This window comes from Giraffa tippelskirchi, chromosome 1 (genome assembly GCF_054371585.1).
Source record: "Giraffa tippelskirchi isolate mGirTip1 chromosome 1, T2T-mGirTip1v1.2.pri, whole genome shotgun sequence".
Taxonomy (NCBI): domain Eukaryota; kingdom Metazoa; phylum Chordata; class Mammalia; order Artiodactyla; family Giraffidae; genus Giraffa; species Giraffa tippelskirchi.
In genome coordinates, this window is record NC_137275.1 from 219185252 (window position 1) to 219246583 (window position 61332).

The 61332-nt window shown below is 40.6% G+C and overlaps 1 long non-coding RNA gene and 1 other non-coding gene across 2 annotated transcripts; both read right to left on the reverse strand.

Moving 5' to 3' along the window:
* Positions 1 to 5086: 5086 nt before the first annotated feature.
* On the reverse strand, positions 5087 to 29536 carry LOC145540711 (uncharacterized). Its single transcript, XR_014078515.1, has 2 exons — positions 29466 to 29536; positions 5087 to 7524 (listed from the first exon to the last, which is right to left on the reverse strand). It is a non-coding gene; the product is annotated as an uncharacterized LOC145540711 (long non-coding RNA).
* Positions 29537 to 33664: 4128 nt separating this feature from the next.
* Positions 33665 to 33736, reverse strand: TRNAW-CCA (transfer RNA tryptophan (anticodon CCA)). Its single transcript has one exon. It is a non-coding gene; the product is annotated as a tRNA-Trp (tRNA).
* Between the last annotated feature and the right edge of the window lie 27596 nt (positions 33737 to 61332).

The following is a 61332-nucleotide window of genomic DNA, read 5'->3' on the forward strand; positions in this document are numbered from 1 at the left end:
TCTGTGGTACACTAACTGTGACAGGATATAACACCCCACTCGTTTTAATTCAAGCAAGATCAAAAGATTTGGTTGCCTAGTGAGGTAAATGGAAGTGATACATCTGAGAGGAGTATATGAGAGCCTTTGAGAAGTTCACTGTGTCCATGTTTTCTTTCCTTCTGCCCTGATGACCAATAATGGTCCAAATGGAAGCAGCCTGGGTTCTAGAATGATAACATGGAGCTGTGTTATTGCTTTCCTGCATGAACATACACCATCAGTGGTTTTAAGTCACTAAAATCTAAGGGTCTTTTGTTACTGCAGCAAACCCTACCCTTGCTGAGACTGAAACTCACAGAATAAGAGACAGCTCTAGTCTACAAAGTATACATTCTTACCTTAGAATAGCTTAAGTCAGAGTGACCCTAAGTATCACCCTAGTCCATGGCAGAAAAGTAATATAGAACAAATTTTAAATGCTCATGGTCTTTCAATAAACTAGCTCCACCCAGTTAAGAAATGTAGGCCAACCTCTATCTATGGTTTGCTTGTTTTCCCTCTATGAGAAGGAGACAGTAAAATTAGGGTCAATGACAAAATGTGTTACTTTAGTAAAGTCTCCTAAGAAAGAAAGTATGGTGCCTGTTCCCCATTAACAGCACAGGAGACTTCTTGAAGAAGGAGGTGACACATTCAGGTCTTTGTCTGAAACATCGCTTGATGCACTTTGGAGGATGGACTGGAGTATATATGCCGCAGCTAGGCTCACCAAGTAGAAGGGAGTATAGTAATAAAGATAAATGAATGTGGAGAGCAGTTTTAATAAGGACACTTGCAATAGAAATTAAGATAGCAAATATGAGAAGTCTTTTGCAGGCAGAATTAATAGTGAGGATTTAGATGTGTGGAAGATGTGTAGGTAAAGATGACAGTGACAAGACAATGGTCAGCTCATTCATAGACAGGAAGCCTGCATAAGGTGACTCAGTTTAAAAAGTTGAGTAAGTAATTTAGTTATGGGTTCCTCTTGTGCTTCTGCACAGAATATCAATCATCACATAATTCTGCCCTTTGGGACCATATTTAGATGCAGATCTCTGGGCAAGATGCATCATTCATCTGGCCAGCTGTGACCCTTTTAGAAAATCTATGTCAGATTTACTGGAAGACCACATTGTTTATGATTCGTGGGAGGCATTCACAGCAAGTTAAAAAAGCAGAGTTTTGACCACAGTTGTGGACCCTGAGACAGGAGACAGCTGGGCAGGATGCCAGGAGAACAACCTGAGGAATTCTACAGGCTTGGGTTCAAATTCCAGCTCTACCACTCTCTTGATGTTTGGTTTAGAACAAATTACTCCAAACCACCGAGTCTCAGTTTTCTCACTTATAAAATTGGGTATGATAATATGGACTTCAAAGGATTGTTGTGAAGATCCCAGAAAGCAATCAATGTAATGTGACCAAAACATAGTAGTCATTCCATAAATGCCGTTTCCTTCTTCTTTCCCACATACCATTTAAATGATGTGAAATGAGGCTGTCTTTAAAAGACACCATTGAATAATGTTCTTGTTATTGGTCAACTCACCCTTTCATTTTGGGAGCCCCAAAACAATCCTTTATGGTAAATCAAAGGGATTTTGCCATAAAAGAAAGGGACCAAACATTTTTGGTTTACTACCCATTGAAAAGAGCTTAAGCCAGAAGGGCATTTTGCCTGGAGGAGACGATGACTTCTATTGGTATGAGCGTTGTGGGAGTGGTACAAGGAAGCCAGTGGTCACCATTTCCAAATATCAGATGGTCATCTGAAAGGCAGGGGAAGTGATGGGCTTTGTGGTCCAGACAAGAAAACTCTGGCCAGTAGGTCAAAGTTATCATGAGACATTTCTCAGTTCAATTCACTGCAAATAATCACCCCACAATGCCTCTTTGGAGGCAGTAAGTACTGTTACTGGATGTATGAAAGCTGAAGTCAGGTAAACACTGTATAATCAAGCAAGGAGTAGAGTTGCCCACACTTGGTGGGTGGGTCTACGAGATGTAGTTTAAAGCAGAAAACATGTAATGAGGATCTAGTACATGTAAGACTCTGGCTGTAATCTGGGCGAGAAACAGATTCAAAGAAGACAACAATGTAATATGTAGGTACTAAATATATACTATAAATCAGATGCCATCTGAGGAAATGAAGTAAAGAAAGTAACAAGGCATAGACCCTGTCCTGGAAGAATTCACCTCTTATAGATAAAGCAGCAAATGATTACAGGAAACAAGACATAAAAGCTTGTTGATACTAGACCTAATGCTAATGAAAATGAATAAACAAATGATTTTTGTCTTGAAAGATTAAGGCAGGCTTTTTTTAACTGGGATTGCCCTAAGGTTTTACATGTCAGAATGACTTAGAAAATCAAGACGATTCTCTTGAAAATACAGATTCTGACGTGTGTTTTAACTAGAACTGTGTAGATTCACATGCTATAGGCTGGATAAATGAAAGCCAGTAAATGACAGTGAGAAAGAACTGAGTGTCATGCACTGCAGACCATGTAGTGTGCTAAGCCCACTGTGTGCATTAACTCACTTAGTCCTCCTGACAGCTTATGGTTGATGGTACCACCTCCGTTTTCACTTGACATAAAAAGCAACAATGGCACACTATTTTAAGTTTAGTTAAAGTTACAACTCAGATCCAATGGTAGTGGCTAACAGCGGGGGTGTTGAAAGGATTTGAGAGCCACATATGATAAGAATGGTGACCTAAGTGGGAAGAAAATCCAAAAAAGAGGAGCTGTATATTTTATGTCGAGCTGATTTACCTTGCGATACAGTAGAAATTAATACAACACTGTAAAGCAACTATACTCCAATGAAAATAAAAAATGAATGGATAGAATGACACGCTTAATTAGGAATTCACACCAGAAATATTACTGAACTCTTTCTAAGTTTTAAGCATTGTTGTAAATGAGTGGAAAAGACTGGTAAACAAAAGCAGAATATGGGACTCTGCTCTTTTGTTGCTGATTTCTAGAGGAAGACATAAGGAACAGTAAATATAAAAAATAATAAAATGCATCACTTTTCAGACATTGAAAAGAGCTATGGAAAACCAAGACAGTGTAGACAGGGTATATGGGCTGTGCAAGCTGACAGAGATATTACAAGTTTCATGTGGTGGACAACGTAGGTCTTAATGAGAAGATGGCATTTATGCAACGACTTGAGCATGGTTCAAGGGTTAACAACAGCAGGGACGTGAGCATGGGTGCATGTGAGACATCACAACAGCAAAGTGGACAGTAAGGTCAATCTCTAATTATAGGTCTTGGTGGCTCAAAAGCTTCAATAACAGATTTCTGGTTAAGTAAAACAAAAACTGTGATTTTAAACCTTAGTAGAACCATTTCGAGCTTAAGGTGTATTTACATTTTCAAGCTATGAGATTCTGAAAACAGTTATTTTCCCTTCTCTGAGCTCCAGTCTTCTCATCTGGAAAATGGGCTTCAAAATATGTAACTGACTATTTGTGGTGATTTATTGAGATGCTTATGGTGATTGTAAAAAACCTGGTGTGGAGCCTGACACAGAGCTGGTGCTCTATAACTGGTGTTTCCCACTCCCCCCCCACCCCCGCCCCTCCACTTTCTTGAAAGTTTTAGGCACTACAGGGGGAAAAGAAATATTTTGCTTTGGATAATCCACTCATTGTGCAGATGTTTCTGGAATCTGAAAACCACCATCCACCAGTTTCATTGCATTATTGCAGGCTTATGTTCAAGTCTTTGCTCAAGTATTTGTTCAGCTTTGACTCATATTTAGGGGTAGCTGGAATATTTCTCTTTCCTGTTCTATGTTGGATCTTACCATCCTCTTGCCAGCTCCCTCTGTGAATGTCAATTTTGTGAATTTAAAGACTATATCTACTGTCACTGAAGTGTAACAATTTTCTTTTTATGGGTTAAAAAAGAGGAAATACAAAATTGATAGGCAATCAAAGTATATAGTCAATCAGTCAGTCAGTTCAGTCGCGTCCGACTCTTTGCGACTCCATGAATCGCAGCACGCCAGGCCTCCCTGTCCATCAGCAACTCCCAGAATTTACCCAAACTCATGTCCATCAAGTCGGTGATGCCATCAAGCCATCTCATCCTCTGTTGTCCCCTTCTCCTTATGCCCCCAATCCTTCCCACCATCAAGGTCTTTTCCAATGAGTCAACTCTACGCATGAGGTGGCCAAAGTATTGGAGTTTCAGTTTCAACATGAGTCCTTCCAATGAACACCCAGGACTGATCTCTTTTAGGATGGACTGGTTGGATCTCCTTGCAGTCCAAGGGATTCTCAAGAGTCTTCTCCAACACCACAGTTCAAAAGCTTCAATTCTTCAGCGCTCAGCTTTCTTCACTGTCCAACTCACACATCCACACATGACTACTGGAAAAACAATAGACTTGACTAGACGGACCTTTGTTGGCAAAGTAATGTCTCTGCTTCTTAATATGCTATCTAGGTTGTTCATAACTTTTCTTCCAAGGAGTAAGTGTCTTTTAATTTCATGGCTGCAATCACCTTCTGCAGTGATTTTAGAGCCCCAAAACATACACTGTTTCCACTGTTTCCCCATCTATTTGCCATGAAGTGATGGGACCAGATGCCATGATCTTAGTTTTCTGAATGTTGAGCTTTAAGCCAACTTTTTCACTCTCCCCTCTCACTTTCATCAAGAGGCTTTTTAGTTCCTCCTCATTTTCTGCCATAAGGGTGGTGTCATCTGCATATCTGAGGTTATTGATATTTCTCCCGGCAATCTTGATTCCAGCTTGTGCTTCATCCAGCCCAGCGTTTCTCATGATGTACTCCGCATATAAATTAAATAAGCAGGGTGACAATATACAGCCTTGACATACTCCTTTTTCTATTTGGAACCAGTCTGTTGTTCCATGTCCAGTTCTAACTGTTGTTTCCTGACCTACATACAGGTTTCTCAAGAGGCAGGTCAGGTAGTCGGGTATTCCCATCTCTTTCAGAATTTTCCACAGTTTATTGTGATCCACATAGCCAAAGACTTTGGCATAGTCAATAAAGCAGAAATAGATATTTTTATAGAACTCTCTTGCATTTTCAATGATCCAGAGGATGTTGGCCATTTGATCTCTGGTTCCTCTGCCTTTTCTAAATCCAGCTTCAACATCTGGAAGTTCACGGTTCATGTATTGCTGAAGCCTGGCTTGGAGAATTTTGAGCATTACTTGACTAGCATGTGAGATGAGTGCAATTGTGTGGTAGTTTGAGCATTCTTTGGCATTGCCTTTCTTTGGGATTAGAATGAAAACTGACATTTTCCAGTCCTGTGGCCACTGCTGAGTTTTCCAAATTTGCTGGCATATTGAGGGCAGCACTTTCACAGCATCATCTTTCAGGATTTGAAATAGCTTAACTGGAATTCCATCACATCCACTAGCTTTGTTCGTAGTGATGCTTTCTAAGGCCCACTTGACTTCACATTCCAGGATGTCTGGCTCTAGGTGAGTGATCACACCATCATGATTATCTGGGTCGTGAAGATCTTTTTTGTACAGTTCTTCTGTGTGTTCTTGCCACCTCTTTTTAATATCTTCTGCTTCTGTTAAGTCCATACCATTTCTGTCTTTTATCAAGCCCATCTTTGCATGAAATATTTATTCCCTTGGTATCTCTAATTTTCTTGAAGAGATCTCTAGTCTTTCCCATTCTGTTGTTTTCCTCTATTTCTTTGCATTGATAGCTGAGGAAGGCTTTCTCATCTCTCCTTGCTATTTTTTGGAACTCTGCATTCAAATGGGAATATCTTTCCTTTTCTTCTTTGCTTTTCACTTCTCTTCTTTCCCCAGCTATTTGTAAGGCCTCCTCAGATAGCCATTTTGCTTTTTTGCATTTCTTTTCCATGGGGATGGTCTTGATCCCTGTCTCCTGTACAATGTCACGAACCTCCTTCCATTGTTCATCAAGCACTCTGTCTATCAGATCTAGTCCCTTAAATCTATTTCTCACTTCCACTGTATAATCATAAGGGATTTGATTTAGGTCATACGTGAATGGTCTAGTGGTTTTCCCCACTTTCTTCAATTTAAGTCTGTATTTGGCAATAAGGAGTTCATGATCTGAGCTACAGTCAGCCCCCGGTCTTGTTTTTGCTGACTGTATAGAGCTTCTCCGTCTTTGGCTGCAAAGAATATAATCTATCTGATTTCAGTGTTGACCATCTGGTGATGTCCATGTGTAGAGTCTTCTCTTGTGTTGTTGGAAGTGGGTGTTTGCTATGACCAGTGCGTTCTCTTGGCGAAACTCTATTAGCCTTTGCCCTGCTTCATTCTGTACTTCAAGGCCAAATTTGCCTGTTACTCTAGGTGTTTCCTGACTTCCTACTTTTGCATTCCAGTCCCCTATAATGAGAAGGACATCTTTTTTGGATGTTAGTTCTAAAAGGTCTTGTAGGTCTTCATAGAACCATTCAACTTCCGCTTCTTCAGCGTTACTGTTTGGGGCATAAGGTTCGGTTACCATGATATTGAATGGTTTGCCTTGGAAATGAACAGAGATCATTCTGTCGTTTTTGAGATTGGATCCAAGTACTGCATTTCGGACTCTTTTCTTGACCATGATGGCTACTCCATTTCTTCTAAGGCATTCCTGCCCACAGTAGTAGATATAATGGTCATCTGAGTTAAATTCACCCATTCCAGTCCATTTTAATTCGCTGATTCCTAGAACGTCGACGTTCACTCTTGCCATCTCCTGTTTGATCACTTCCAATTTGTCTTGATTCATGGACCTAACTTTCCAGGTTCCTGTGTAATATTACTCTTTACAGCATTGGACTTTGCTTCTATCACCAGTCACATCCACAACTGGGTGTTATTTTTGCTTTGGCTCCATCCCTTCATTCTTTCTGGAGTTATTTCCCCACTGATCTCCAGTAGCATATCGGGCACCTATCAACCTGGGGAGTTCCTCTTTCAGTATCCTATCATTCTGCCTTTTTGTACTGTTCATGGTGTTCTCAAGGCAAGAATACTGAAGTGGTTTGCCATTGCCTTCTCCAGCGGACCACATTCTGTCAGACCTCTCCACCATGACCAGTCCATCTTGGGTGGCCCCACAGGGCATGGCTTAGTTTCAGTGAGATAGACAAGGTTGTGGGCCATGTGATCAGATTGGCTAGTTTTCTGTGATTGTGCTTTCAGTCTGTCTGCCCTCTGATGCCCTCTCGCAACACCTACCCTCTTGCTTGGGTTTCTCTTACCTTAGATGTGGGTCATCTCTTCACGGCTGCTCCAGCCAGGCACAGCCGCTGCTCCTTACCTTGGACGAGGGGTACCTCCTCACGGTCACCCCTCTTGACCTCGGACATGGGCTAGCTCCTCTCCACCATTGCCCCTGACCTTGGACATGGGGTAGCTCCTCTCAGTCGCCCCTCCTGAGCTCGGATGTGGGACAGCTCCTCTCGGCCGCTGCTGCACCATCACAGCCTGGCGCTCCCGGCTGCCACCCCTGATCTTATATAATAGAAGAGAAATTTAAAGTTGGAAGAGTAGATGAACTTGATTTGTAGGCTGGTAATAGTTCATAGTCTCAAATATAAATTCATTTAGACATTTCTTCACACACGTCTTTGGAATTAGAAGCTCTACCTAGAGATGGTTTAAATAAACCTTACTGAAGGGCAGGAGAAATAGTGTTTTATGAAATTTTACTTTGATTCAAATATCACCTACAATACCTATTGTGCATTTACTGATATTCTATGTACCCTAGGCACCATGGAAGGGACTTTAATACCTTACCTAATTGAAGCTTTACAGCAACTCTGAGACATGGGAACTTTTTATCCTTTCACATAAGGAAACTGAAGTCCTCTATAGCCTTACAGTGCTGTGCTGTGTTTAGTCCCTCCATCACGTCTGACTCTTGGCGACCCCATGGACTGCAGCCTGCCAGGCTCCTCTGCCCATGGGAATTCTCCAGCCAAGAATACTGGAATGGGTTGCCATGCCCTCCTCCAGGGGATCTTCCCAACCCAGGGATCGAACCCAGGTCTCCTGCATTGTAGGCAGATTCTTTACCATCTGAGCCACTAGGGAAGCCCTATACCCTTACTATATAAGGAAATAGACTTGTTTGGGAAAAAAAATTTGTATTCAAAGTCACAGAACTCCTAACCTTCAGAGTCAACAGTCAGATTCTGAGTCCCCCTTACACCTATGTTTTTTTTTTTTTTTTTTCCATTATACAACACCATTCTGTATTTTTAATAAAATCGGTTTTGTAAGAGAAATTCAAAGAATAGATTTGCATTTTATATCACACAATTCAGAAAACTCTGTTTTGGGAGAGAATTTTCATAGCGTTCTGGAAGAATTTTTATCGGAGGGGAATACCCAGTGTTTATTGCAGCACTATATACAATAGCCAGGGTATAGGATCAACCTAGATGTCCATCAACAGATAAATGGATAAAGAAGTTTTGGTACATATATACAATGGAATATCACTCAGCCATGAAAAGGAACAGATTTGAGTCAGTTCTAGTGAGGTGGATGTATCTAGAGCCTATTATACAGAGTGAAGTAAGTCAGAAAGAGGAAAAACAAATTTTGTATATTAATGCATATATACGCAAAATTTGTTTTGTATATTTATACACACACACACACATATAATCTAGAAAAATGGTACTGATGAACATATTCGCAGGCTGAAATAGTGACATAGACATAGAGAACAGGCTTGTGGACACAGCAAGGGAAGGAGAGGGTGGGACGAAGTGAGAAAGTAGCATTGAAACATATACATTACCATATGTAAAAGAGATAGCTAATGGGAAGTTACTGAATAACACAAGGAGCTCAGTATGGTGCGCTGTGACAACCCAGAGGGGTAGGATGGGGTAGGGAGTGGGAAGGGAGGTTCAAGAGGGAGGAGACATATGTACATTTATGGCTGATTCATGTTGCTGTATGGCAGAAACCAATGCAATATTGTAAAGCAATTATCCTGCAATTAAAAGTAAATTTTAAAAGAGTTATATTTAACTTTCAAATATAAAAGTTATCTAATGGTAGAGCTAAATTTCAAAGCATCGTTTTTTGTTTCAGTATAGCAACTGAAAACATGTTATGAATGTCATATCTGCATTTTCTACATCTTTACTTCCAACCAATGCAGAAGTGTAGACAGATGAGACATGCAGGAGATCATAGCTGAGTGGTTTCCTGGGGCAGAGAGATAGAACAGAGATATCTATCCTGGGAGGCAAGAGATAGACCTTCTGGCTCTTGACTGGAGGGTAACTTGCTTTGCAAAGATCTTGGGCAAGTTGCTTTGTCCTCTCTCAGATTAGAAACAGGTAACATGTGTCTCTCTGGCATCCAGCCCCCACCTGCAGTTTCTGTGTCTCTCTAGATTGGATGGGTGTTTTTGGCTCCCTTGTGTGGGAAGCTCCTTGGATCAGTCATTGCAACTCCTCTGATTTGGTTCTTTCCTATTATAAACACTAGAAATGAGAAAAGGTAAAATTTTCTCTAAACATCATCCGGCCCTACCTCTTAATGATCAAATGAGAGACACAGAGGATCACAAAAGGCTAAACTTTGGCTTCCCAAAGCCACATGTCAATTTAAAGCAGAGCAGGGCCAGACCCAGGTCCCTGCATCCCGGCTCAGCAACCTCCCTTGCTTCAGTGTGATTAAATCTGACGTCAGATCTCACAGAGAGATGATGTTTTGTTGTTTTGTTCTGTTATCTCAGTCCAGACCATACAAGTTTTTCCTCCATAATGAAAAATGATCACCCTTCCTAAAAAGTAATTGAAATGAAAAAGACAGTGTAATCATACTGCATCTGCAGCTATTGGCATTTCAAAACACTGAGTGCATAATGAAATAATCCTTAAGGAAATTAGTTATTGTCCAAGCATGCTGCCTGCTTTGACTTCTTCCAGTGCACTCTCACATATATTAACAATGTACCGAAAAATAGTCAAGGTCTTCTTTCTTTGGTCTGCATGACAATGCCCAAAGAGAAATGAGATGCTTTAATATTATAGAGTAGTGTCATTTAATAGAAGTGTGATGGCCAAAGTCATGGCGATGAGACTCCAGCTCTGCAATTTACTTGGAACTATTTTTCCCTCCAGACCCCTGGGCTTCCTGGGAGACAAGCAGAAGCCCTGCATGATAAAAGGGCATGAAGTCATGTTATATCCTATCAGGTTTGTAAAGAGAGAAGAAAAGCCAGTGCAGAGTGGGGAAAAGAAGATGGCTCACCATAGCAAAGGCTTCTTGTGCTTCCTCTCTTTCATCCTTGTGATGATCCTGTGATATAGTCATTATTGCCCATTAATTAAAAATGAAGAAGCTGGGGCTCATGGACATTAAATAGAGAGTTCAAGGTCACTAGTGTGCCAGTAGAAGACTTTGCTGCTGTTGTTCAGTTGCTCAGTTGTGTCTGACTTTTTGTGGCTCCATGGACTGCCATATACCAGGGTGTCTGTCCTTCACTATCTTCCAGGTAGTGAAAGTTTGAGTTTGCTCAAACTCATGGCCATTGAGTCGGTGATGCCATCCAACCATCTCATCCTCTGCCTTCCTCTTTTCCTTTTGCCTTCAATCTTTCCCAGCATCAGGGTCTTTTTCTAACGAGTTGGCTCTTCACATCAGGTGGCCAAAGAATTGGAGCTCCAACTTCAGCATCAGTCTTTCTAATGAAGATTCAGGGTTGATTTCCTTTGGGATTGACTGGTTTGATCTCATTGCAGTTCAAGGGACTCTCAAAAGTCTTCTCTAGCACCATAATTCTAAAGGATCAGTTCTCTGATGCTCAGACTTCTTTATGGCCCAACTCTCACATCTGTACATGGCTACTGGAAAAACCATAGCTTTGACTATATGGACCTTTGTTGGCAAAGTGATATCTCTGATTCTTAATACATTGTCTAGGTTTGACATAGCTTTCCTTCCAAAGAGCAAGCATCTTTTCATTTCATGGTTGGTTTTATTGGAACTGCAGGACTTTCTGAATTCGAAGCTGCTTTATTTTGCTTGTTCATGTTACTTCCAATGAAGGAACAGGTTGTTTATATTTTTATACATGGTAGATCATCTTTTTCACCTTTAATACTCAGTGTCACTTTAGAGAATGACAGTGAGGTTTTTCTTCCCTTGGATCCTCAGAATGGTAAGCAGGGAATACAGATGGGAAAAACAGAAGACACACCTTTAAGAGAAGAGAGCCCTTCCTAATGGTGAGACGTATGACTTTGATAGGTCAGCTTCAGAAACTGCATGTTTTCAAAATAAGTATGATCAGTAAGTTAAGCAATGACCTCACAGAGATATAGGGAAGATCCAAGTCTTAGATAGGACTTTGGCCTAAGGAATCTGTACATTTCTGTGATTTATCATTTGATTTGCAGCACTTTGGTTAACACAGAAGGTACATTCGATTCCTGTAATTTTAGGTTCCTAAGTTTTGTCCAAATGCATATTTTTGCAAGAAAAGAAAAAGATCCTCGGCAGTGTTATATTATGGCTTTTGGCTGAAATCTCATGCCTAAAATGTGCAACTGAAATATGGGTTTATGGAGGAGCTCCAAGTTTTTCAGAATTATGTACTGTTTGAGAGGGGTCAACCGCAGAACTGCACATCTCTGCAGTGTCCTCAAACACTCTGAATTGCTGAGGTCTGCAAAACCAATTTGGAAACCTTCAGAATGGGAGGTCCTTTTGGCTTTCCCTCCCCAAGCTGCTCTCCAGCAGAATAGGAACCAGGAAACACTATGCACTCACTCATAGCCACCAGGTTAGAAATTCACTGGCATTAGAAAAAGGAAGGCCCTGGAGAACTGTCAACTGGTGAAACTCCTCCTTGATGCTCTGAAGCCCCCATAAAACTGCAAAATATTGGAGGTGAGAACTCAGCATTTTTTTTTCAGCCAGAGACACTAAGCTGAGGCTCAGAAACAGGAAGGAAAATGTTTAATAAGACACAGTGACTTTGTTCCAAGATTAGTACTAAATTCTAAGTTGCTTGACTCATTTGGTGCTTGAGGAATTGTAGAATTCCAGGATGAGACAGAACTTCAGAGATCATCATTTCACCACCATTACCCCAACTGGATATTAGTAGGTTTCCAGGGAAAGGGAGTTTCCTGAACAAGTAAGTTTATGAATCAGTGCCTACTATATTAGAGATCCATAATGTCTTTGTGCAAAGTTCTGAAAAGTCTAGCATAAAAGATTTTTGTTTTGTTTTTATTACAGTATAATTGGAGTATAATTGCTTTACAATATTGTGTTAGTTTCTGCTATACAACAAAGAGCATCAGCTACTTGTATACATATATTCCCTCCCTCTTGAACCTCCCTCCCACCCCACCCCCATCCCACCCCTCAGGTCATCACAGAGCACCGAGTTGATCTCCCTGTGCTATATAACAGCTGCACAACAGCTATCGATTTTACACACAGTAGTGTATATGTGTCGATGCCACTCCCCCAATTCATCCCCCTCTTCCCTTCCCCCTCCTGTGTCCACATGTCTGCTATCTACTTCTGCATCTTTATCCCCGTCCTGCAAATAGGTTTATCTGTACCATTTTAAAAAAATTCTACATAGAAATACATCTGATTTTATTTGTTTCCCTAACTCATTTGACTGCAGAGCCATTTTCCTCCAGGTTGGCAATTGACATACTGGGAAACACTTGGACTTTGCAGAATACAGTTTGGAAGTGCTGGCTTTGGCTGTTCTCACTGGATACTTAGTTCCTCTACCAGCCAGGCTACCATGTAGTGTCCAGATAGTGTCTGCAGCAATGAGGCTCTCATCAAACCATAAGTTTATCAAGCAGATGATCATAATATGTTCCCAGTCGGGTTTCCTGTGCATGAAAACAAGGGCTTAATAATCACACGACTATTGCTCCCACAGGCATTCCTGCCACAGCTTTCAACAATTCCAGTCATCACAATGTCAGTCCTAACATTTGGCTCCAAATGACTTGCTGCAAGCCTGGTTCTCCTCAACGGGATCTCTCTATGCGGACGATAGCCTTGCAAAGATTTCAAGATGTTGATCATAACTCTCTTTCTCTCAGAAGCTTGAACTTCTTCCTGTTAACCACTCCTTGGTTCTTTTTCTCGTTTCTCACACAGAATGGTTTCAAGTCTCTTCACCATTTTGACCACTGATTTCAGTTAAAACCACGGGCTTTTAAGCTATGAGACAAATTTAGGTTCAGATTTTTAGTTATGATGCTTGGTACAATAGATGCATGAGATTCTCAAAACATTTCTGACCTTTGTTAATCTCATTTTTTTTCTTTTACCTAATCAGAGGTATTTATCTCATATCTATCTTATAAAATCAACCCCATAAAGCTATGTTGATAAATAAACTACAGTGCATGTATGACCTACAATATAGTACTTGATATATTTTAGCCTTGACACCTTTATTCTCAGAACCACACTAATTGATAGGAATCTACCCAAAAGCAGCATCATTTCAGCCCATCTTGTGAACATTTGGTTAACAAGTAAAAATAGAAGGCGATACTAAGGGAGGTGATCGTCCCTCTGTTTCTGACTTCTTTCAGAGGACCGAGTTTCAGTTCTTCCTCATGTCATCAAGTTACAGTTGACTCCTTCTCTATCTGGTCCTGCTCCCCTTTGTTCTTTACAGGTGTTTCTGAGAGCATTCCTCAATAAACCACCCACATGCAAGTCTCCAGTGACATTCTGCTTTTGAGGGACTCCACCAATGACACACAAATAACATGGGGATTTGGGAGGAGGGAAGAGTAGCTGAGATCTTGATACTTGAAAGAGCAATGAGCTAGGAAATTTCAAGTCATAAGAGCAATGTGCCCTCACCTCATACTCTTGAGGTGGAGAAATCTGAGAATACACGTGTTAACTTGTATGGGAAAGTTATGGTTTGATGAGAGCCTCATTGCTGCAGACACTATCTGGACAGCATGTGGTAGCCCGGCTGGTAGAGGAACTAAGTATCCAGTGAGAACAATCAAGGCAGCATTTCCAAACCGTATTCTGCAAAGTACAAGTGTTTCCCAGTAATAAATCATGTCTCTGCCGCTTGGATTTAATTCAGTTTCTAGTTGGACGGGGAATTCTTTCTTCTCTTTAAGGATGCATACATTTTATAAAGTCCTGGCTAGTGGGAAGACATAAGAAATGAGTGAGCACTACTTTAAACCTGTTGGATCAGTCTTATTTTTTTCTTCTAGGTCTCAGTTTCCCAGCAACACAATGGAAAAGTTGAGCCAGATAATCTCTGAAGGGTTGTGTGGGCTCTGTCCTTAACACATTCTATTTCTTTTCCAGAACTGCATCATTTATTCTCCTATCCTTTGAATGGAATTTTGAGATCTTTTAAGCAATTGACAGGTAATTATAGTGAAACAACTGTGGGGTAATTCCATTGCTTGGTTTTGAAGACATAATAGTAAGAGTGCTAGAAAAATCTAGAAGTCCATGAAGATTTCCATCTAAGTGGCTAGACATCCAATTAAATGAACAATACAAAAGGGTAGTGGGTAATAGATAAAGTCCAGGATGCTACAGGAATGCAACAGAGGGAACTCACCAATACAAAGAAGTGAGGACAATGTCCTTTAAACTAAGTCTTGAAAAATGAGCCACAACAGATAAAGAGTTTCCATACAAAATAGGTGCAAAATCCTAGAGGCTTGTATATACTTGCCTAATTTGAGCAACTAAAAAAGGCAACCCTTGTAAAAAGGTTCTACATATGCTGAAGATTATGAAAATAAATAATATGTATTTGAAAAAGAAGGGTCATCTTATATTTTGTCACCAAACTTAAATAGTCTATGCCATAATTTGTGTATGTGAATTGGCACATCTGCATAATCTAGAGGTTTCCAAGAAAAATAAATTCTTGGGCCTCACCCCAGACCCACTGAATCAGAATCTTTTTGGTTGGGGGGTCCAAGAATCTGGGTTTCAATTATTTCTTTGGGTAATTCTTATGTAAACTAGAGTTAAGGTAGAGTTTTGATTCATGTTTACTCAATCCATTCAGATGTATTTGTGATAAATTAGGCTGTATCATTGGCAGGATTTCATGCAAAATGTATTGGGATGCTTGGTGATGGTTATAACAGGGACAAAGAACTTGTAGCTGTTTCTTACATCAAAATTGACTTTTCCTCAGCCATCCAAGGCAGAGAATGATGCCATCTAGTTGTTTTTTGGGTAAAGTTTCTTGGGCTGTGGATATTTTCAATGCAAAATACACTGTTCTATTTCATTTCAAGGTATTGAACATAGCCTTCTGGGATATCTGACTCAAATCTTGGTATTTGAACTTGCTTTCATAAATATACAGAAAATCAAACACCCAGTCTTGAATATTTGATGTTCAGAAGCCTGCCTTTTATCCAGAACTACAAATCCTCTTGCAACGTCCCTAAAATTTGTGTACAAAACATGAGCTCATTCAGATCTAAAATATAGCTCTCTAGAGAGCATGATGTTTACAGAATTTGGGGATATCAATTATAAGACAAAGACACTTTTCTCTCTGCAGCCAGCCAACAATAGCCCTGTTTCTCCATAAATATCGTCAGGGAGGTGGGGGTTGGTCAGATAGGATCTGGTTGGTGCTGCCATGTGAAATACCTTTTATGTGTCAGTTTTTAAAGAAATGGGATAATTTAGCATCACCCTAATATCCTACATTAGCATGCTGAAACCCAGGCCCAGATAAGAAAAACTGCCCTTCATTGCTAAGAGTCATATTAGCACCTCTTTAGGGCAGTAAAGGAAAAGATAAATGATAATGGTAGGGAAAAAAACAATTTCCATAGTGCTTTCAATTATGACTAAAGGCCAGTGTGTGAGGCAGAGACTTTTATTGAGAGATCATAACATATAATGCATCATAAACCCAACAACCATCAAGAGGGACAAATGGCATGTAAGAAAGAAAACCCTTCCTTGGTAAGACATTTGGTGAGTGCACCTGGGGAATCCTAGGATAATTCAAACACGAATTTGGTGCATTGCATTTGTAACACAGAGCAATCTCCATCTCAAATGTTATTGTTTTATTTACAGTCTGAACTAATGGCTCCACCACCACCACGTTGCTCCTCTGGGTTCATATGACAATCAAATACTTAGAGGGAAAATAAAGCAGGTTCTAGGACTTCTGATAAGGCTCCCAAAAGAAGCAAATTGTGAAAGAGCTCTAGATAAGAACGTTTCTCTCTACAAAAACTGATTTGGGTCTTCATAGTTCTTATACCTGAATTCAGCTCCAGAACTTTTTAGTGTAACTATACTCAGTAAGGTGCTCAGAACAACTGAAACATCCCTCATTTGGCAGATTCTACTCTCTTGAGAGGGCTTCCCTGGTAGCTCAGTGGTAACAAGCCCTCCTGCCAATGCAGGAGACGTGGGTTTGATCCCTGGGTCGGGAAGATCCCCTAGAGAAGGAAATGGCAAACCACTCCAGTATTCTTGCTGAAAAATCCAGAGGACAGAGGAATCTAGTGACTTACAGTCCATGGGACTGCAAGAGTCAAACACAACTAGTGACTAAACAACAACAACTCCTTCAGAAGGCAATTTTGGTTTTAAATAGCAAATATTTTTCTTCACTATGCATCCATAGGTAATTTATTCTTATACTTGTCAGCTGGCCTTATTTTAAAGCAATTAAATATTCGTATTGGTCTTCACCAAATTATACTAGAAGTTTTAAGATGGCACTTATCATGACATAAATACCTTGGTTTTCCTTAGACCATGTAGCATCATGCTTGGGACATGGAGAACTCTAATTATTCCCATATTCTTTATGCTAAATCACGTCCCTGGATCACAACATGTGAAAACCCATCTGAGTTCTAAGGAAAGGTTCCAAAGCACCCACTTAAGCTGGAGTTTTGACTCATGTTTACTTAATTCATTCAGATGTTTTGTGATGAATTAAGCTGTTAGCAATGGCAAGATTTTATGCAAAGTACATTGGGATGCTCAGTGATGGTTATAAGAGGAACAGAGAACCTGTGGCTGTTCCTGGTATCAAAACTGACTTTTCTTCAGCTACCTCTGGAAGAGTATGAAGTCATCTAGTTGCTTTCAGAGTAAAATTTCTTGGGTTGTGAAGTAACTCTGTCTATGGATGCTTTTAATGAAAATGATTTGACCTGGTAAAGTAGAGAGAGTACCATGGTGTTTACCAGGGTCACCTGGAGTCTCATCCCAGCTCTCTACTAACTGCCTGCTTGAGCTTAGGAATGTCCCTTCCCTCACTGATCTTTGTCGTATTGATCTGTGTAAAGTGATAAAGTAAGTGATCTCTAAGGTCCTTTCAGCTCCAAAGTTTAAAGATCTCTGTCAATTTTGAAGTCACCTATTTTGGGTTTCACCATTTTTACACCTAATTTTGCTGTCTCTTGTGAGACACAGGAAACTAAGTCTTGTAAATGTAGTGTGATGGGTGTTTGAATTTCCCACTAATAAGACTATTCATCAAATTCAGGTTGTATTAATATAGCACCGCAAATAGAAAAATGCTAATTTTAATGCCTTATAATAAAGAATGCTGATGAGCTAATGGAGAGGAAGGTGCACGAATATGAAAGATTTAATATGAGATAGAACGGACTTGTGACGAGTGTGGCATAAATAAAACCAAAGAGCTGGCGGGGTCGGAAGAGGAGATTGCTTCCTCATAGTGGGGATTGGGATGGCTTAATGGAAGCATTTTAGTTGACACTTGAAAATTCAAGTGGGAGACCTTCTCGAGTTTTGACTGATACATAAAATGTGATGAAACAGCATGAAGGATATAAAACTAGAAGTGAAAGTTAAGGCTGGATTATGAAAGGAAACCCAGGCCAGTTCAGGTCTCTGGAGTTTTTAAATTAGTAGTTATCAATCCTGGCTGTACATAAAAATCACCTGGGGAACATTTAAAAATTATCTCCACTGGGGGCTCATCTTCAGAAATTTAGTTAATGGTCCATATTGAAGCCTAGGCATCTGTATTTTAATTTTTAACTCTCTAGATAAATGTAACATACAGGCACAGGTAAGAATCAACCATTTATGTATGGTGGGGCGATGGAAGGTGTAAGGCAGGTGAAGGATATAACTACAGTAGCCTTGTAATGAGCTGGAGAGATTTGTGTCCTAAGGGCAATTGATACATGAATTGCTTTTGGGAAGGGAGACCCTTCTTTTTTAAAAGATGCCCTTTGTAGTGTGAGTCATGTCTGGTTGACTCCAGGTATCATAAGGAAACAAGAGTCTGCATGATTACGGGTTTCCCTTGTGGCTCAGCTTGTAAAGAATCCACCTGCAATGTGGGAGACCTGGGTTCGATCCCTGGTTTGGGAAGATCCCCTGGAGAAGAGAAAGGCTACCCACTTCAGTATTCTGGCCTGGAGAATTCCATGGACTGCATAGTCCATGAAGTCACAAAGAGTCTTGTAAAGTTAAAAAAATAGATAAATAAACTAATTAAAAAAATAAAATAAAAATAAAGGCAATTAAAAAAAAAAAGAGTCAGACATGACTGAGAGACTTTCACTTTCACTGATAATTAAGGAGAGAGGAACACCAGAGAAAAAGCTTGGTACTGCTTGGCAGGAAAGTTAGCCTCAAGAGATGGGTGTGACCTAGGTAGGGCTGGAGTGAGGAGACCCTTAGGAAAGGAGATAGTATCTAATGGATTTGTTCCAAATGAAAAGCTGTTGCCATAGTACATTTCTCTTTCTCAGAACCTCATAAATCTTTAGTAAAATATCTAAGAAATGAAAAATGCTGGCTGTAGTAAGACTTCTTGTGGAAAGTCATGAAAGCCTAGATAGTCATGTTGAGATTTTCATGGTGTAAAAGAGCTACTGTGGACAGCTAGCACATTATATTCTAGGTTCGAGAGCTGTACAGAGCTAACTGGTATACCTTCGAGAAGGTTCTCAAACATGACTAAGCCACAGAAATTGTGAAACAACTAATTATAAATGTAGACGCCTGGACTCAATGCCAAACTTTATGTTAACCTGGGTTTTGATGGTGAGGAACCTGTACTTTTTAAGTGTGTGTGTGGTTTTTTTTTTTAACTTTTTATTTTATTTGAAGTAGAGCCAATTAACAATGTTGTGATAGTTTCAGGTGGATAGCAAAGGAACTCAGTCATATATATACATTTTATCCCTCAACTGCTATCTCATCCAGGCTGCCAAATAACATTGAGCAGAGTTCCCTGTGCTATGGTAGGACTTGTTGATTATCCACTTTAAATATACTGGAGTGTTTATGTCCATCCCAAACTCCCTAACTATCCCTTCCTCCCATTTTCCCCCCTAGCATAGGAACCTGTGTTTTTAACCAGTTCCAAAGACTGAAACTGTGTCAGAGGTCCTGAGTTTGGGCAAGGCTTGTATGGAAGATATATAAGAGAGTGGGAAGATCCGGAGACAGGGAGGAAGAGAGACAGCTAGAATTGAGAACTTCTTATCATAGTTTGAGAAAGAGGAAAAAATGCCTTTCATTTAGATAATTCTAGTGGGTTTATATGAAGAAAATAAGATAGCTAAAATAACTGCAGGTCATATGAAATAAACAAATATTTCCATGTGTCTATGCCTGGCCAAAGACATCACAAAGCATCTTTTTTTTTTTTTTTCTTTTCTATTTCTGCTATCCCCTGGGACAGATTGCTCTGGGCCTCACAGAGTTATGAATCAGAGTGTTCTGACATATGCAGCTAATAGAACATGCATTAGTCTTAAAATTAGGAGCTCTGTTCTGAGTGTCCATGATTTCATTCTTTATTCCAAGAATATTAGCCTCTCCTAATATAGAAGAGATGTGAAATTTTCATACACATTTCACTGACTATCTTACAATGAATTCACCACTCATTTAGTCTTTTCTTCACCAATTCTACTCTGATTACCCAGGAGACAGATCACAGGAATGATTCCCTACTAGCTTTATTTCAGAATTACTAAGACTGTCAATCATAGTGTCTTTGAGTGAGGAATTTTCATTTTAGGGTATATATACCTTCTGTAATTAAACAAAAATGAATGTGTGTGTGTGTGTGTGTGTGTGTTTGAGTTCCTCTAGCACTAGGGAGGGCATCCATAAGATTTTCCAAGAAGACCACAATCCATTCATTATGAAGTGTCCCTGGTGTATAAGAAAAGTGAAAGTTGCTCAGCCATATCCGACTCTTTGTGACCCCATGGACTGTAGCTCACAAGACTCCTCTGTTCATGGAACTCTCCAGGCCAGAATACTGGAGTGGGTAGCTGTTCCATTCTGCATGGCATCTTCCCAACCCAGGGATCAAACCCAGGTCTCCTGCATTGCAGGTAGATTCTTTAACAGCTGAGCCACCAGGGAAGCCTGGTATACAAGAAAGAGCACAGCTAAATTTGAGTACCGGCCCTGACACATGCATGAGTGTGACTTTGCAGAAGGTCATCACTCCAAGTCTCATTTTCCTCCCACTCTACACAGGGATATGAATTCAAATTATCCAATGCATTTAAATATGCCAGTTAGAAAGCAATAGAATACAGGGAGTTCTTGTACCCCCATAAGAAATCTTATGTGCACAGAGATGGAGCACCATAGCTAGATCCACCACAGATTCCATTAAAAAAAAAAAAGCCATGAATGAAATAAATAATGATCTTTGTAACTGAAGAATTGTGTTCATATAAATTAAAGTATCATGCTCTCTAATTCACTCAACATCAGGATTACCACTAGTATAAATGTAAGACTTGCTTCCCTGGTGGCTCAGACAGTAAAGAATCTGCCCGTAATGCGGGAGAACTGGGTTCATTCGCTGGGTTGGGAAGATCCCCTGGAGAAGGGCATGGCAATCCACTGCAATATTCTGGCCTGGAGAATCCCCATGGACAGAGGAGCCTGGGGGGCTACAGTCCATGGGGTCATAAAGAGTTGGACACAACTGAGTCACTAAGCACAAATGTAAAACTAATGATAGTGATGATAGCAACTCTTGTTTATTGAGTGCTTACGATGTATAGGCACAGTTTTATTGAAGCCCACAGTCCTATTAGGTGAATATACTTATATCCATCACAGGAATGAAGAAGGAAGCCTGAGAGGGTTGAGTGAGTAAATGAAGGTCAGAGTTAGGGCCAGAGTCAGGGGTAGAAACTGAGGGAAAGAAGTTTGCAAGAAAGCTGCTCTCACTTATCTTCAAAGACAGCCAAAGGGGAGAGAAGTTGATTTTCATCTGCGTGACTCCATAGAGTAGCAGAACCATGATCAGGAGTGGCTATGCTATGAGGCTATGAGGGTCCAGTTTTATTAGAAGTATTCAATGCAGGACAGGAATAGAGGCACAGACATAGAGAAGGGAATAGCGGACACGGGGTGGGGCAGGGAGAGGGTGTAGGGGAAGGAGAGGATGGGACGAATTGAGAGAGTAACACTGAGGTATATACACCACCATGTGTAAAACAGAGAGCTAGTGGGAACCTGTTGTATAGCACAGGGAGCTCAGCCCAGTCCTCTGTGATGACCATTATAGACAAGGCTCCTGAACCGGATGGAGGGATTAGGGTGGCCAATTGTAGGGGTCTCTTCCCAAAGTTGGAGCTTATATTTGCATGATAAAAATGGCCTGTTTCCTTGGTGATCACTGTAAACTCCTCAGGGAGGAAATGGAATTGACAGGGACATTTGCCCCTTTGACTCAGATTTGATAGTTTGTCTTAAACAAAACCATAACCTGATTCCATCTCAGCTCTCTCCTGAGATATGTGGTTGTTGTAACGTCTGTTGCTGATTTCAGAAACAGATGATGTTAGCATGTGTCCCAGATGCCTTGGGAGGCTCACCTGAAAGGTAGCTTTGCTACTGACATTTTCATAGCTAGAAAGAGGCTAGCCCACTCATTTGTGAATTTACAGATGGCGTAATGACCCTTCCCCATGAAAGGCTGGAAGACTTGAATGAGATAGTGTATATAAAATGGCTAGACACACTGTCTGGCACATAGTAAATCTTCAGTGAATATTACTTGAATCCAGTTCAGTTCAAGTAGGCATAGAGATGTGCTCTCCTGGTCCCCTTTTAAGGAAGGTCAGGCTACCCAGGGACTGTGGATGGAGTTGGCAGAGAGCATCCTACTGCCAGCAACTCCAAACCCATCTTTACTGCAGGGAACAGCCTTACGGAATCTGCACCCTCCCTTGGGAGAGCCTACACCCAGAGACTGAGCCAGGCGAGGATTGCGTCTTCCCGTTTTGGTCTGATGTGAGACACTCGGACGAGCTCCTCTCTGGCCTGGTGGGGCCTTGGCCAGGCCTGCGTGGCTGTCTGCCTTCTCCCTCTATCAGTCCCACACCTCACACCTCCCTCCTCCTTTCACAGGCACTGATCCCCAAGAAGCACCTTGAATTCTAAACTCCACCTCAGTGTCTGCCCAGAGAACCCGACCTGTAACACTTGCCCACACCCCACAGACTTAGGTGTTAATTGAGAAGATCCTCCTCATTCCAGCTTCCTGGAAGGTGTCACAAGATTTGTACAAAAATACAAATCTCTTGCATTTTTAGGGTATTTCTTGGATATTTGTTGGGGAATTCTTGGGTATTTCTTTTTTGGGTATTTCTTGGGTAATTCCTGGGTATTTCTTTGGGTAATTCTTGGGTGTTTCTCTGGCCTTTGGTTCCCTTTGGTTTTCAGCAGGACAGCTGGGGCCCCAAGGCCTGTAAGGGTCCTCTCAGTGCTGACACTGCAGGAGGTTTTATTTCCTCCGTTCATATTCTCATCACACCCACCGGGAAGCTTCCTTGGTGTCATATTTTCTATCTTGTGCTCTCAGAGCATCCTGTGTCCACAGCAGAAAACCCTTCCACTGCATTGTCATTTAGCTTTCATGCAGCTATCTTCTTTACTGGATGGAGACTTTTGGATTAAAGATGCTGTCTTGCTTCCCTTGTAGCTCAGTTGGTAAAGAATCTGCCTGCAGTGCAGGAGACCCGGATTTGATCCCTGGGTTGGGAAGATCCCCTGGAGAAGGATATGTCGACCCACTCCAGTATCCTTGCCTGGAAAATCTCATGGACAGAGGAGCCTGGTGGGCTGCAGTCCTTGGGGTCGCAAAGAGTTGGGCACAATTGAGCGACTAACACATACTACTTACTTAATTCATCTTAAAGTCACCTGTGGCACCCACCGCTGGGTCAGGAGCCTTGAAGGTATCTGATAAATGGATGCTTAATAAATGACCCCATGCAGGCTTTCTCTGGGTTACTCTGACTGAGGAACACATGATGAATGGCACCCCATAACTCTCTCTCCAATCACCCTCTCTTTCGGTGAACCATATCCTACTTCGTGAAGATCAACTTGTTTTCAAATTGCTGCAGGACACAAACGTGTCTAAGTAACTGGTTCAGAAAATGAAAACATGGCACTGTATTTTAATCAACTGTCAAAATCAGGTGGTACAATTTGCTGAAACATCATCCCTTCCCAACCAAACATATCTTGCTTAAAATGAAGTTGCTTTGTATTGATTTATTTTGTTTCCATGTAAGAAAGTAAGGATGACAGCTACCAAAAGACAAAAGGGCAAAGGGTGATGGAGTGATTGGCATGAGACAGACTGAAAGGTTGCAGGAGAATTTGGGAAAGGAAAGGAAATTATACATGCCAGGCATTGTTTTAAGCTCTTAGCCTGTATTTAACTTAATCATTGTATTTAGCAGACAAGAATGCTGGGGCACAAACTGGTTAATGATTTGCCATGAATCCTGTAAGAGAGGTCACAAAAGTAGAAATAGAAACTCAGACATTTCATCTCCATTAAATGGAGCTGTCTGAACAAATAAACGGAAATGAAGACCTGAGAGGTATCTCGATAATGAATCATCAAGTATGTTGTATGTAAATTGTTCACAGAGTGGGAAAGGGGGAAGGAGAAAGAGAGAGAACAAGAGAATTACCAGTAATTGCTAAATAAAGTAATACTTATCTTACTTACACGTAGAATCTAAAAAAAAAAAAAAGTCAAATTCATAGCAGAATAGAACAGTGAATATCAGAGTCTAGGGGGTGGGGAGAAGAGGAGATATTAATCAAAGGGTACATACTTTCAGTTATAAGATGAGTACATTCTAATGTACAGCCTGGTGACTACAACTGATAACCATGTATATTTGAAATTTGCTAAGAGAGTAAATCACAAGTGTTCTTCCTGTTTCCCACCAGCAAAAATGTTGGCTATGGGGGGTAAAGGCTATGGTAATTTAATTGTGGTAATCATTTTACCATGCATACATACATCAAAACATCACATTGTATACCTTAAATACGTACAACTTTTATTTGTCAAAAATAGATCCAGGGACTTGCCTGGAAGTCCAGTGGTTAAGACTTTGCCTTCCAGTAAAGGAAGTGTGGGTTTGATCCCTGATGGGAAAGCTAAGAACCCATATGCCTCACGGCCAAAAAACCAAAACATAAAACAGAAGAAATGCCGTAACAGAGTCAATGAAGACTTAAAAATGGTCCACATTAAAAAAACAAAACAAAACAAAAACTTTAAAAATAAATAAACACAAGCTCTAAAAATACTTCTTGAGTAGAAAGCAATGATCTAAAGAAGAGGACATATATAATTGCAAAGCATGTTTCCTGCTCACAAAGAACTTCAATAGATAGTTGGGAAGACAAGACATAAGTGCATTAAAAATAGAACTAAATGGAATACTACTCAGCCATAAAATGGAATGTATTTGACTCAGTTCTAATAAGGTAGATGAACCTAGAGCATATTATACACAGTGAAGTAAGTCAGAAAGAGAAAAACAAATATCATATCATATATAGCACATACATGTGAAATCTAGAAAGATGGTACAGGGAAGCAATGGAGATATAGACACAGAGAACAGTGGGGGAAGGAGAGGGTGGGACAAATTGAGAGAGAAGCATGGAAACATATATGTTACCAGATGCAAAAGTAGATAATCAGGGAATTTACTGTATGACACAGGGAGCACAAACCCAGTGCTCTGTGACAACCCACAGGGTGGGCTGGTGGGAGGCGGGAGGGAAATCCAAGAGGAAGGGGACGTATGTATACCTATGGCTGATTCACGGTGATGTACGGCAGGAACCAACACGACATTGTAAAGCAATTATCTTCAAATTAAAAGTAAATAAACTTAAATTAAAAAAGAAAACAAAAAGAGAGAGATCTGGCTACCGAGGGCAATGAGGCAGGGATGTTCCATCGCCTTCACAGTAATTTCAGAGTCAAGAGAGTGTTTCTAGTAGGGAAGTCAAGATTGACTGCAAGGAAGACCCGTCTTCACTCCCACTTCATTTGGCTGTGAAAGTGAGTGAAGTCTTATTTCCTCCACTTCTCTCTGACCCCTCCTTTCAGGGTCTCCTCTCACTCCAGAGTTATCAGAGGGGGCCTCCTGAAAACAGAGGTCAGGACTTCCCTGGTCGTCCAGTGGTTAAGAATTCACCTTCCAATGCAGGGGACGCAGGTTCAATCCCTGGTCTGGGAAGATTCCACATGCTGTGGGCAACTAAGCCCTTGCCCCACCACAACTGAAGCCTTTGCTCCTAGAGCCTGTTAGCCACAGCTACTGAAGCCTGTGTGCTCTGGAGCCCAGGCTCTGAGGCAAGAGAAACCACCGCAATGAGAAGCCCCCACACCTCAACAAAGGGTAGCCCCTGCTCGCCACAACCAGAGAAGGTCCTTGAGCAGCAACGAAGACCCAGCACAGCCAAAAATACATAAATAAATAAAAATAAACAAATGAAGTGAACTGTTTACAAAGAGAAAACAGAGGTCATACTGTACTCTCCTCGCCTGGCACTTCAGTGGCTCCCTGTCCCCCCAAGGATAAAGGACCTTGCTCTATGCTGCCATGAATTTTTCACATGTCAACCTACTAATTGAATTACTACTAATCCACCATAAGAGAAGAGAAAAAGAAATCAGGTTTTCAGAAACCAGCCCTATAGCCAGACAGGTTGCCCCATTTCATGGAGTCCTGTGGGCCTTGCCCGGAAAATTATCCACATTTTTTTTAGTTTACTTTCAATTATGAATTGATTCACAGACATAGAATCTGCCTATAACCACACCTCCAGCTATGTACCTTGAGTATTTTCAAAGAGAGAAAATATAAGATGATATGGAAGAATCAAAGAAATCAGTCTCCATTAAAAAAAAAAACAAAAAAACCTATTCATTTCAAACATGGGCCCTAACCAGGAGAAAGGCTTTTGCTGAAAATGGCAGGACTCAAAAACACAAGGCTACTTTAAAGTGGGAAGCTGTTCTGGTGAAAGAGCATAGAAAAGACAGTCCTCTCTGTGAAGATTTTGCATCTGAGTGTGTAATATAGACGTGCAGGTCTGATTTCCTTTGCAGAGAAGGAATGTAACATTGTGACGTTTTTGAAATTCTAAACCTGAGAACAGAGGTCAGGGGGAGTCATTAGAGTCTGCACACAAATGGCAAGGTATGCTTTATGAATGCTGAAGCTGGAAAGATCACTTTTAAGGACGTCCACAGGTTTCCCTCCTGCCCACCCCTGCATCTGGCCCTTCTTAAAGGGTCTCTCTTGGAAAATAAAGTCGGGGATTTTGTTTTTTTTCTGAAAGGACCCACAAAGCAAGAACAGATGTGACACGGGTAACCTCTACTTTGTGCATACCTCAGAGAAAAACGACACGGACTAGAACAGGGGATCTGGCCGCTGGCCAGAGAGAAGGACAATTGGAGTGTAGGCCTCTAATGACAGGGTTCACCTCAGCTCACTCCTTTCACCTCACGCAGCGAGTGCAGGTGGGGAAAAGGGGCTGGGTCCCCGCGTTGCAAGCAGAGATGAAGGATTTGCAGAAAGCTGCCGTGTTCCTCCCTTTTCCCCACCTCAGAATGCCCCACTGCTTTAGCGGACCCCTTTAAGTGACTGGAAGGTGTGACCTTCCAGGGCTGGTGGCTTGAGCACCAGCAAATGACAGCCAGGGTTAGACTTCTGACTCTGCCACCTACTAACCACGTAATTAAAAAAAAAAATTATGCTGTCTATGCCTCCTGCTCTGTTAACAACACAAGGATAATAACATGATCTACTTCACCAAGTTGGTTTCGAGAATTTGACAGAAAGTAAATTAGGAACAGGGACTCCCCTGGTGGCTCAGTGGTATCTGCATGCCAATGCAGGAGATGTGGGTTCGGTCCCTGGGTCAGGAGGATCCCCTGGAGAAGGAAATGGCAGTCCACTTCAGTATTCTTGCCTGGGTAATGCCATAGCCAGAGGAGCCCGGTGGGCTACAGTCCATGGGGCCAAAAGAATTGGACATGACTTAGGGGCTAAACAACAACAACAAATTAGGAGCACTTCCGTCAATGGCCAACACATAGAACAAACAGCAGCGGTGGAAAACTAGCTAAGGATTAAGAATCACTTTCCATTACATTTTATATTTATTTGGGTACATTTCTTGTTTTCCCTTCGCCAGAGAGGAAGACTCTCAAGTGTGGAAAAACGTGTCAAATTCATTTTAATATTGTAGCATCTGAACTCAGTGTCAGTGGTGTGCTGTTGAATGCTTGACAACAGGCTCTCTGAAAAGGAAGCTGGAATCTGTCCTGTTTGCCTATTTCTGTGGTGTAAATGCTCCCACCATGGTCATTTTCAAAATATCAACAGGACATCAGCTGACTCACAAGATTCCTGAAAATTTAACAATGGCATCTTGTAGGGCAATGCAAGCCAGCATCAATACTCTGCCAAATGTATGCACGAGAGACAGATGAGAAAGAATAAACAGGTCAAAAAACAAATTTAGAAATTACTGATTCCCAGATTCTCAATGATATGAATGAGCACGCTACCATTTATTCTCCCCTCCCCAGCTTTATTGAGGCAAAATTGACAAAAATTGTGCGAACTTAAGGTGCACAATAAGATGTTTTGATAAACCTATACATTATGAAATGACTATCACAAGCTAATTAACATATCCATCACCCCAATTAATTCTTTTTATTTTATGGAGGAACACTAAAGATGTACTTGTTTACAAATTTCAAGAATGCAACACATTATTAATAGCTATAGTCACTATGCTGTATGTTACATCTCCAGAACTTATTCATCTTTTTTTTGGTTATGCTGTGTCTTTATTCCTTGACCAGGGACTGAACCTGGGCCCCTGAAGTAGAAGCATGGAATCCTTGGAGTGCCGAGGAAGTCCAGAACAAATACATTTTAAAACTGGAACTTCTTTCCATTTTTCCCACCACCTGGAACTACCATTCTACTCTGTGTTTCTATGACTTCAACCTTTTCTTTTTTTTCTTTTTAGAGTCCGCATACAAGTGAGATCATATAGTATTTATCTTTCATATCTGACTTATTTAACTTAACATAATGTCCTCTAGGTTCATCCACATTGTCACAAGTATTAGGACTTGCTTTTTTATGGATGAATAATGTGCTTAACTCACAGTTACTTTATCCATTCACTTATCAGCAGACAATTCAATTGTTCCTCTGTCATGGTTATTGTGAATAATGCTGCAATGATGGGAGTATAGATCTCTCTTTTCTACCATTAACTAGGTTTTGATAATCTTGTCTATCATCTTAAAAGAGGCCTCTGGCCAGAAGAAATCTTCACTAAAGATTTCTACAGAACATGGGTCCCTTGTGTTGCGTCTCCGAAAGAAAGTGCTGTGCTTTGCTGCTCAGTCGTGTCCGACTCTTCGCAACCCTTTGGACTGTGGCCTGCAAGGCTCCTCTGTCCGTGGGATTTTTCATACAAGTATACTGGAGTGGGTTTCCATTTCCTACTCCAGGGGATCCTCCCAACCCAGGGAGCGAACCCAGGTCTCCTGTGTCTCCTGCACTGAAGGCAGATTCTTTACTACTGAGCCATGGGTGCTGTCACACATTATGCGTTTCTTGTGCACATTCATAATACACATGCATAAGTTACAGACAGTAAGTCTTACAGTAAAGAAACCCATTTCTACACTGTAATGTAAATATAAAGAAACATTTCCTAAACATATTTGATCACTAAATCTAGTTTGTCTCAGTAAACAGTAACATAATAAGGAGTTAATATCTCTGCAAAACACCCATTGGAAAACACTGTCAGAACTACTTTTTATATTTATATAGAAAAAAGTAAATATCCTTAGTAATTTTTGGAGAATATGTTTTTTTTTTAAACTTGGAACAAAATACATCATGGATATTCATCAAAAGAAAAAATCTATTAATAAAAAGTAATAGCCACTCTGTGCCGAGGAGTGTTAATGTCTAATTCTGCAAAGCAGATAAAATTACCCCATTGTACAGTTGATAAGATGGAGACTCAATAAATTTAATTAATTTACTTACTGTCATACTTTTGAACAGAATTCAGATCCGGCTCTTTGTGGCTGCAAAGCCAACACTTTTCTTGTGATGTCACATGTCAACATTAGACATGTGATGTCATTATGAAATTATGACCATTAGTTTCTGTTTAACCCTTCACTGTTCAAGCAAATTTCAGTGATGTTTTCTTCATTTTCTTTTGCTTCTCTTCACAATAATTATTGCAAAATTTCTACATTTTGCCTGCCACCCCACTTGTAGAAGCTTATTTCACTTCCTTTTAACCAACTTCATGAAAACATTAGAAATAAATGTCCTCAGCTGTTTACAGCCTAACCTGTACATTTAGCTTTATGTGTACCCAGCCTCCCATCTTTGTTTGGTTCATCTCAAGAAAGAAAGAAAGAAAGAGAGGAAAAGAAAAGAAAGTCTCTACATCTGTGCTACAGAACACATACCCCAATCTTTCTTGACTTTTCAAATTCCTTTTTTGTTTGTATCCCTGTCTTATTCTCTACCTCTCCTGCCCCAATGGATTTTTTTCAACATTTTTAACATGTTCAGTTCTCTCCTTACAAGCAGTCTAGAACAACTCTTTCTCCTGCTTCTTTCCTACCCGTATACCTTCCAGTTCGCTCTTCCCTCTCCTTAGCCAAGCTTCTTGAAGATCTTGTCTACACTAGCAGTCTACGTATCTCCACTTCTCACTTTTCAAACCTCTTCAATTAGGCATCTCCCCCTTTTCCCTTGAAACTTTTTCGACAAGATCATCAGTGAGTTCTCTGTTGCTAAATCTTTGGGCACCTTTCGATTCTTTGTTTAATCAACCATCCCTTTCCTCTTCCAAAATGCTATTTCTTTTCCATCATTACAGTTCGGCTGACTTGGTCTCTTCCTGCTTCTCTAGTGACTTTGTCTCAAACTCGCCTAGAGGTTTCTCTTCCTCTAGCTGTCTTCTAAATGCTGGTTTTTCTCAGAGAAGAAGTCCAGGCTCATATTCCTTTTCAATAGTCATACTCTTTTTGAGTCATCTCATCTACTCTTGTGGATCTAATTTAACCCTGTTATGCTTATCATTTTAGGTTCACCTGCAGTATAGAAGAACTGCTGGCTCAAAAGTACATCCAATTCTTCCAAGAAATTTCATCTTGAATGACCTACACGTATGTCTAAATTGAAATTATTGATACTCTCCTGTCTTAATATGCTTTACTACATATATTCCCTTTTGAAAGCAACTTGCACTCAGATTTCTAAGGCAAATGAATGAATGAACAGTAATCCTCAATCTTTCTGTCTTATCTCACATCTAATCCATCAACAATTTCCTTTGAATTGTTTCTACCTAACACTTCTAAAATTAATCCATTTTTCTCTCATACACCATAAACATGCCACATTTTTTTTCTTGGGAATCAATAGCACCCTTTTATCTGAACTTCTAACTTCTAATCTTACCCTACTATAGTTCATTCTGCATTCTAAAGCTAGAGATATATTTCTTTTTCTATCATTGTTATTCAAATAGACTTATTATTTGTTTTAAAATTTATTTTATTGAAGTACAGTTGATTTTACAATCTTGTGTTAATTTCTACTGTACAGCAAAGTGACTCAGTTTTACATATATATATATAATATATATATAATATATAATGGTGGAGGGGAAGAAATAAATATGCATATGTATGTGAAATATTATATAAATCAAGGCACAACATGGTAAAGATTAGGAACACTGAGGATGTTGGGAAGATCATAAAGTTTTTGGAGAATAGAAGAAATCAGGTTCACATACAATGTTTGGGGCTCCAAAAAGCTACCACAGCTCTCAAAATGTAAAAGTGTCCTTAAAAGTGTAAAGAATTTATAACATCTAAACTTCTAGACTCATATGCAAATGTAAAAGTAAAATAAGGACTGGCTGAAATGTGCAAGGGCTAAAAAACTACACAGGACGCCCATATGCCCCAATAAAATAAGGCACCAAAATGTAAACAAGAAAAGATTGGGATTCAGAAAATCATGGCTTCTATATTGAAGATAAAAGAACCCAGGATAATGATAAAGGGAATATCTAAGGTAAGAGCTGTTTAAAAAGCCCAGAGAGAAGTTAGAGTTACGTGAGTGGGCTCTATGAGGAAGACCTCTAAGGAGACAAAAACCAGATATATTACTTAACCATGTACATTCAGAACACGACTGAAGCAACTTAGCAGCAGCAACAGCATGTACGTTCATACATACATACACATCCATACAGATGACTGATACACAGATATGCAGATAGTCTTTTCTTTAACAGAAATAAAGTTTTATTGTTCTGGTAGGTATTTGAAGGCTTAAAATAACTTCCTGAACAAATGGATTATTAAGACAACTGTTAACCTGAAAAAGAAAATTTATACAAATAAAGGAAGTAATTTTGCTATATTTCATGGCTCAGCTCTGAAAATATTTACACAGTCTAATAATACAAACACTAAAATGTTTATTTAGTTAAAAGTACGGTAGAACTATCTTGAAAAGTTAAAGGAAGGAAAATGTGTATGCTGCATGTTGGTACAAAGGAAAGGTCATGGAGCACGCTGTAAGACAGTAGCCAGATTATCATAGTTAATCAATAGACAATGTCTAAAATTAAGACTAAAAATAGATATTGCATAATTTAGAAAATGGAAGCAAACACCCAAAGAAATATTTTGAAAATGTTGAAATTGTGTCTTCAGGAAGTAAGATTCAGTGATGAAAAGGGGCAAAGGATTGCTGTTTTTTGCTAAAAGTCAGAGATTACTATTTGATTTTTATAAAATATTTCCATAGAAATAACAAAACAGTGATGTGGATGGGGAGGAACACACAGGTAGGCGTGAATCAAAGGTCATGTTCTTGTCCTTGAACTGGATGCTAAGTTCAAAAGTGTTGGTATATGATCATGCTTTATAGCATACATAAAGCTTACATATATTATTTTATATACATCAAAAACCTAAAAGATATTTTAATACATAATCATTAATAAATTAAAAATTTGATAAATTGGTACAACTACTATGAAAAACAGCATGGAGGCTTCTCAAACAAAAAACAAAAAAACTAAAAATAGAATTACCATATGCACGTGTATTGGTTACTCGGTCATGTCCAGCTTTTTGCAACCCCATGGACTGTAGCCTGCCAGGCTCCTCTGTCCATGGAGTTCTCCAAGCAAGAATACTGGAGTGGGTTGCCATTTCCTCCTCCAGGGGATCTTCCTGACCCAGGGATTGAACCTGTGTCTCCTGCACTGCAGGTAGATTCTTTACTGCCTGAGCCACCAGGGAAGTCCAGAATTACCGTATGGTCCAGCAATTCCACTCCTGGGTATAAATCCAGGTAAAACAAAAACACTAGTTCAAAATGATGTCTGCATCCCAATGTTCACAGCAGCATGATTTACAGCAGTCAAGATATGCAAGCAACCCAAGTATCCATCAGCAGAAAAATGGGTAAAGAAGATTTATAATGGAATATTACTCCATGATATAAAAATGAAATGCTGCCATTTGCAGCAACATGGATGGACCTGCTAAGAATATTATGCTTACTAAAACAGGTCAAAGACAAATGCTACATGATAACACTAATGTGGAATCTAAAAAATAATGCAAATGAAGGTAAATAACAAAACAGAAACAGACTCACAGTACATAGAAAACCATCTCGTGGTACCAGAAGGGAGAGGGAAGTGGGGAGGGGCATATTAGGGGTATGCAATTAAGAGGAACAAACTACACCGTGCAAAATAGATAAGCAGCAAGGATGTGTCACATAGTACAGGAAATCATAGCCATTATCTTATAATAACTTTTAAAGGAATAAAATCTGTAAAAATGCTAAACCACCATGCTGAACATCTGAAACTAATACAAAATTATTGTAAATCGACTATACTTCAATTAAAAAAAAAAAACTTGAAGCTAAAAAACCTCTTTTGCATTCAATGTTGAAGTTTTTAGAAATGGGAAAATAGATTCCCCAATGTCTCTAAATACTATTGGCTGCAGAGTTTCCAATAAGTTTCTTCTCTTTGACTAAAAAAGTGAAAGTGAAAGTGAAGTCGCTCAGTCATGTCCGACTCTTTGTGACCCCATAGACTGCAGCCTACCAGGCTCCTCTGTTCATGGGATTCTCGTGGCAAGAATACTGGAGTGGGTTGCCACTTCCTTCTCCAGGGGATCTTCCCAACCCAGGGATCGAACCTGGGTCTCCCGCATTGGAGGCAGACGCTTTAACCTCTGAGCCACCAGGGAAGTCCTTCTTTACTAAAAAGAAAGTAAATAAAACAGTCAAGTGTCAAGGGTCTTTGTTACACAAATCTCTGGTAGACCATGGGTAAGTTAGCATGTGGTGTGTTTGAATAAAAGATGCATTGTCAGACATAAGACCATGGAGACCTCGGGCTGGGAGAAAGAAGTCTGACGGCAGCATCTCAGTGATGGCTGTTCTATTTCTACAGACAATTGCTCAGGGCACTTTGGGGTTACGTCTGCCTCTCATCCTGGAATTTACTGACGAAAACAAAGGGACACATTAACATAGATCTGAAAATTAATTGTCTACTCCTTCCAATGGATCTGCTGATGAGCAGATCATATGCTTACTCAGTGTTCCCTTCCCCTTTTGTCTGCAAGCTCCGTGCAGGTTGGGACCTTATGTCTTATGCATTCCTGGATATGCCTGACATTTGCCTGGCACATTGTGAGAACTAAATACATAGCAATTGAAAGAATGATTGAACTATTGATTTTTTTTGCTATTGATTAACCTGAGGTTTGGCCTATGAAACATTGTATCAATTCAGTTCAGTCTCTTAGCCGTGTCCGACTCTGTGACCCCATGGACTGCAGCACGCCAGGCCTCCCTGTCCATCACCAACTCCAGGAGTTTACTCAAACTCATGTCCATTGAGTCAGTGATGGCATCCAACCAACTCATCCTCTGTCGTCCCTTTCTCCTCCTGCCTTCAATCTTTCCCAGCATTAGGGTGTTTTCAAATGAGTCAGTTCTTCGCATCAGGTGGCCAAAGTATTGGAGTTTCAGCTTCAGCATCAGTCCTTCCAAGGAATATTCAGGACTTATTTCCTTTAGGATGGACTGGTTGGATCCCCTTGCAGTCCAAGGGACTCTCAAGAGTCTTCTCCAATACCAGAGCCAAATCTTAAACTTATCTGCTTCCCTCTCAGATGATGTAATGATGAGAATGTAAAATTTAATGGCAGAAGACTTCAGGTTAATTCCTGGGTATGTCCTTCACCAACTGTGCTATTTTGAGCAACACTGCATAGTTCTCTGAGCCTAAGTTCTCGCCTCCATTCATCCAGCATATCATGGTAATAAGACTTCTCTTGCTATGGGGAGGGAATGCGTTAATAACTGGGTATTTTATAGACTGTAAAATAATATACGAATGTCAGTTGTATCCATGACATAATCTTTCTGATATGTATTTTCTAAGTACTGTAACCATTTTATTCATCTCAGTACATGTTGGTTTTCTAAATTGAATTTATAAGCAAGATATTTTGGTGCAATGCTAATAGTCTTCATGAGTTTCTGGGGCACATAGATAGAATGGATTATCACTCAGGCATAAAAAGGAACAAAATTGTGCCATGTGCAGACACATGGACGGACTTAGAGACTGTCATATAGAGTGAAGTAAGTCAGAAAGAGAAAAACATGTATCATATATTAATGTATATATGTGGAACCTAGAAAACGTACAGATGAGCCTATTTGCAGAGCAGAAATAAAGACACAGGCAGAGAAAACATACATATGGATACTGAGGGTGGAAGGGGGAGATGGGATGAATTGGGAGATTGGGATTGACATATATACACCACCATGTTTAAATAGATAACTAATGAGAACCTACTGCATAGCACAGGGCACCCTACTCTGTTCTGTGGTGACCTAGATGGGAGGGAAGCTCAGAAGGAAGGGGATGTGTGTATACATGTGGCTGACTTATTTTGCTGTACAGCAGAAACTACACAACACTGTAAAGCAACTCTACTCCAACGAAAAATTTAAAACTAGATAAATAATAAGTTCTTACACTGCACACTCACACACACAAATTGTTAAGACAGAAATTGCCACAAATATTCATGTCTACCTCCTTGAGTCATAAGACCTCAAATATGTGAATCAACTATATTTTGCCCAAGGTACCATTTTCCCGCCATTTTTCTGACAAACACAGAGTTGATCAGTTCTATTATATGGTTAAGTCACTAAGATACAGGGAAACAACAAATCATTTTTTATTTTCTTTTTTAAATCACCTGTGTTTCAGATAAGTGGATGCTCTATGAAGTTACAGATAAAGTTCACTTGATTTAACTATTGAAGAACAAAGAAACCCCATTATCATTAAATTAAAATTATTTCATTATTAGATCTCTGTGTACATGGATGACCTTTCTTTTAGATCAGTTAACATCTTCACAATGTAATAAAGATTAGACCTCTATATTAATTATTTAGAAGAGAATCTGATGCAGTGAGGCAAGACAAGGTTTTGTAGCAATGTGCCCTGAATTCAAATTCTGACTCAGTCATTAATTTCCCCAAGCCTTAGTTTCCTTACATGCACAGAAAAAAACCAAAAAAACAAAACAGATACTTGAAAGGATGACAGAAATTTTATAGAATATACCTGATTGGAAATCAATTAATGTTGGTAATCAGTGTTAGTGATCATTGTATTAGAGTCAGACTTGGGGCTTTTGAACCCCTCATGCTCAGAATCATTCTCCAACTATGCCTGTATTTACATACTAAGTTGGATGTGCAGAAAGCAGTGGATACCGGCTGATTCTCAAGAAGAAGAAATGTGGCTTGGATGTGCGGGTGCAGGGGCAGCAACATCCCCAGAAGGCAGGAGTGGCTGGGCTGCATCTGGGTAGCTGTGTCGCACATGATCAGAGACCCACAGATGCCAGAACTGTGCTAAGTGCTTTACATGTGGAACAAGAAGGAAAACAAAGGCAGACAGCAAACCAAGAGTGTCTGCTTGCTATCCCCAAACCACAGCTATGTTCAAAGGAGGGGGAAGCCTGTCAGATAGAAAGAGCTTTGTTCTCCTGAAAACTTGATGGCTTTGGATATGCATGTTTGGTATTAAAACAGAAGAAAAGTGGCCAATACCCTGCTTTTAGGCACTGCAAGATGAAGGGGGTGAATGGGAATCAAAGAGAGAAACAGAGAAGCAGGGAACCTCACGCAGGTCTGTGTACAGCCATCCAGGGAAGCCCCAAATGTTTCAGTAAAGTCTACTAAACCTATGCATGCTGATGTGAGTGATTGTGTTGTTACAGTTACGTAAACTGAAGGAAAAAGTGATGCCCAAATCAGTGCAGTAAGGGGGAGACGTAGGTAGACCATCATATCAAGAGAAACTAAGTATCTCCCAGGGATTCCTATAAACCTTAGGCAGGACTTGGACTTGGATAAGTTATTTGGGAGTTAGAAGTAATTTGATAAAATCCAAGTGTACATGCGTGTACCTTTGTTGGGGGACTCTTAGCTAACCCAGAGATTATACACAGATCATAGTATCCTTATCTCTATACTACAAACAACGTTGGAAGATGTTCAAATGACTTGGATAAGTATATGGGGAAGGGGGTGTTGATATTTGAACCTGTGCCAATCAGTCCCCTAAACAGAACCCTCAGTTACCATGTCATGTTGTTCCTATAAGATGATTCTCTCGATCATCTAGTGGGGGTTGCCTGCCTGGTTCCATCATAAATCACATCAGAGCTCTTGAATAAAACAAGCAAGCAAGCCCTGACTGTCCTATTCTGATTCATTAAGCCTAGGCAATGTCAGGGGAATCTGTAATTTTTTTTTTTAATTTTACCAGACATTTCTAATAGAAATTCAGACTTGGGACCCAAAGATAGTCTAGTCTGTTAATATAAATGTGGGAAGCTCAGGGTCTCCATTTGGAAGGATCTTACGCAGCAACAAACACCAAGAACTCAACCTACTCCAGAGTCAGGGATAGAACCTGTATTTCTGGTCTCAACTCTCAGTGGGAAATACTCATGAACACAAACTAAGAATCCACACAACACAGAGCCTATAGGAATCAAGTGACCAAAAAAGTGGTCTAATGAGACACTTCTTTTTTAAAGAAACTCACTGGAAAGTATAAGAACAGTTCAGTAATTTTCTAGTTACCAGTTCTGTAAAGTAAGAAGTAGTAGCCTTATTCTGTCAAAAAAGAACACAAGGCTAAGAGAAGGAAATGATTTGACAAAGACTATAAGAGCAACCCGGATAACCATGACCCAGATAATCACAATAGTGTGATCACTTACCTAGAGCCAGACATCCTGGAATGCAAAATCAAGCGGGACTTAGAAAGCATCACTACAAACAAACCTAGTGGAGGTGAGGGCATTCCAGCTGAGATAGTTAAAGTCCTAAAAGATGATGCTGTGAAAGTGCTGCACTCAATATGCCAGCAAATCTGGAAAACTCAGCAGTGGCTACAGGACTGGAAAAGGTCAGTTTTCATTCCAATCCCAAAGAAAGGCAATGCCAAAGAATGTTCAAACTACTACAAAATTGTACTCATCTCACACACTGGCAAAGTAATGCTCAAAATTCTCCAAGCCAGGCTTCAGCAGTACGTGAACCATGAACTTCCAGATGTTGAAGCTGGATTTAGAAAAGACAGAGGAACCAGAGATCAAATTGCCAACATCTGTTGGATCATCGAAAAAGCAAGAGAATTCCAGAAAAACATCTATTTCTGTTTTATTGACTATGCCAAAGCCGTTGACTGTGTGGATCACAACAAACTGTGGAAAATTCTTCAAGAGATGGGAATACCAGACCACCTGACCTGCCTCTTGAGAAATGTGTATGCAGGTCAGGAAGCAACAGTTATAACTGGACATAGAACAACAGACTGGTTCCAAATCGGGAAAGGAATATGTCAAGGCTGCATATTGTCACTGTGCTTATTTAACTTATATGCAGAATACATCATGAGAAATGCTAGACTGGATGAAGCACAAGCTGGAATGAAGATTGCCAGGAGAAATATCAAAAACCTCAGATATGCAGATAATACCAACCTTATGGCAGAAAATGAAGAAGAACTAAAGAGCCTCTTGATGAAAACGAAAGAAGAGAGTGAAAAAGTTGGCTTAAAGCTCAACATTCAGAAAACTAAGATCATGGCATCCAGTCCCATCATTTTATGGCAAATAGATGGGGAAACAGTGGAAACAGTGGCTGACTTTATTTTGTGGGGCTCCAAAATCACTGCAGATGGTGACTGCAGCCATGAAATTAAAAGATGCTTGCTCCTTGGAGGAAAAGTTTTGACCAACCTAGACAGCATATGAAAAAGCAGAGACATTACTTTGCCAACAAAGTTCTGTCTAGTCAAGGCTATGGTTTTTCCAGTAACCATGTATGGATGGGAGAGTTGGACTATAAAGAAAGCTGAGCACCAAAGAATTGATGCTTTGAACTGTAGTGTTGGAGAAGTCTCCTGAGAGTCCCTTGGACAGCAAGGAGATCCAACCAGTTTATCCTAAAGGAAATCAGTCCTGAATATTCATTGGAAGGACGGATGTTGAAGCTGAAATGCCAATACTTTGGCCACCTAATGCAAAGAACTGACTCACTGGAAAAGACTCTGATGCTGGGAAAGAGTGAAGGCAGGAAGAGAAGGGGACGACAGAGGATGAGATGGCTGGATGGCATCACCAACTCAACGGACATGAGTTTGAGTAAACCCCGGGACTCGGTGATGGTCAGGGAGGCCTGGCGTGCTGCAGTCCATGGGGTCGCAAAGAATTGGACATGACTGTGTGGCTGAACTGCACTGAACAAGAGCAAACCAGGATTCTAATTCAGTGCTCTCAGCGTGAAAAGAAAGGCTACACACTTGATAAACAACACTCTCAATTTCAAAGTGCATGTGTATTACATGAGCTGCTCTTGAGGCTGTAAAAACATGGTCATTTTGTGTGTAATAAGAAGGATTCCTCTGGCTCTCACTCTCACCCACTGTTGTGCAATCCCAGTCCCCTGTAGAGTCTTGTTCAGGCACTCCTGAGGGTCATTGAGGAGAGAATACTACGCTCTCCTTACCAGCCTTCTCTGCCCTCAGGATGAAGCTAGCCTGGAAAACTATAAACCATAGTGACAATAAAACACAGTTCAAGTGAGACAGCATGCAAGTCAAAAGAAAAGCAGACCCCTGGATAAGCAAAGAGCTGAAAGTCAGAGAGAGGAGGACACTGAGAAACGCGAGGAGAAACTCACTCCTGATAAGGTTTATGGTCAAACGTCCTTTATATGCTGGAGACCACCCCAAAGTTGTACCAATGTCTGCATAACTGTAACTTCCCAACTGCTATTCTACTAGAGGCGTGATATAATAAAAATAACAACAGAATATCTCTTCCCTCTACCCTCTTCCTTTCCTTCTTCTCTTCTGTCTTCTTCACAGAAGCAAAAGCATGCCCTGCAGTCTAGGAAGTAGAGGTGCGGAGAGATGGGGTCATGGCAGCATCCGCAGGGCATGGCTGTTCAGAGCTGCTCGTGTGTGTGAGCGTGCAGTGGGGGAGTGCAGTAGGATACTAGTGGCCAAGGGAGCAGATGGAGGCAGGTGAAGATGCAAACAGGATGGTGGGGAGAGTGCTTACACGAAGCAAATGACTGAGCAAACGAGGAAATATTTTGAGAATAATGACATCCAGTTTTCTCAATGTTGAAAAAATGATTTAGAAACATAAATAGGGTGAAATCTAGAAAGAATCCTGAGGTATTAGAATTAGAAGTTGTTCTAGTTACATGACAAACCTTCCTGAAATTGAGTTGCATGTAACAATCACTTTTTCTATTTGCAAATCCTGTGGGTCAGGAATCCAGGCAAACACAAGAGGGCACAGAATGGCTTGGCTCCCTGGTGTCTGAGGCCTCAGCTGGGGGTAGCCTGGGCACAGTGGGCTGGAATCATCTGGGATCCCCAGGGTAGCTGAACTTCTTCCATGCTAGCCCAGGGCTTCTGTGCAAGTATTCTGGTGAACAAGGCAGAACCTGCATAGTCTTTTCTGAACTGGCCTCAGAAATCATGTAGCATCATTTCTGCCATAATCATGTAATTACATATGAGTCAGAGGTTAACCCAGACTCAAGTGAAGGGGACATGCATTTTCTCTTTGGTGGAAAGAGCGACAAGAAATTTGTGGGTTCAAAAACATCCAGAGGATTGCCATGAACTCATGAATGTATGCATATACATATTTAAGCATATATGTATGCATGGGTATGGGCTTCCCTGGTGGCTCACTGCTAAAGAACCCACCTGCAACACAGGGGACACAGGTTTAATCCCTGGGTTAGGAAGATCCTCTGGAGGAGGAAATGGTAACCCACTCTGGTATTCTTGCCTGGAGAATCCCATGGATAGAGAAGCCTGGCAGGCTATTGTCCATAGGGTTGCAAAGAGTCAGACATGACTGAAGCGATAGCATGCACACATGCATGTACGTGTGTGTATAGATTTGCATATATACATACATATAAAGACATGCATATATATTTTCCTACCTCTGTCCATCAAGAGTTCATTGAGCAATGCCAGAAAAATAATGATGAAAACACTGAATACCCAGATGATCTTGGCTTCTAAATATCTTACTTTACAAGAAGGAATGATGATGTTTCCAGAGCTAAGAAAGGAAAAGTGATGATTGAAGGAAAGGCTCAAAGAATACAAGGCATGTCAAAAAGACATAGGAATCAGCTAGTAGTTGCTCCCAAGGACCAAAGATGGGACAATTTAAGCATCAAAATAAATAGTGATAGTGACATATAACAACTCATTAAAGTAACTAGTATTCATGAGTCCATACTTGATACAAATAAAAATATAATCAAACAGGGTGAGGGGATATTTATTCCTTGAGAAAAAGGGAAAATGAAAGTCGCTCAGTCATGTCCGACTCTTTGCAATCCCATGAACTATACAGTCCATGGAATTCTCCAGGCCAGAATACTGGAGTGGGTAGCCTTTCCCTTCTCCAGGGGATCTTCCCAACCCAGGGATTGAAGCCAGGTCTCCCGCATTGCAGGCAGATTCTTCACCAGCTGAGCCACAAGGGAATTCCTTGAGAAAGATGCCAACTAATACATGGAGAAGGAATAATGGAAATAGAAAAATCACTACTTGGCTATCATCATAGTCTGGATTGATTTAGGCAGAAGTTATTTGTCCCGGATGGTAAAGAGTCTCCCTGCAATGTAGGAGACCCAAGTTCGATCCCTGGGTCAGGAAGATCCCCTGGAGAAGGGAATGGCTACCCACTCCAGTATTCTTGCCTGGAGAGCTCCATGGACAGAGGAGTCTGGCTGGCTACAGTCCATGGGATCACAAAGAGTTGGACACAACTGAGTGACTAACACTTTCACTTTCTATGAATGGATGCTAAGGCAGTGGGTGGGGTTCTGGAAAAAAACAAGATGCCAGAGTAATTTCTGAATATCTGCCCCTCAAAGACTCATCAACTACAAAGGGAAAATGGTGACCTCACTGTAGGGCAATCTGGCAGTTAGCACTATGACCACATGATCCACGTTGTTATGACCATTGGTGGGACCAGTCAATATCATATGTCTCCTGATGTGAGTCACTGAGAAGAAAAGAATGTAAGGTCTATGTTGCTTCTATTAAGAAAGCATGGCCTATGTTAGGTCATAGGGAAATAACGGACTTTGGTTGAGGTTTATCCTACAAACTGAACAGATTGTGCTCTTAAAAACTGTTAGAGAAAGGACAGAGAAAGTCCAAACCACCGTTGCAGGCTGAAGAAGAGTGATGAGAGCTATTAACTAAAACAACATATTTCTGAAGAAGCTCCTTGGGCAGAAGAACAAATTGGACACTGTCGAGACAGTGGTGATATTTGCATGGGGTATGGATAATAGATTGGATGGTAGTGCTGTGTCAGGGTTGATTTTCTGATTTGGAGAGTTGTTGTGCGGCAATGCAACAGTGTGTCTTTGTCTGGGAGATATACATACTGGAGAATTGAGGAGTTATGGACGGGGGGTTATACCTGCTATTGCTCTCAGATGGTTCAGAAAGACTAATGACAATGGGTGTGAGGCAGGAAGAGAGAGCAAAGGAGGAGAATCCATGGGTTGAATGACGTTCCCCTTTCTAAATTCACGTGTTGAAGTCCTATGCCCCAGTACCCCGGAATGTGACCTAATTTCAAGATAAGGTCTTTAAAGAGATAATGAAATTAAAGAGAGGTCATTAGAGTGGGCCTTAAATCAATATGACTGATGTCTTTATAAGGAGAGGAAATCTGGACACAGACACCGAGAAGGAAGAAGTGTAAAGAGACAAAAGGAGACCACCATCTGTAAGCCAAGAAGAAAGGCCTGGAACAGATCCTTTTTTCACAAGCCTTCAGAAGGGATTCATCCTGGATACACTTTGATTTCAGATTTTAGACTTGATCTTTGACTCTCCAGAGCTGAGACAGTAAACTTCTATTGTGTAAGCCATCCAGTCTGTGGCACTTTGTTTTAGCACCCCTAGCAAATCAACACCATGTGAAAAAGATACAGATGTTCTTCATAATGTTCTTTGCAACTGTTCTGTTTAAGTTTGAAATTACTGTACGCTATTATTAAAATAGTGAGACGCTATTTTACATGTAATCATCTAGCACTATTTTCACATGTGCTATTTCCTTTGATCTTCACTACACCTCAAGAGAGGTAGTGATTATTAATTATTAACTATTCACTGATCCATTTCATGGTCCAGTAGGCTCTGAGTAAGTTGCAAAGGGATTTTTATAGTTAACAACTAATGGAGAAACATGAAGCTTAGTGAAGTATCCTCTGAGCTTCTAATGTTGATAGTAGGAGAAGCTACTGGTTCATACATGTTAAACTTCTAATGAAGTAATCAGAAGAAGAAGAGCAAAAAGAAAAGTTTCCTTTACAGATTTATGGATTGCCCTAAACTCTGTTTTCTTAAAGAAAAGACTTGGAGGAAGGATAGAAGAGATGAGGAGAGAGAGAAGCAGAGAGAAGTGGGAAACAGGAAAAGGATGAAGGGGGAGAGGAGGAGTGACCATCACCGGCTGGCTTTGGCCTTCACCCGGGAGCTGATGAGCAGGCAGATGGGAGACAAAGGGCAACATCCTCTCCTGGCAGGTAGAGATGGTCCCTTCCTTGTCTCTCCTGGTTCATAAAATCTCCACAGTGTCCCCTGCCATGTGGTATTTTTATAAAATGCTATTTTTTTCTTCTCTACTAAAACCTAAGGCATTCTAGCCTCTTCAGATTCTTGGTTATAGAATCTTGGGTAAAGATAGAACCATGATCCTGTAAAAACACGCTCATGGACTTCCTGGGAAGCCCAGTGGCTAAGACTCGGTACTCTCAATGCAAAGGGCTTAGGTCAGATCCCTGGTCAGGGAACTAGATCCCACAGGCTGCAACTACGAACCAGTGCATACAAATAACTAAATAAAAATCGACATTAAAAAAAAAATACATAGTCATATGAAGTCATTCCTCTGTTCAAAACACACTGGTGACTCTCAGTAAAATCCAGTGTCAGTCACAAAACGAGCATTGCTCTACCTGATCTGTCCACCTGTTACCCCCCACACTCTATTGCCTCACTGCAGCCACCAGAAACTCCTTAAGGTGCCTCAAACTCACCGAGGTGGCTCCAGTATTGGGGCTGTGTAGATTAGGCCCCCATTCTCTGCAGTTTCACATTCCTTGGTTTCAGTTACCCATGGTCAACCATGATTTGAAAACATTAAATGGAAAATCCCAGAAATAAACAGTTCCTAATTTTTAATTGCACGGACGTTCTGAGTGGCGTGATGAAATCTCGCGAGGTTCTACCGGGGACATGACTCCTCCCTTTCCTCAGCAACCCCCGTCCCTTAGTCACTTAGCAGCCCTCTCAGTTATCAGATGGACTCCCATGGTATCACCGTGCTTGTGTTCAAGGAACCTTTCTTTTGCTTGGTAATGTCCCAAAGTGCAAGAGGAGTGATGCTGGCAATTCAGATTCACCAAAGAGAAGCCAGAAACTGTTTCTATTAGGTGAAAACATGAAAGTTCTTGACTTAACAAGAGGTTGCTAAGCTCTACCATTAGGGCAGATCTTCCATCTGTGAAATTGTGAAGAAGAGAAAAGAAGCCACCTGAAGAAGCTGATTTCTCCCGCCATTATCATCAGAAGGTCAGTAGCAGCCCATTTCATTCATCTCAGCTCGTCACGTAGGCTTTTTATCATCTTTCATCATCACCAGAAAGGTGAGTGCCGCGTTTTGAAAGAGAGACCACGTTCACCTAGCTTTTATCACAGTGTACTGCTACAACTGTTCTATTTTATTACTAGTTATTGTAGTTGATCTGTTACTGTGCTTAATTTATAAATTAAACTTTACCATAGGTATGTATGTATAGGAGGAAACAATATATTGGGTTTGCTACTATCCGAGGTTTCAGGCATCCACTGGAGGTCTTGGACCATATCCCTCTGTGAATCAGAGGCGGGGCTGCTATACTTGCTGTTCCCTCTGTGTCCAGTGCACTTTCTTGAGATGCCCAGAACCCTGGTCCCCTTACTTTCTCTCATCTTAACTAGAAAGTCACCTTCACGGCCAACCGTTTTTAAAATTTAAAAGCTACCCAAAATGCCCCATTCGCCTTTCCCTACTTGGTTATTGTCCTTAGAGCTTGTCACTGTGTAATGTAACATTCTGTGGTTTTTACTATTTGGCTTTCTTCTATACATTGCTTGTCTTTTTCACTGAACTATCTCTTCCACAGGGACAGAGAGTTTTGTCTTATTTACTGTTGTATCCTTAGCACATAGAGTGGTATTTGGCTCAACAAATACTTGTTGAGTGAATAACTGGGGTTACTTGACCACCCTGTGTCCCAGTTACATTATCAAAACCAGTATAATAAATGTTATATGCTGGTAAGGATGTGGAGAAACCAGTCACTCATATACCGCTGGTGAAAGTCTGAAATCACACAGCCACTCTGGAAAACCATTTGGCAGGTTCTTATTAAAGTAAATATGCAGTTATCATATGATCCAGCAATTGTACCTTTGGGCATTTATCCTTGAGAATGAACAGTTATGTTCCCGTTAAAAAATAAAAAAGTACATAGATATTCTTAACAGCCATCCATACTATGGAATATGACTCAGCAATGAAAGCAAATGTAATTGTTGATACAACTCAGATAAATCTTGAAGTAAAAATCAAACAAGCAAAAGAAAAAAAAAACACACACACAGCAAAAAACAAATGCCAACAGGCTATATACTGTATGATTTCATCTATACAATATTCTCAAATGGTAAATATAAAGAGATGAAGGGATTTCCAGGGATTAGGGATGAAGATGGTGTTGGAGGAAGAGAGATAAATGTATTTATTAAAGGATAATATAATGGGGAAAAAAGAGCTATATAAGGACCACATGGTGATCAAATTGCTGTTTGACTGTGGTGGTATATATGCAAACCTACACTTGTGACAAAATTATACACATATAAACACACTCAAACTGTTACTGACCCGTTTGAGTTGGCCCCCATCAAACGTCCTCCTGCAGGTGTTGCTTGCACCAATAGAGTGTAATGGAGTTTGGTTCAGAAACAAAGTTCCTTGATTGAACTCAGAGGTGCCAGCTCCTGCAATAGAGTCCATGCTCTCCGTGATAAGGTACAGGTGGAGCTGCTTTATAGGGATCAGCTTTATTAGGATCAGCCTTGTAGGAGTCTCCTGAGTGGGGAGGGACGGAGTTCTCGCCTCGGAGAGCCTTTCTGCACAGGGCCTGCTGCTGCTATCTTGAGTTGCACTGCCATGCCGTGCTTCAGCACACGCCCTAACTGCACGGACCGGCCTCGACCCCTCACGCTCATAACTCTGGTCCGAGCACAGGTTGGAGGTCGCTGCATGCAGCATCCTGTGAGAAAGTGAAACTAGACGAAGCACAAAGGTAAAGGAAAAAACAAAGGTAGATTTCATTTTCTTACCTGGGATCTATTTTTATTTTGCCAGGAATTGTGAATGGGCTTTGCTGGTAACAAAATCTATCACTGTCAATTTCTCGATTGTGATATTGCAAGATACTACCATTGTGGGAGATGAGGTAAACAGTACATGGGATAAGTCTGCGTTATTTCTTACAAGTGTGTGTGAATCTATAGTTTTCTCAAAATAAGAAAGAGTAATTGAAACCCTGCAATATTTTTAATTCTGGAAATGTGCATTGAGTACAGTATGGATGTGCGTCACCTTTGCAGGGCAGTTGTAGACATTACATGGATATATACACATACACGTGTCTATATGTGTAAATAATGCACTGAAAGTCAGCTCAAGGCACTTCCCTGGTGGTCCAGTGGCTGAGACTCTGTGCTCCCAAAACAGGGGACCCAGGTTTGGTTCCTGGTCAGGGAGCTAGATTCTGCATGCCGCAACTACAACCTGGCACGGCCAAATAAATAAACAAAAATAAATATTGTTTTTAAAATGCTGCTCAGCATATAATAAACCCTCAGTACATTTCAGCTGTTGTTATTCCAATCCTTGAAGGCAGAGCCTGTGTTCAATTCATCTGATTCCCAGGATGTATTGTTGATGTATGTATTGTTGATACATATTGCTAGCACCTGTCAAGGTAAACTGACTAATTGGCTTATCTAATCCCTTGTACCAACCCTCAAAGAGCAGGGTCAGTAAGAAGGGTGCTCTCTGTGGAGTCCAGAGTAATCAAGAGCCCTAACCAGAAATGCAATAGGACTACCTAGGCTCCACCTCCCAGCATTGCCCATTTATTATAAGCCCATCTCTTTCATTAAGTCTTTGTTTAGTCATTTGTGAGAGGAGAAATTGGAATGACATTATTTCTAACTCTTAAGTGTACATCAGTCCATGTTTTATAATACACAGAATTATTCTTTTTAGTTAAACATTTTATTTTGTATTGGAGTATAGCTGGTTAACAATGTTATGGTAGTCTCAGGTAAACAGCAAAGAGACTCAGCCAGACATATATCCATTCTCCTCCAAACTCTCTCCCATCCAAGCTTCCACATAACAATGAGCAGAGTTCCCTGTGCTATCCAGGAGGTCCTTGAAACCTGAGCCTTGGGCCAGGAGTCCAGAGGGAGTGATATACTGGCTCCAAAATTCCAGTCTCCAGTTGCACTTGGGTGAAGTATGCCCTTCTGTTTCTGTCCCCCATTAAAGCACAGTTATTAGCAGCTGTTTTTTAGAAACTTTATAGGTCTTTGAAGTATGTAGTAGTCAGAATATCTGTAGATGATAGCAAGCCAAGATTTTTGAAACCTATAGGGGATAAGAAATTGTAGAAACTTAAGCCGTAATTATGGTATTAATCACTACCATTGCATCATTATCCTCCAAAGCCGAAGGGAGTTATACTTGCTACATTTAAAAACAAAAAAGGCATGTTGACATTTAGGAGAGCACAAAAAAAGGCTTCAGAAAAATACCAGTTTGTTTATTTTACCTAATATTTGCAATACAACCTGATGTATTTCTGTAGTGTTTTGGGGAGGACTCCTGAGTAATTTTTCATGCTAAAAGTTAGCCAATAGCTGACAGATGTTTTACTCAGGTTTTAACATTGCAATGAGCATTGTATGGATTATTCTTGCCTGTCCTTTTACCCTCTGTCAAAGTATCTGGAATGTCTAAACCCTTCAGAGTTGGAATTGTTTATATTTTAGTATCAATTTGGGATTCCTTGAATATTAAATCGAGTGCTTATTAAACACCTTGTGTGAACTCACCCTTGCAGAAACACTATGAACTAATTGCAATGAAATATGCAAGTTTCTCTATTAATAGTAAATACAATTTGTTGAGGAACTACTAAAGGCCCACATTATATGCATATCAACTCATCTAATTCTCATACTCTATCAAAAGCACATTAGTAACTCCAGCTTACAAAGAAAGCATACCAGGTCAGAGACTTTATGTTAATAAAATCTTAAGTTTTTTTTTCCCAATGTGATACACTGTTGCAATCAAATTTTTTAATTCAAGTCAAAATAAATGTATGGATGCTGGCATTGAAATTACAATGACAAGAAATAGAAATCAACTCTGGTTAGAGTAATTGAGGAAAATGGAAAAATATTTTCAAAGTGCTGAAGAAGGTTGGTTGGTTAGGTTGTATTGCCAGCAAAACCATCCTTTAAAAATCTGGCTGAAATAAAGACATTTTTATATAAACAATGAATAAATTCTCATAAAATAAACTTGGAAAGGATGTACATATGGGAAAAAAAATAAATCCAGTAATAAGGTTCATAATGCAAAGGAAGAACAAATGTTTGAGCTTGTCTAAACAAACACTGAGTATCTGAAAAACAATAATAGTGTTTAATCTGAGCTTAAAATGCAAAAACCATCCATGATGCAAAAATACCAGCAACAATAACACATATTGGGGAAGAGTGGGAAGAGTAAAAGTATTTTGAAGTCCATCATACTGTTCATCATTGGAATGAAAATAGGTGTTAACTGAGGACTTTGTGTTAACTGTGTTTGTAATTATTAGCATAACCACTAAAACACTAGAAAGAGAAGATTGATTAGAGCACATGTTTAAATCTACAAAATAAAGAAAAACCATGTCAAAAAAAAAAATACCGAAACGAGAATGCGATTCTCAGGCCAGGGTAAGACAAAAGAATGCTTTGTTATCAATGGACACCTACTGAGAGGAACATATTTCTGCTTTATTGACTATGCCAAAGCCTTTGACTGTGTGGATCACAAACTGTGGAAAATTCTGAAAGAGATGGGAATACCAGACCATCTGACCTGTCTCTTGAGAAACCTGTATGCAGGTCAGGAAGCAACAGTTAGAACTGGACATGGAACAACAGACTGGTTCCAAATAGGAAAAGGAGTCCGTCAAGGCTGTATATTGTCACCGTGCTTGTTTAATTTATATGCAGAGTACATCATAAGAAACGCTGGGCTAGATGAAACACAAGCTGGAATCAAGATTGCTGGGAGAAATGTCAACAACCTCATATATGCAGATGACACCACCCTTATGGCAGAAAGTGAAGAAGAACTAAAGAGCCTCTTGATGAAAGTGAAAGAGGAGAGTGAAAATGCTGGCTTAAAACACAACATTCAAAAACAAAGATCATGGCATCTGGTCCCATCACTTCATGGGAAATAGATGGGGAAACAGTGTCAGATATTATGTTTTGGTGCTCCAAAATCACTGCAGAAGGTGATTGCATCCATGAAATTAAAAGACACTTACTCCTTGGAAGGAAAGTTATGACCAGCCTAGATAGCATATTAAAAAGCAGAGACATTGCTTTGCCAACAAAGGTCCATCTAGTCAAAGCTATGGTTTTTCCAGTAGTCATGTATGGATGTGAGAGTTGGATTGTGAAGAAAGCTGAGCCCCGAAGAATTGATGCTTTTGAACTGTGGTGTTGGAGAAGACTCTTGAGAGTCCCTTGGACTGCAAGGAGATCCAACCAGTCCATCCTAAAGGAGATCAGTCTTGGGTGTTCATTGGAAGGACTGATGTTGAAGCTGAAACTCCAATACTTTGGCCACCTGATGCGAAGAGTTGACTCATTGGAAAAGACCCTAATGCTGGGAAGGATTGGGGGCAGGAGAAGAAGGGGACAACAGAGGATGAGATGGCTGGATGGCATCACCAACTCCATGGACATGAGTTTGAGTAAACTCCAGGAGTTGGTGATGGACAGGGAGACCTGACGTGCTGTGATTCATGGGGTCGAATCGAACACGAGTCGAACACGACTGAGCAGCTGAACTGAGATGCTAATCAGTATCAAAATCCTGTTTCTTTACACCAGACCTCAGTCATCCCAAAGTTTCAACCTAGCTTTAAGGCTCTAGAAAAGGAAAACCTCAGGCCTTTCATTGCTATGTAGGGAAAACCCTATGTAGTAATTCACAGTAATTCACTGCTGTGAATTACTACCCTGTGAGTCCCTGCTACTCGTATAAACCAATTCACTACTGACACTGCTCATCATGAAACGAGAGGAGACTTTTTCCACACCAAACAATTCTCTGTAATACCAGCGGGGTGTTCTAACATTTCATTCAGTTCTGACATTATTTACCTAGTGATCGCTTCAGATTCCACAAGTTAGGGGCTCAGTCCCACAAGACTGCCTCCCCCAACAGGCACACACTGCAGACACCAGTTGCAAGCCCAGTTTATCACCTGTGCTTCTGACACGTGAGCTATAGGTGGGAGTTTCCATTAGATTAAATTTACTAGAGCAGCTCACAGAACTCAGGGAGACACGTATGTTTTCCAGTTTGTTAAAGGAGATGATAAACGGTACAGAGGAAAAGCTAGATAAAGACGTACATAGTGTGAGCTCCAGGAGGGTCCCCCATGCAGGAGCTTCAGTCGCTGTGGAGTTGTATGTATTGTCCCACTCCCAAGCTCTCTGAACCTTGTCTTTTGCTTTTTTATGAACATTGGATTACAGAGGCATGATTGATTAACTCTTTGGCCATTGGTGATTGATTCAACCTTCAGTCTCGTCCTCCTTAGAGACTGAGGGGTAGAAGGTACTGAAACTTCAACCCTCTAAATTGGGTTGGTTCTCCTGGCAACCAGGACCCTTCCTCAGGTTACCTGAGGTATTTTGGAAAGTCATTAACATAACAAAATAAACCCTGATGGCTCTTAACACAGGAAAGTCTAAGGGTTTTAGGATTCTGGACCAATAAAAGGTATAAGACCAGATATATCTATTTCTTATAAGCTAAAATATCACAGGTTCACAGGGTTCTTGCTCCTGCCTCAAATGAGTGCGTCTCGATCATGATCTTGATGGAGGCTGTGTAGTCCTGAGTTCTGGTGTTTCGCTAGCTTTCAATTGATCTATGTCAAAAGAAGAATGTTTACCCAAGCTCCCTCTTCTCTGATTATATTATATACAGTCCAACACAAATGACCACTGATTTGGTGAAAGTCAAGAACTATATTTTCAAAGTACAAAGTATTTTTTATTTCTTAATAACACATACAACTGGTGATTGTTTAGTATTTGTTTTTATTGCTGGGGAGTGTCAGGAGGGGTAAATTTCTTCTCTGCCCTTCTTGGTTCTTTGGCTGGATTAATTAAACTGACACAATACAGATTAACAGAAAAAAGCTAGTTTAATTTGTATGTATGGAGGTGTCATAGAAATAGGACCTACAAAGTGACAAAAGCAGACTATTTATGTAAATTATTTTAACAATTATTTGTGAAGATTTAACAAAACATAGGGGTTTGTGTTTTGGGTTGCAAACTAATGAAGGAGTAACAAAGTTTTTTACACAGGTTTCTTAGCCTTGAATTCCCTATCTTTGGTGATAAGGATGTTAGTGTAGGGAGGGTACCTTCAACATGGAAGATTTATTTCCTGCTTTCAGGGGAAAGAAGAGGGTTGGAGTATTGTTGTTGCTGCTGCTGTTTTATTAAACAAAAAAATGTCACCCCACGCCAGCTGTGACTTCAATGCAAAATAATATGCCAGCGTGGTATATCCTGGGGTAGGCTGTCCTGGCCCCTAGCAAGAGTGAGTTCTATGATGATCACAACTTAGATGGTGCTGTTCATCACTATATCCCTAGCCACTGGCATAGCTTTTGACAAAATGTATATTTTTAACAGAAATAAGAGCAACATGCATTGTAATTGAGTGGATGCAAAGGGTCTAGAGAGAGAGAGGATGTGGAATAAATTGGGCATTTGAGGGGTGGGAATGATGAGGAAGATGGGACAAAGGACAAGAACTCCCAACTGTTCTTTGAACTTAAGTAGGGGCTTCCCTGGTAACCCAGATGGTACACTGCAATGCAGGAGACCCAGGTTTGATCCCTGGGCCGGGAAGATCCCCTGAAGAAGAGAACGGCTACCCACTGCAGTATTCTTGTCTGGAGAATTCCATGGACAGAGGAGCCTGGTGAGATATAGTCCCTGGGGTGGCAAAGAGTCGGACACTACCAAGAGACTAACACTCTCACTTTCCACTTGTTTTTTTCCCAGAAGTTGGGCAGGCTGTTGTGTGTCAGAGGTGGTGGTGGTGGTGGCTTCTGGCAAAGGAACCTGCATCTTCAATGATGTAGAAGAGAAACAAAAGAGAAGATCACCGTGGTTGAATCATAGTGTATAGGGCAATGGGAGTGGAACCAGGAAACCATGGGTAAATAAGGCTAAGAAGACAGGCAGAGACTAGGTCATACAACGGGCAATCCATGTTAAGGATCTGGGACTTAATTATGAGGGCAAAGGAGTGCCAAGGACCTGACCTAAGCTATTGCTACCACTCCTGCACTATTTTTGTTGCCTCCTAGATCTTTCTCCCTGGAGGAGGAAATGACACTCCACTCCAGTATTCTTGCCTGGAAAATCCCATGAACAGAGGAGCCTGGCAGACTGTAGTCCATGGGGTCACAAAGAGTCAGACACGACTGAGCACGGCACATACGGCAGGTCTTTCTCACCAGTCTGCGTTTCCCACTGTTTTTTTTTTTTTTAAAGTAAGCATTATGAACATCTTCTTTCCTGTTTAATATTTTCCAATAGCTGCCTGTTACCTAGAAGATCAAGTCTAAACTCCATAACATTGCATGTTTCACAGGGATGTCTCAAGTGGCTTCTCCAGCAGAACTTTCTCCATCATTTGATTATTGCATTTTCATAAAACCCATCAAATCAGCTAGTTAACAGCCCCTTTCTTACTGTCTGGGCTTCCCAGGTGGGGCTAGTGGTAAAGAACCCACCTGCCAATGCAGGAGACATAAGAAACCCGGGTTTGATTCCTGGGTTGGGAAGATCCCCTTTAGGAGGAAATGGCAACCCCATCCAGTTCCTGCCTAGAGAATCCCATGGACAGAAGAGCCTGGCGGGTTACAGTCCATGGGGTTGCAAAGAGTCGTACAGGACTGAAGAGACTTAGCGCTAGCACTCCTTACTGCCTGCCACAGGAAAGGGCCACCTCCTCATTGATGCTATTTGTGTATCATGCCCATATGTCTCTTGTTATGCTTATTTTACTGCCTTAATTCATTTGTGTGCATGTCTTTCTTTATCTACTAATTCTGTCCTTCTTGGAGACAAACCAGAAGTTATTTGCAAACGCCTGTGGTCTGGTAAACTGTTTAAATGGATGTCTTCCCTTCCTCCAATTTTTTTAGTGAGCAAATAAATGAACAACAATAAAAAATATGAAAACAATGAATCAAAATAGAGAAATTGGGCCATGTTCAACCAAAGTATTAAAAAAAAAATCATGTGCTCTTGTATTTTGGAACCGAGTTGATGCTTTTGAACTGTGGTGTTGGAGAAGACTCTTGAGAGTCCCTTGGACTGCAAGGAGATCCAATCAATCTATCCTAAAAGAAATCAATCCCGGGTGTTCATTGGAAGGTCTGATGTTGAAGCTGAAGCTCCAATACTTTGGCCACCTCATGCGAAGGGTTGACTCATTGGAAAAGACCCTAATGCTGGGTAGGATTGGGGGCGGGAGGAGAAGAGGACGACAGAGGATGAGATGGTTGGATGGCATCACCGACTCGATGAACATGGGTTTAGGTAGACTCCGGGAGTTGGTGATGGACAGAGAGGCCTGGCGTGCTGCAATTCATGGGGTCGCAGAGAGTCGGACACGACTGAGCTGAACTGAATATTTTCAGCTTCTTTAAAAGGTGCAGAAGATCTTTTACTCACTATTACTCATCCATTATGAATTTCACTATTAAAAATACAAACATGGTATGATGGTTTTACTATTGATCAACTCTAAGTGTGTACGTTTTAATACATAGGGAGAAATTGACTCCCAGTGTTTCCAATCACATGACAGAAAGTACTTTAATTGGATAGTCACTGGGGTCAGGCCTAGAAAAGGCATGAAATTCAAGGGTTTTCCCTTGATTCCCTACTAGCTTTCTGAGTCTAATGGGAGCTACTTGGGCTCATCCCTCTGTAAGATTAATGTAGATTCTCAAAAACTAGATTAGGTGGGAAACCCTTCACAAACTGGGACTAATGACCTGAGAAATTCTCTGCTGGATGAACTGGAGACTCATTCAGGTCCAATGCAGAACATGGAAGCCAAATAGGAAATGAGGAAAAAGAGGTGAAAGTACTAAGAATATGAGGAGGAATGGTTGATATGGCTGTGGGATAAGCAGTTCTCAAGGACAGTAATAAAACTGGAAGGATCAGGAAGCAAAGGCAATTTGAGGGTAGACTTTTAAAATTACATGAGTGCATTGAGTCAGTGATGCCATCCAGCCATCCTGTCCTCTGTCATCCTCTTCTGCCTTCAATCTTTCCCAGCATCAGGGTCTTTTCCAATGAGTCAGTTCTCATCAGGTGGCCAAAGTATTAGAATTGCACACTCAGCATCAGTCCCTCCAGTGAATATTCAGGACTGATCTCCTTTAGGATGGACTGGTTGTATCTCCTTGCAATCCAAGGGACTCTCAAGAGTCTTTTCCAACTCCACAGTTCAAAAGCATCAATTCTTCAGCACTCAGCTTTCTTTATAGTCCAACTCTCACATTCATACTTGACTACTGGAAAAGCAGTAGCTTTGACTAGATGGACATATGTCAGCAAAGTAATGTCTCTGCTTTTTAATATGCTGTCTAAGTTGATCAAAACTTTTCTTCAAAGGAGCAAGCATTTTTTAATTTCATGGCTGCTGTCACCATCTGCAGTGATTTTGGAGCCCAAGAAAATAAAGTCTGTCACTATTTAAATTGTTTCCCCATCTATTTGCCATAAAGTGATAGGACTGGATGCCATGATCTTTGTTTTTGAATATTGCGTTTTAAGGCAGCTTTTTCACTCTCCTCTCTCACTTTCATCAAGAAGTTTTTTAGTTCTTCTTCACTTTCTGCCATAAGGGTGGTGTCATCCGCATATCTGAGGTTATTGATATTTCTCCCAGCAATCTTGATTCCAACTTGTGCTTCATCCAGCCCGGTATTTCACATGATGTACTCTGCATATACGTTAAATAAGCAGGGTGACAATATACAGCCTTGACGTACTCCTTTCCCAATTTGGAACCAGTCTGTTCCATATCCGGTTCTAACTGTTTCTTCTTTATCTGCATACAGATTTCTCAGGAGACAGATAAGGTGGTCTGGTATTCCCATCTCTTAAAGAATTTTCCACAGTTTGTTGTGATCCACACAGTCAAAGACTTTGGCATAGTCAAGTAAGCAGAAGTAGATGTTTTTCTGGAATTTGCTTGCTTTTTCTATGATCCAGTGAATGTTGGCAATTTGATCTCTGGTTCCTCTATCTTTTCAAAATCCAGCTTGAGCCTCTGGAATTTCTCGATTCACATATTGTTGAAGCCCAGCTTGGGGAATTTGAGCATTATTTTGCTATCATGTGAAATGAGTGCAATTGTGCAGTAGTTTGATTATTGTTTGGTATTGCTCTTCTTTGGGATTGGGATGAAAACTGACCTTTTCCAGTCCTGTGGCCACTGCTGAGTTTTCCAAATTTGCTGGCATATTGAGTGCAGCACTTTCACGGCATCATCTTTTAGGATTTTAACTATCAGCTGTAATTCCATCACCCCCACTAGCTTTGTTTATAGCGATGCTTCCTAAGGCCCACTTGACTTTGCTCTCTAAGATGTCCCAGAGAGTCTGACTAGAAGGAAGGACAGGAGGGGAATGCGTTTATAAATTAGTCTCTTCTTCTGCCTATGACACAATGAATCCTAAAAAGATGTTACATTTTCCCCTTTCTGAGAGAGATTACTGGCTATGATGGAGTAAGATGCAGAGAAGAGCATTGATTTGCTGGATTTAACAGTGCTGTGGCGCCAGGGACAAGCTGCTCCAGTGTTGCTGTTCTGTGTGACCTGGAGCCTGTCTTTCTCAATCCTCAATCCCCTTATTCTAAAAGGAGGTAACAAGGCATGACTCACTTCATCTTTAAGGCTGTTCCGAGAATGGGGAATGTTCCAAGCTTATGTGGGATTATTGTCGAAAGAAGCGTTCTTATTTTGATTTATTCATTCTGTTACTGAGTTAATGGTTGATCTCTCGTTATCCCTGTAGCAAATGCTATGGACACTTGACAAAATTATGGTTGGGTGGTATAAATTGTTAGCAAAAATGTAGAATATTTTAGGCACTGAATATGACTTTTAGTTCAAATTGTATAATTTAATATCCCAAAATGACTTTGCCCATACAAATTTGAAATCTTCTAGTCAATGTACACTGCCTAGTGTACACAAAACTACAGTATGTGTCAAACCCAGAGTGATAGATTTTTCTGAATTAACACTCAATAAGTTAATATAACTATAGAATATAATAGAATTAGCAGTCTTATAACTTATCTATTGCTATTTAATTAATTTACTGTTTCTATTGGGACCCTTCTTTTAATTAACTTTACCTATGAACCTTCTCCTGCAGATAGAACTAAAGTGAGACAAGCAAACACATCACTGTTCATAAAGACATGTAAAAAATTCATTGTATTTGCTGATACTTTGAACCCCACATGTTAGTTAAGAACCTATGAGCTATGGTCGTCCTTCAATTTACAGATGAAAAATTGAAGCCCATAGAGGTAAATTGATTTTTCATAAAACACTTTGTACATAACCAAAGGATCCAGAATTTAAACTAAGTTTGAGTTCAGTAAACTTTCAGCAGCATCTTGCCCATTTTCTCCCCTCCCCCCATTTTCTTAGCTATAATATTTTACTTTTTTAGCAGGCTTGCATTCCCTGGAAAAATTTAATCTGAGAAACTCATGGAAAATAGTCTTAGGTGACTGAAAAGCAAATAAATGATAATCAATTAAGATAGAATTTTTAACTGATAATCCAAGCCATATGCAGAAACTTGAGGCATTAGCTAGAACAGATAACTAGCACAGCCTTGCTTCTGCATCCTTTGGATGTGGAATTTTACAGCAGTAGCCCTCCACATGAATATCTTCAGTGCTTTATTCATGGGTCAGCTTTAGAACTTTTTGCACTTTGTTCTTTGGCGACCATCACAAAAACCCTGGAGATACTCTTGTTGGCTGGCTTTTTGCCAGGGTTGACCACTAGGGTGACTTGGAGGTGTTTCTCCAAATACAGATGCTTAAGTCCCACCTGTGAAGATTCTCACTCACTAGATCATAATGGACTTGAGCATCCTTAGAAATTCTCACCCAGCAACTCTTTAAATAGACCTAATGCTCAACATTCAGAAAACTAAGATCATGGCATCCAACCCCATCACTTCATGGCAAATAGATGGGGAAACAGTGGAAACGGTGGCTGACTTTATTTGGGGGGGGGGGCTCCAAAATCACTGCAGATGGTGATTGCAGCCATGAAATTAAAAGATGCTTATTCCTTGGAAGTAAAGTTATGACCCACCTAGACAGCATATTAAAAAGCAGAGACATTACTTTGTCAACAAAGGTCCATCTAGTCAAGGCTATGGTTTTTCCAGTAGTCATGTATGGATGTGAGAGTTGGACTATAAAGAAAGCTGAGTGCCAAAGAATTGATGCTTTTGAACTGTGGTGTTGGAGAAGACTCTTGAGAGTCCCTTGGACTACAAGGAGATCCAACCAGTCCATCCTAAAGGAGATCAGTCCTGGGTGTTCCTTGGAAGGACTGATGTTGAAGCTGAAACTCCAATACTTTGGCCACCTGATGCAAAGAACTGACTCATTTGAAAAGACCCTGAAGCTGAGAAAGATTGAGGACAGGAGGAGAAGGGGACAACAGAGGATGAGATGGTTGGATGGCATCACTGACTCAATGTACCTGAGTTTGGGTAAACACCAGGAGTTGGTGATGGACAGGGAGGCCTGGCGTGCTGCAGTTCATGGGGTTGCAAAGAGTCAGACACAACTGAGCGACTGAACTGAACTGAATTGAGAAACAGTCCAGGAACACACCTCACTTTTTTCCATTTTGCAGGTCACAAAATGGAAACCAGCAGAGATGAGTGTTTCCAAAATTCAGAGTTTATTTAGCCTGTTACTCAAGAACTCCAGGATGTAAACTGTGATTAATGATTACATGATCCTTGATGTTCTAGTCTCTCAAGATCATGTCCAGATAGAGAAGCACAGAGGATACAGAAAAACCCAAGGTTTGATGTTTTTTCAAAGACTATAAGTGGGATTTCAGCTTAGGGCTACAAATACGTATAGATAACCTACTTTGTCCTAAGGACTATGCTAGTTTCTTCTCTAGATTTCCCTCTTTGGCAAATGACAGGTGATGCTGGGCCTCGTCTGGGGGTCTTGGGAGCAGGTGATACAGCAAAGGGAAACTGAAGGCTGAGTCCTAGATGGCATGTCCTCCAAAAAAGTGACCATGCAGAGCATGAAGTTCCATGGAACAAACAAAGACAGCTGCAACCTTAGCAATGATGGCTCAGTCCTTGTGGTCATGAGCAAAGAATAAGAGGCAGAATTAGGGGGAATTTCTTGGGTTGAAGGAACACAGGAAGAAGGACCCTTTCTTAAATCTATACCAACCCTGAAAATTGTTCTCAGGTGACTGAGCCTATGTCTATGGCAATGAGAACCAGAGATAAATAAGGAAAAAAGTTTTACTTTTAAGGAATCACATTCTGCTTTGATAAGTAGGTGCAATGAACAGTGTTAGGGGTTAATCAACAACAGGTTTCTGATAAAGCTCTTCAGAGTAAGTCATGCCAAAGTATCATTGTGGAGGATGTTTTGTGGTTAACCACGTAGACCTGGTTAGCAGAACGAGGGCATTCCTGGCAGAGGAAAAGCATATACAAACTACAGAGCAATGAAGCAGGATGCTAGTTAAGAGAGCTACAAGTCAGAGCGTGTGCTCAGAGTTGCAGCACAGAATGGCTGAAAGATGGAAAGGCACCTCGGTGATGTCTCATGAACCACATAAATGCATGAAGACATTCCCTCTGGTTCCTGTAAACCACTGAGTGGCAAGAACATGGTGTAAATTTTACTCCTCCACCATGATGGAAAAGTTTTGAGAAATATTAAGGTTTCCATGTACTCAGCATTCAAAGCATTTAAGCATCAGGCTTAAATTTATATGACTTCAAAGATCTTTTTCCATCTCTAAGATATTCTTTAATATATATTTAAGCCTTTTAAACCAAATGTCACTCTTGAGGATGATATGAGACTGAAAAAGAAGAAGCGAAAATAAATAAAAGAAATATTGAGGTAGAGGAGGAGTGGATAATACTTAACATCAGCCCTGGAATGGATGGTGACAGGAATAGGGAAGGCAAAGCTGGTCCAGAACATTTTCTCCTGCCTGGATACTCAAAAATTCTCTTAACTGTTCTCTATTATTTGTTCTTATTGAAATGGCAACCCACTCCAGTATTCTTGCCTGGAGAATCCCATGGACAAAGGAGCCTGGTGGGCTACAGTCCATGGGGTCACAAAGAGTCAGACACGACTGAGTGACTAACACACACACTGTATAATCCAAGATTATACAGACATCCAACATGCCACCATACTGAAGCCTGGGTGATTTTAGTGAAAGGAAAACCAAGGGATGCCATCTCTCCATGCTCAATTCTTTATTAGCTCCCTCTTATTCTTCATGGGCTTCCCTGGTGCCTCAGCTGATAAAGATACACCTTCAGTGCAGGAGACCTGGGTTTGATCCCTGGGTCAAGAAGATCTCCTGGAGAAGGGAATGGCAATCCACTCCAATATTCTTGCCTGGAGAAATCTATGGACAAGAGGACTCTGGCAGGCTACAGTCTATGGGATCGCAAAGAATTGGACACAACTGAGCTACTAACTCTTTCCTTCTTTCTTAGTCTTCCTGACCAAACTATTTCCCATGGACTACAGAGACCTTCATGATCTTCCCATGTCTGTCTCTTCAGCCTTATTTGATACCAGATTCCACTACATTAGAGTGTCTTGGCATTGGTACTATTGACTTGTTGGACTGGATGATTCTTTGGGGGATTTTGTAGAACATTTAATAGCATACCTGGTCTCTACCCACTAGATGGTACTCACTCCCAGTTATTGACAACCAAAAATCTCTCCAGCTTGCCTAATGTCCCTGGGGGATGGGGGAATTCCCCTGCTTGAAAACTATTGGTCTAGATACTTCCTTTCCAGGTACATGTTCATTCAAATGTACCATGCTCCCCTCCCTTCCATTATAAGACTTCTAAAATCACCGCCTACTTTCCCTGAGATAATCTCCCTCTCCCCACCCTTATACCAAATTACTAACATCTAATCACTGCTTCTCTCCAAGCACAATCATCATTTCTTCCATGGAGCCTACACTGAACCACCACTCACCGTGCTATGATAACCCCCTTTCCTTTAGGGCTTTATTTGCAATCATATGTTCATCACTGGTGTCATTGGAACAATTTCTAACTTCTCCTCCAGCCATTATACTTCATGAAAATAGGGGCCTTGTCTATTTTTATTCACCACTGTATCCTCAGTACCTGGCATGGTAGAAACTCAAGAAACACTCAATGAGTGATTGGAAACTGAACAAAATTGCAATTATCAGAAAAGTAAAGCAGGACTTTCAGCCTCCAATGCCAACAACTATTTGCTGAGCACTGATTTTGCAATTAAGCAAGATCTGAGCCCTGGGACCACAGTGAAGAATAATACACAGCCTTTGCCTAGGAAGCATACCCTTGGGAAAGAAATTGATTTGTAAGTAAAAAGGATTAATATGATATTCTCAGTGAT